The 54,250-nt window shown below is 35.3% G+C and overlaps 2 protein-coding genes across 9 annotated transcripts in view; both read right to left on the bottom strand.

Moving 5' to 3' along the window:
- Positions 1–10,249: 10,249 nt before the first annotated feature.
- On the bottom strand, positions 10,250–49,547 carry LOC113239458 (palmitoyltransferase ZDHHC15B). 8 transcript variants are annotated; one of them, XM_026476478.1, is made up of 10 exons: positions 49,330–49,544; positions 49,121–49,242; positions 47,482–47,588; positions 43,497–43,734; positions 36,000–36,041; positions 30,223–30,361; positions 25,643–25,723; positions 22,533–22,659; positions 14,693–14,797; positions 10,253–10,858 (listed from the first exon to the last, which is right to left on the bottom strand). In XM_026476478.1, exons 1-10 carry the CDS (start codon positions 49,502–49,504, stop codon positions 10,717–10,719), a joined length of 1,278 nt encoding a protein of 425 aa, XP_026332263.1. In that variant the 5' UTR covers positions 49,505–49,544; the 3' UTR covers positions 10,253–10,716. The 8 variants fall into 8 exon arrangements, with proteins under 8 accessions (XP_026332267.1, XP_026332263.1, XP_026332262.1 ...); XM_026476477.1 differs by lacking the exon at positions 36,000–36,041 and adding an exon at positions 40,640–40,726 and having other exon boundaries at positions 10,254–10,858; XM_026476479.1 differs by lacking the exons at positions 10,253–10,858; positions 36,000–36,041 and adding exons at positions 11,281–11,461; positions 40,640–40,726 and having other exon boundaries at positions 49,330–49,542.
- Positions 49,548–52,381: 2,834 nt separating this feature from the next.
- LOC113239413 (mannose-1-phosphate guanyltransferase beta) overlaps positions 52,382–54,250 on the bottom strand; it is an 8,325-nt gene continuing 6,456 nt past the window's right edge. Inside the window, exon 6 of the mRNA XM_026476415.1 lies at positions 52,382–54,250. This exon is cut by the window's right edge and continues 800 nt beyond it. The gene's annotated coding sequence lies outside the window, so the exon portion shown is untranslated.

The raw sequence follows: 54,250 nt of genomic DNA, 5'->3' as shown, positions 1-54,250 counted from the left end.
AAGTTGAATTCTGTCGCGACAAAGAATTTGGTGAAATCAGTGATGGTGTATGTATTATGATTACGACAATAAGTACCAAATTTTATTATTAATTCTCTATAATTTCGGAGCGTCCCTTATTCCAGTGTGATCATGTTTTAGTTCTAGCAAGTTGACTGGTAAAAACTCGCCATTAAGTCATCTCGCCATTTTAGTAGCAGTAGAGCTCCTTGTGAAAGAGTTCGTCCAGGGTAGTACTGCCACCTTGCCTATTTCTGCCGCCAAGCAGTAATGTCAACATTGCTGTGTTCCGGTTTTGAAGGGTACAGGGTTATAGACACATGGGACTTGTCAACTTATGTCTCAGGGTGACGGGCGCAGTAGCAGTGCCTTGCCTTGAGATCTCTATGATTTAACGCTCTGAGTGGTACTGCGACAGTTATTGACAGGCGTGTAGCTCTTATCATCAGGCGCACAACTTGTTCGTCCCATCACTTTATATTGTAGCCTGCTTGCCTGTACCAAGCGCCGCCACTCGTGCTAGCCGGTGCCTACCAAATGAAAAGACGCGTGATGCGAACGAAGCTTCATACTTGATACTTGTCTTTTGTCGAATATTATTTATTTAACAGTAATTGTTTCGGACGGATATCCCCCTATATAGATAGAGTAGACCCCCTGGCGCTATCAAGACGCCATTCCGAGCAATACACGCGTCCTAGCTATTCTGCTTCCCGCGCTTTTCGCTACCGAGTAAACTCATTTCCAAATTCCTAGTACTTAACTTTCACTTCTTACTTCCATTCTTCTTTGTATCACTTGTTGTACATCTTCAATTTCCAATCTTCTCGTGCGCGTAATAACTAAATCTTCTTCATTACATTAACGTGCTTTCTTTGTGTAACTGTGCATTGTTTTATTACTTCGCATCATTTGCTAGCTACCTATAAACCCGCTTGCCTACTCTACCTGAACCAGCGCTTCTCCACTACGTCCTGGGTTCGATTCCCGGCCGATACTTGTTTGGTTACACCAGTAACCCACAATATTATAAAAAAAGTCTGTTCAGGTCGTAATAAGGCTAGATTTAGTGGATCAAAAAAAAAGGAAGAAGAAAAATTATAAGGGTATTTTACTGTCCACACTGGAATAAGCTTATTCCAGTGTGGACAGGACTTAGATTGCACTAAAAAACTCTAGTAGCTTAGATTGCACTAAAAAAGTCGTGATTTAAAAAGTTTGTTCTAGACATAAAAAACTAGATTTAGGCGTTTTGCTGTTTTGAAGTTATAGCATTTAACTATTGACGCTGAAATAATCTTATTCCGGCGGAACCATTTTTAAATCTCAAGAACCACAGCTTCCAGCTTAGATCTAATTGCTCCCAGAAAAAAATTGTTAGTGAATCAGCTCTACTAAAATTGTAATTTTAGATTTATAGACGCGCCTACAATAGAGACAAGACTCATGTCCACTTTTTTGCACTAAACTTAAGTACGTCTTAAACCAGTGCTTTAAATTGATTAGACACTTTTTAACACAATGTATTAAAAGCGTATTTTGCATTGTAAGCGTCGATTCCAGCATGCTTAAGTTTAGAACACACACAAAGCAACGTAATCATATTCTATTCGGTTAAAGAAACAAACTACATCTAAATATATATGATTTATTCATTTATTAGACATTTCATTAAATTACAAAATCATTGCACATGTATGTAACATTTTTTTCCATTAACACCCCATTAGTTGCGATTTACAATAAAAAAAATTATGTAGTGTCAAATGATATTGTAAAACTTGGTAATACAAAAATTTAATACTAGGTAATATAAAAATGGAATACAAAGGCGGTAAAAAGGAATATAATTGTTTTATGAAATAAGTATAAATTAAGAAAATTAGTTCGAAAGTAAACACCTACTTATAAAAGCTTTTCTTATAAATTCAATTAACACGGTGCACATTTAAATAAAAGATACAATCTTTTTCCCTGTAGCATAGTTCCCAAGTGAATAAACATGTTCTTTTAGGCGTACAGGTACAACCATAGATTTAGTATTGGTACATAATTTATAGACCTAAAGGCCAATGGCTACAACATGGCTACAACTATTTATTTTCTCAATCTTCGGCAATCTTCGGATTTTCTGAGTGCACCCGAATACAAATTAGATTTATACATATTAATTAAATTAAATTCAGAACGTACTTTATAGTTGTTTTGTTTCAATTTTCATGCGAACTATATGGAGGTAAAAAACTATTTGCTTTTTTAACCGACTTGAAAAAAGGAAGGAAGAAAATATTTTTTTGTGTCTATTAATCGCGTAACATTACTCCAAGATTTGTAAACCGATTTCGATAATTCTTTTTTGTTGGAAAGGAGGTACCTCACTATGGAACCACCATTGAAATTTGAAGAAAATGTCCCACCTCTAAGAGTGGCAAATAAGGGGATGAAAAATTAGATAGAAGATTCCATATACTTTTGGGTTCGGGTTTTTTTTAATATAAAACGCTATAATTATATAATAACATTTTACTCTTTAACCATATATGGTTTACACCAAACAAGTTATCAAAACTATAACAAAAATAAAGATTAGTAGCTACTTTATATATACGTATATACATCAAAGGCGATTGAGTGCCTCCGGTCTGCTTCAAGTGCAAATGGCGACAGAAATCTGACGACAGCCGAAACACGAAGATTGCCCAGATATAACCAGAAAATGTTATTTTGTACTGTAAGCAAAGAATTTGCGTTTTCGTGCGTAGCCAATAAAAAAATAATATTCCTTCACTTAATACCAGCTACTTACTATATATTACAATAGTGCGACATTTTTTAGACATAAACGAGACAAACTTTTGTCTCTTATAAGTGCATACATTCTTCCCCTAACTCCTTAACAGCATATTATATAATATACTAACAGCAATAAAACTATTATTTTCTTGCATAAAGTAACCTGTGAATTAACTCGTCCTTCAAGACTGCAATGAAACGACGTAAGTACTCTCAAAACAAGGTTCCATTGTCATCATTATCTCTAATTATAAAGACCCCTATTAATTTAAAAATGTACTATTCAATAAAACCTATTTTTACGAATCCATATTAATTGTGTACTTGACATAACAATTTCTGTGAATCACTCAAAGATTATAATTCTATGAAGAAACAACACAATTATTTCATTTATATTCCCATCAAGTTTCACAGACTTAACAATTTCTAGAACAGCGAATCACTCAAAGATCATAATTCTATGAAGAAACATAATATATTAACAGTGAATCATAATTCTATGAAGAAACAAAATATTTACTTCATTTATATTCCCATCAAGTTTCACAATATAACAAGGCCACGAAATATTCATATATCTCTTTTAGAACGATCCTTAATTACTATTAAGGAAGTAAATAAATATTGCCAAATTTAGTAACACACAACAATAACAATGTTTAGCGTACACCAATAAAAATGGCAAGTCTAAAACACACTATAAATTCAATTACAGCATTTATAATTATTTCTAAGTTACATTTATAGTAAATACAACACTCTTTAAATAACCAAGCTTCTGATATAGAGAAATTGCTTCAGTACATAAATGCTATTTGGTTGAATTAGAACAATTTATACACGAGCCCCCGTAGCATCGCTATCTAAATTAGATCTGATTGAGACAGTCAATAGCGCGCGCTTATTTCAATTTTATCGCGCGCGTGTCGCGACTACCATGCGTAGCCATGCTACGGGAGCTGAACGTCTATTGCCATCAGAGCGCCTGTCCACATGTTTTACTCAATTATGATATCAAGCTAAGGGATGAATAAGTCGTGCGCTTGGTGGTAAGAGACATGTCTATCCATAACAGTTGCAGTGCTACTTAAAATCGCAAATATCTGAGGGGCATTGCCACTGCGCCCGTCACCCTCAGACAAACGTAACAAGTCACATTTACCTGTCATTTCACCAGCACCTTTAACTACTGCTTGGCCGCAGAAATAGGTATGTTGATAGTATGAACTCTTTTACAATACTAAAATTTGAGAAAATCCTGTTTTAATATTGGACCTACTGAGATCAAAATTACAATAAAGCCCATTAATCAATATCATAGCTAAATTGTTCTAATTCTCATAACAATACACGCGAATGTTGCTTAAAACTATCTATAATGTACCCCTTCGCAGCAGTCTTTTATATTCAAAAGCACTTTTATGTACATTGCACAGCGTAAAGTTACGATTGTAATGCATTAATCATTAATGGCTCATGTACGATTCTCGGGTACTTGTCAAAGTAGATTTGGTAATCATAGATTGAATAATGATGATTAGAATATGAGCTAAGTCTGTTTCATTCCCTATGAGTAGTACCAAGGGGGTACAGCTAGGAACACCTTTATTCAAATACACAACAGCTTTATTAAGTAATGTTTGTTTTCTGCTGAACATCTAGTGCACTGGCAAGCAATATAGTACAGTATGAGACAATTATGGTAACTCGATAAAACTTAGCAGCGCGGGTTAGCGATGAAAGAGACTCAGACTCGATTTTACAGGACTCGACTCTAAAATTACAGGAGGTCTAATGACAGGAGGTTCGAGTTTTCATTATACTAAAAGACTTGAACGACTCGAGTTGTTTGCAATGGACTTATACCTATTTTATGTCTTATTAAACCCGAATTTTATAGTAAATAATCTAAAAAAAAAAAATCTCCTAATATCCTAATAAGAATTAGGATTCAAAGAGTTATTTTAAGCAATAGGTACGAGATTTAAGACCTAATTATATAATGATTGCATACATTACTTTTTCTGCGAGTAAATTAAAATAATGAAATATAACCAATATTTAAAGCCTATGGAAATCCAGTTCTAACGTGCTCTTTTTTTATTTTGTGTAATATTGGTCTGTAACCACTTTTGTTATTACGAAGTCCTGGTACTTTTGTTTAAACTTCTTTAGAAACCCGTGCACAGTAGTGAGATACAATTTATCTGTAATAACATAGAACAAACATATACATAAAAATCTCGCCTGTCACCTGTTCAGACTGTGGACCTCCACTTAATACGTTCATAAATAGTATGTTTCATTCATCATTATGGTCAAACGACAGTATCAGACACTTAGGGTCGTATTCTAGAACTTTACTCAATGCTCAAGTCAGGATTTGAGAATAGTTTAAAGCACTCGAAATCATACTCAAGTCCCTGCCATTAGGGTCGTATTTCCAGTGCTTGTGTTTCCATTGCAATTCTGACTTGAGCATCGAGTAGCGTTCTAGAATACGACTTTAAGGGTCGTATTACAGAACTCTACTCAATGCTCAAGACAGGATCTGAGTATGATTTCAAGCACTGGAAATACAACCCAAATGGCAGGGACTTGAGTATGATTTCGAGTGCTTTAAACCATACTCAAATCCTGACTTGAACATTAAGTAGAGTTCTAGAATACGACCCTAAAATTTGATAAAATACTTTGACTGTTGTTCTGTATCCATTCATTTTTATATTAAAGAAACAAATAACTCCCAAAAAACAAATTCTTGAATTGGTTATAACTAACTGGCTTCTGTGAACAAAGCTACTTTAACGTTACCCATCAATCGTAAAATAAATATTTTGTGGGTAGAAGTAATATCACGCCATACGGCTCATGACTCGCGACTCCCGAGGCTATAAGGCGCCAGTCATTTTAGTTGTTTTAGTCCCATAAGTATTTTAAGCTTCCTAGGGTTAAAAGACTTCGACTCGATTTAGTCTTCAGTTTTTGTCTTATGACTCAAGACTTGAGGGTTTAAAAGACTAGACTATAGTCCATCTGTTTAGGTACTTAACTAAATGTAAACAATCTTGAGATGTCTATTTAATGAAATATACATTTATAAAATGATTTTCCCTTACCTTCAAATACAAAATACAAATACTTAGCTTCATATGAAATTGCATGCCTATATTTATACCTATTGATTTGTAAAGCATGTGTTTCAATAAAAAGATGTGTCAAGATTGTTTACATTTAGTTAAGTACCTAAACAAATGGACTATAGTCGTGAGGCGTTAAAAATTAGTCGAGGTTTTTTTAAAAGGCCTTAAAAGACTGAGTCTCTTTCATAACTAGCGCGGGTTGCATACGCGCCGTGTATGGACGCACACATTCGCGTAATAATAATGAAAGGCGTAACCAGCAGTCGGCTGCCCCATATCAAAACCTAGTAAGTGCTTTAGACAAAATTTTACAAGAGAGCCCAGAAACACAAATTTTTAATGTAAAAACTTAATAGTGTTAGGTAGGCTACCAATCAACGAATATATTGATGTCACAAAAATGATTACAACTTGCACATACATTATTACATATTTTATACCCTTACTAATTTTAAATATTTACGTGCAAAAGTTACTGTAGCCAGCCAGAATGGAGACACAGTATAAGCATTTCCTAGGTATGTGATTTAGTTAATGCCGTAGAAAATTTAAAATAAAATTCAATTTTCACTAACTAAATTAATAGAACGACTAAGATTTTCAGTACGAGTAAAGTTAATTATCCACTAATTGTAAATATGTGTAAATAAAATATTTGTCCCTTATTAGGTTTTGCTCTGGAGCAGCGGCGCTATGCAACGCGAGTGCATCGCGAGATTGTGCGAATGTGTACGTCCGTATACAGTACGTAGCGGGCGCGCACACATACAAGCCGCTGCTATGTTTGTATTGAGTTACCATACTTGTCTTGTTATACTACGTACAAGACTTCCGATTTTTATAAACTACTACTGGCATAAAGCCGTCGCCAGGCTTCACGCTAGTCATCTGTATCTGAAGACCTCTCCCAGGAATACAGCTCCGGTTAGCTTCCATATTTCGAGTACTACGACGAAGGCACCAATGCGATATTGAACCACAAAATGATTATAACACTACGATATGTACTTAATAATAAATCTAGTTTTTTTTACATAATTTCCTTTATACTTAGCTAAAAGCTTCAGACAAATTATTAAAGCCTCCCAGCTTCACGCACGACATGTAAATTATTGCCTAGTACGATAACTTTTACACTATATTGCAAATTTAGGTGAATTTCTAAAATAAAGTGATAATATTCGTGACACGTCGTGGCGCCTCATCTTCCGCTAAAAAACTTGCGCAAACGTTGGCGCTCGTCAAAATGTGCAGTTCGGGGAAAACAGTCGCCAGTTTATAATACAGGTACCGTTTACCCTAATCAAGATCAGATAGAAGTACAAACGTGCAAATTACTTGCTCAAGTTGTAAAACCTGGTACGTGTTACACAGCGCTACGTAAATAATTTTTCGTTTCGGCTCGCACTCGTTTTGTTAAGCTCTACGTAGCGCGCCTGTCAAAATTGTACTTCAAGTCATCTATACATCTTAAAAATGCCAAGTTTTGTACAGTTTTATATGTGAACTTTATTTGTAAGTCAATGATGTGAACGGACTATCGGTGCGAAGAACTACAACAATCAAAGAACATACAGTCAAACACAATTTGTACATTTGCGAATTTTTTGCAGTCACAGTGTACGTCAACGTCGCCATTGTATTGATTTCGTCATAATGCAACTAACACGAAATATTATGTTGATTAATCTTATCATTATTTTAAATATCGAGTTCTTAGGTTTTCGCAATAGGAAAATAAAACTATTTTTTTATTTGTTTTTTCAGTCATCCGTGACCATCATAGGACCTGCAAAGGGTCCGAAACCTTGGTTTGTTTGAAAAAACAAATATACGTAATTTAGTATCTAAAAAAAACTTTCTGTTCAACTGGTGTACATAATAGTACTATGGAACTGGCTATTGCAATCGGTAATCAAGCGATCAACATAACGAATTCACCGTGACGTGTAAATTCGTGCGAAAACATAATAATTTTATGTTCAGAGCAATTTTGAACATTTAGTTTAGAGCTGTTAAAATAATCGACACCATAATATTAGATTGTCCTTGCAATTGCATTTTTTTTAAATAAGAACTTTGTTATAAATCGACTAAACAGTTTTTCGTAGAAGATTTAAAATGGCAAAGTCAAGAATATAATGTGCCACGGGCGCTTTCTTCTTCTGTGATGAATAAAAGAAATAAAAAAAAAATACTTTGCTTATTTTAGATACATTCTCGAGAAAAAAGGTAAAATTAAATGATTAAAGAAAAATGAAACTGTAAGCTCCAGCAGTATGGCCAATTAGGCGCCTTAGCCTGTCCCAGAGGACAAAAATTTTACTGCTATTAGCTTCTTTTAGATAGCTGCCACCATTAAAATCAGTTAAATAGATTTTTCGAGCTTAGTATTGTTTTATTGGCACCTACTTTAACGTGGAAGCCCTAATGAAATGCTTAGCAGTCAGGTGTGTGTTGCACAACCACTGAGCTTAAATGGAATACCACTGCAATGGCTTCATTCGTACGACTTATAACTTAAAATACTCGTTCCAGGCCATCAGTGCGCTTCTGTAAACAAACCGAGCTAAACCAATACTAGTCACACTAAAGATCAAACCTCCCTTTTGTCATATTTTTACAACCATTGCATAACCTTGTAGTAGAATAAAATTTACATTTCTATTTCATAGGAAGAATAATACAAAATTTATAACCAAATACAGGTGACGTTCTTACACTTTGAAGCTTATAAGCTAAAAACTCTAAAAAGTAGATAGTTGCAACTTGTATAAAAACTAATTGCGTAAACAAAGCCATCGGTGTCGATTTCTATGTATACCAAAACGAAACTTTGACTGATATTTATAAAACTACCTTTGACTTCTACTAAACAAGCAAAACGAACTCTGCCCAAGTTTAAGCAAGAAGTTACGTAGTAAACTCAGTTTCTATTAATTTTTTCGTTTCGTTTAATTAACTCAGGCAAAATTCGTTTTGAAAATACGAAAAGCTTGCTTAGCTCGACACTTTTGCTAAGTCGAAATCAAAAGTTTGTTTTATAAGTATCAGCCTTAGGGTCGTATTCTAGAACTCTACTCAATGCTCAAGTCAGGATTGCACTGGAAACACAAGCACTGGAAATACGACCCTAATGGCAGGGACTTGAGTATGATTTCGAGTGCTTTAAACCATACTCAAATCCTGACATTAGCATTGAGTAGAGTTCTAGAATACGACTCTTAGTCTCTTTCCATTAGTACTTGAGTTAACAGCTGTCAAATTGACCTCCTTAGCAATTGTTGTCCTCTATATTCCAAGATGCTTAATTTGTTTCAAATTTTGTTTATAAGGAGCACTACAAACTTCAATTCACTATCCCCTCTACAATGAGGTAAAGATCTGTATTTTTCTTGATGAAATAAAAAGAAGCAGTCGCACGAATGTTTAGTCTACATATATAGGAATCGAGGCTACTACTTATCAACTACATAATGGGCAATGTTATAACCGATCATTAATCACTAAAACATAGTTATTCATTACAAGGTTAAAACCGCAACAGATCTTACAATCCCCTACCTCAATTGGACTTCAAAGAGTTTAAAGGATTCGACCTAACGGATGCGGTCACGCCTTTGCTATTGTTCGCGGAGTTCCTGGTTAATTAATTACATAAAGAACATCTACAATATTGTCCAATAATAAACGTACTATATATATTAAGTCATAAAGTCCTACATTTCTTTTGTACAAATTGGACCTTATTACTATGGTACGAGGTACATTCATTATTACAGCTTCACCATATTAATTACAGCTTCACAGACGACGTAGGTCAGTTTCTACTCAGCACCAAATTCACATAAAAAATATTCTAAGGGCGTACGCTGCGTGAAGCGGGACTTCACTACGGGCTCGCGCGCGGGTATCAACTTAAGCTGGACGTAGTTTTGTTTTGTTGAATCGACCAGTTTACGAAGCGAACGCCCTAAGCCAGCAACGTTCTCACCCGCAAGCTTGCTCGCTACTAAAACAATGAAACATCTCAGCACTCGTACTCGTTTATGGATTTATAATATTGTTCTACAGTTTTCTAGAATCTCATTTTGCTAAATCCATCAGCTGAAACTCAACTTGAAGTTCAGCCTGAAATTAAACCCCACGTACAGACAGTTACGTAAAAGTTTGTAAACCGGGTTCATTTGGTATGGCTAACAGAAGAGAATGTGAAAAAGTTAATAAAAGAATTTAAAAAGGGATAGTGACTTTATTGCTGTTAAATTGAAGATAACAAAACTATTTTTTAATAGCAGAATGTAGCAGAATACCAGATACATGTGAAACACACCGCTTTTGTTGCGCTGCAGACCTTTTCATTTCCCAACACTATTGTCTAATACTAAACCTAGTGTGCAAGAATAGAAAGTACTATTTATTTTGTAGTAGTGGTTTGCAGTCTTTTATTTAACAGCCTGTACTTTTAAGGTCAAGTGCGCATATTGTATGTTTACGAGTAAATACACATTACGAGTAAATGCGCAATTGACATATACAATCGGTGTAAACAATGTCATTCGCTTTCATTTAAAGGGAGCAAGAGAACTACAAAAGACTCGAGGCCAAGTGTAGTGCGAGGAAGACACTACACTTGATCTGCGGTCATTTGTAAATATAATTAGTATAAGGTAATCCATCCATTGTCAGATTCCGGTAGTCCCAATGATAATTGTACCAGTGGGATTCAAACGTAAGTGGGCAAGCCAGCACGCGATGGTGCCGGCATGGCGTGTACTCATAGTTCATCGTACGACGAACTCTCCCTCTCGTCGTAGGGCTGCGCTCGCTCTCCCCAACGCTCCCATCGCTCCGAACTCAACAGCGACTCCGTATCTTCATCTTGCCGCGGCAGAGGGTAGACGATCCCGTCGCCAAAGCTACGCCATTCCATTATCAAATTATAAACCACTTCTTTCACGTGTGTGGCTTAGCCTATTTACACAAATTTGTATCGTGTCCATTGTCGTGTGACATGTATAACATGCTTCATTAAAAATATAATAACAACATTGACTATAAACGATTGTGCTATTCAAATAAAATGTTCTACAGCATATATCTACTTGTTCGCCTAGTACTCTACATTAACTACGTGACTACGTTAAATAAAACCTGAGCGAAAACATTTAGGCGCTAAAACAAAATTAGCATGCAAAGGGACACTTATAAATTTTAAATCACTAACGAAGTTGTTTTGAATTGAAAATTTAAAAAGAAGTGAATGACATAAAATTTGGAATAGATATATCCGAAAACGATGACCACGCCAATGAATGAAAAGCATGTTTGATTAGTTAAAAATATTTATTTCAAACTTGTGATAATATTTGTGAAATGGAAAATTTACGTAATAAAGTACTATGTATAGTAAACTTGAAATAAAATTATAAAATGCGATTTATCCTTATACAATTTGCGGGGCGGTGCGGCCCTTGCGTGGGCACAGTCTCCAACTCTCAGTCTCGTGTCCCAACTCCACGCTAAAATTGTAACAATAACATTCGATCGACTCAATTTTGATTTTCTCAATTTTGATGGTTATTTGTTAAGTACTAACAACCTCGCAGTACTGTATTACTAACATCATAAAACAGCAACTTTTGTTCAATGACTTTTAATAATTCATTAAATTTCACTTTCGTACAGAAATAAAAATATTTAAATAAATCGTTCTAAATGGTAACAACTCGTGCGGTAGCAAAAGAAAGCACCCACCACTAAAATTATTTTCATGAATAATTTCACGCAGGAGGCGTTGCTAAAAATACAAATATAAAAAGTGTCAGATACAACAAAAACTTAAAAGTTCATTTTTAGTAATCACTTTTGTTTTCATGGAAAAAAGTGGTTGTTTATGATGTTGGTAATATAGTTGTAAGTATTTTACAAATAATCTTGTATATATGTATATATAATATACATAATTTTGAAGTATATTCGAAACATTTTCAGGTGCTACAGATTTGGTTTGCAATAGTTTATAGATAATTTTACCAAGTTGGTTATTTCCGAAGACTTTCACGTTATTCTCGAACATGAGTAAATTTTTTATAACTACAATTTAAACCACGAACCAAAGAGGTAATTTTAGAAATCCCGAAAACATTATTTGTGGCGGAAAATCAAGTTCTCCCTTTGAAGATTGGTCTGAAGTAATAAATTTATTTGATCAATACAAAATATGATAATGTAAATTTATTAATAATTAGTTGTTTTGCAGAGAGCTTTATTATTTTACAAAAATAATTAAATTCAATTTATTTAAGTGGCTTTTTTTTTTTAATTTATTTAAAAGAGCTTGCCTATTTGCGTCTTTGCTCCATGGCTAGAAAGTAGTAAAGAAAAATTTAACTTTAAAAAAGTTGTTACATAAAACCGGTATGAAACGCCATTTCTGTTTTAATACAGAGCCACTAGTGACAAAATTTGGAACTAAAAAATTATAGCATATAATGTAAAAGACCATCATCAATGAATCATAAATCAATGCGGCGTACTTTTTTTAGTCTTATATATAACATTAAAACTGAAAGCCAATCGGCAGCTTAAAATTTGGCAGCGATATTATGTATCGGAAGAACATTACGTCATAAATAAATTACGAATAATAAACCTGCATCTACTGGCTAAAGTAAATACCCATGAAAGTCTTGAAATCAGTAACACGTAATCTGTAGAACCTAAATAACCAAAATATAAATAAAATAAAAAAGTAAAGACTGAGAGAGTTAAAGTGTAGAAAGCAATATTATATAATCCATATAAATATACAGCACACAGACGTGTCCATAAAATATTGATATGATGAAATTGTTTACCAACAGGTGTATATTTCGTATCCTTTTGCTTGCTAATCTGGCTAGGCTTCACTAAGCAATAGCAACATTTAGCATTATTTTATAGACCAGTGATTAACCGTCATTAATACGCCCAGGCATTTGATAAAATGCCGAACATAAGCAAACAATACAACAAACAATGACAACAAAATTGCAAAATAAAACAACTAAATGAATTTTATACAGAGTTATTTCTCGGACTCTAAATTCGAGCAGCCTTGCATTTTTCTTTTAAATTATAGAACATGAATATTGTTATGATCGAAAACAAAAACTCTCCCCAGTATAAAAAAAATTCAAATTTTAAACATGGACACACAGAAACGTCTCTTTGCATGGTAGTTTTGATAGTTTTAAATCAATGAAACATTTTGTAAGCTAGGGTATTTCATATTGAAAATGCAAGCTGGCTTGAACAATGTGTAGTATGTCGGGAGTGTGTTAAAATTAACACACAAAATATTAAGGTCGGTTGGATAATAATTAAAACTGAAACAAGGCAATATTTGATAACCTTAATCGCTCAGTTACATGAGGAGACAGTTTTCGCGCTGTCGCCGAGCCGCCACCACCACACCACACCTTCGTGTACAAATCTGAATTCAATTTTCTAGGCAACAACATTTCAATCCCTCTGAATAATACAACCGCGCGGCGACTGCGCGGTACCGCCACATAGACCAAATTCAAGCCAGGTTCGCCCGCGCGCCCGTGACGATCATTTAAGTTAAAACGTAAAAGCTAAATAAATAGAGTGTATTTTGCCGTGACAGTTAGACGCACGCGGTCGCTGCGCGGCGGCAACGCGGACTCCGCTCTTCGACCGGGATGAAATTCGTGTCGAATAAATAGGCCCCAATGATTGCGATAACCTATGAAATTGATATTATTATCCATTCCCTTGCCCAATTCTTGTTGTCATTATTCAAACTACCCTTTCATTATTTACAACGCCGATTAATCACTTGGCCTATAACATCTATGATAAATAAAAAATAAAAAACCAAAACTCAAGAGAAAAAAGTTTATTGTGCACAAAACATACAAAGTACAATATAGGTTTTCGCTAGTAAATCTTTATCAGTCTTGTGTGTTGTATATAGCTCAGAAATAATAAATGCATTAAAAAGCAGTATGCAACATTGCACAGAGTCCCTGGGACATCTGTACGCATCGTATTTTCGTTGATTACAAAATTGTTATTACAATAACATTTATACGTCCAACTTCACCCGACCATCTGCCACATAACTTGAGCGTTGCGGTACATAGACTTTAAAGCATTTTCAATACACCTTTGCACAAGTACATTTAACGCGTTATAAGAAAAATTACAAATTTATTCCACATTTCACACGTGTATAGCAAAGTACTTTATTAAGTGATTAATAATTATAAATACGTTGAGCAAAGTAGGTTTGTAAAAAAATATTCAAAGATACCATGCATAGGATTTCTTATACATACTCTCTAAGACGCTTTCAAAAATGTAGATGGCGATTAGTTATTTTCGTTTGTTGTAGTCCATAGTAAGCTAGGCTCCTACGCTTATTTATAAAATGCCATTGTACAATCATGCTCGTTTCAAGGCTGTCGCAACAACCAGTCTTTACATATTATGGGAAAAATTGAAATTAATTGTAACAATTAATTCAGGTTCGTAACACATGATATCGTGTCAACAATTTATGGTACCACCATAGTTACATTCAATTTCCTTTACATAGTAACTGAAAAAGAGATGGAAAAGTATAAATCGTAATGACTGTAACACGAGTTTCGTAAGCGCCTACGCTTATAAAAGTCTATTATCACGTAACATCTCAAGGTATGTTCACAGTAACGGTGGACTGAATTCCGACTTTATCTGACCTTGAACGCGTGGTGCCCATGGACTCGTAGCCATGGGCCTCTTGAGTTGTGAACGTCTGCAGCTGGTGCTCGCGACGCACCGGGAAATCACACCCGTTGCCCAGGCTGACAAAACGACCATTGTAAGAAGGGTGACCAATTCAGCGGACGCGGTTAAGGCATACAAGGATTTAATCTGCTGCCCCGTAACAAAACCTAGTAAGTTCTTTAGACAAATTTGTACAGTAGAGCCCAAAAACACAAATCCAGGTCGCCCTTAAACAATTTACCTGACATCGAGTATATAACCAGATAGAGACATCAGTCAAATGGTTCTGATATCACTTATAAATATCTACTCTCGTTTGCACTGAAATATAGACAGCGCCAACAACTGACCTGTGTGCATGTCTCCGTATATTCCAAAAATATTTTGTATTTATTGTAATAAAAATGATATCTCTAACAATGGCGTGCTGTTCCATTCGGTGGTGTGGGGAAAAACAGCAAAATATCTAATTATAAAGCGTAAAGATATATTTTCGTCCATTATGGCGAAGCTCAAGTTAACTGGTCGATTTGAAGTGAAATAATTGACGACACCCGTCAATTGTTTCGAATTCGGGCTGGCCAATAGGAGCACAGTTGTCACAGTAATGATATGGCAGAATAGTTTTCAAACAAATTAAATGACATTTCGTCTCTATTTCTGGTTACACACTCGATGTTACCTGATAATGCTAAAAAAGTTAAGGTATCAATCAACGATTATATTGATGTCACAAAAACGATCGCAACTTATATATCGTATTATATTATATTATATGTATTTTATATCCTTACTAATATTGAATATTCATGTAAATAAGTAAAGTTACTGTTGCAGCGAGAATCAAGGCGCAGTATAAGCATTTGCTAGTTAGGTGGTTTAGTTATTGCATTAGAAAATTTGGAATAAAATTTGATTTTAGTTGACATATTAAATTAATGAAAACGACTAAGATTTTCAATATCACTAAAGTTCATTATCTACTAATTGCTAATCAAACTTAATCAGGCGCTGTAATTAGTTTAAAACCAAGCAAGTCTCAAATACTTGCCAAGTTTTGAATTGGTTAAAGAGACTTACAACATTTAGAAGAATTTTGAAGCGGCTGTCAACGCAATTAGGGGAGTGCTTACTATGGGAGTAGAATTCGGTTAAAAATTTGTCCTTTACTAGGTTTTGTTCTGGAGCAGCCGTAGTGCCCCTTTGACCACTTGCTGTTATCTGCCCGATAACCTATCAAGCACGTCATGAAGCAGTGAAAGAGGCTATTAGGGTCGTATTCTAGAACTCTATTCAATACACAAGTCAGGACTAGAGTATGATTCAAAGCACTAGAAATCATACTCATCCTTGCCATTAGGGTCGTATTTCCAGTGCTTTAAATCATACTCAAGTCTGCTCAAATCCTGACTTGAGCGTTGAGTAGAGTTCTGGAATACGACCCTTAGAATATAATCATGATGTGAGGCTTGTGTTACGCTATAGTTAGTTAACTAGTGCCGCGCATCTATAGCGGTGTCCAGACAGAAAATAAACATAATGATCGTTACACCCATTGACTTACAAATAAATGGACGACGGGTCTAATACAAAAACCACGAAAAAAATGTCCCAAGTCAACCTATTTAATCGTAGTGACATGTAAAGGAATATGAAAAAGCTAAAACGGTGAATTTAAATTGTAATGTCATCGCAGTACTGTCTAATTTTGCTTGCTTCGCTGTCAGTCGAACAAACGAAGACTAAACCGTGAATGACGCTATGTATCCGATTTTAACGCCCTATAAGTACGGACACTTTTTAGCGCGGACCCGACGTCCATATAATTGTAAGTCAATGGTTACACCATTAATTTGCGTGATCATTAGATCACTAAACGAATAACTTGATTTATTTGATAGTTATCAATTCAAAATGAAATTAGTGTACAATTGGCCTACTTGTAATGAGAAATTAAAGCTATAATTTATATTGCAATTTATTTTTTATCCAATCAACTTAAACTTCTTTATTGGGTTTGTAACCCATACCGTGTGTCTATCGCCTGTGGGAACCCACACTGGTCCGCTGCTAGCTATAGGTTTCTTAAAAAAAATTGAATTAATCATAACAGTTATTTCTTCGAGTTCTTAGGTTTCTTCGATTGTTACACATATAGAAATATAATTTCGGATATAAGTAAATTGAGTATATTTGTTTCCTTTCAAACAAACCAACGTTTCGGGCCCTTTACAGGTCCCATGGTCACGGCTGATTAAACGGTGAAATCACTAATTATGAGACCCCACAAAGGGCCCTGAACGTTGGTTTGTTTGAAAAAACAAATATATGAGATTTCGATCCGATAAAATAGTATCATTTCATATGCATAACTGTTCATCTTAACAGGCAATTGGTAACCGCTAATCTACCCTCAAAGAAAGACGTTCTAGTTCGTGCTCTTCTAGTATTGTTCTTTAATCAATTTGTACATCAGAGTGGTAAAGGTTAGGGCTCGTGCAGCGTGCCGGCGATATTTTGCGACTGCGGTCGCACCGACTCGCTGCGACTTGTTTTAACACGTAGAACTAAATGGCTTAATACAGCGTGCCCGCGACCGGCGACCATTGGTCGTGAGACTTGCAGCGATCAGTCGTCGCAAGTCAATTAATTAATGTAATAGGAACATTATTACATAAGTAATTACAATTATAATAATGGACCCAGATAGATTAATTGATGCAGTTCGTAATCGCCGCAGAATATTAATTGGATGAATAATAATAATAAATAATAACGCACACACTCAACATAGCCCCGCACTACTGAAACCCTGTGTCGCGGGTGCCATGGACACACATAGACAACCACAAATTACACCCAAACTCACGAGAGAAATAAATGTAGGCCATACAAATATTTCTCCCGGCCCGGGAATCGAACCTGGGACCTCTGCGTGGCAGTCCGGCATGGTAACCACTCGGCCACAGAGGCAGTTTAATTGATAAATTGAATGTTAAATGTCCTTCTTCTTATCCTTTCTATGGCACGGATCCGTAAAACAGAATTTCCCAATAAGAAAGTTCTGATACTATATCCATTTTTCCCGTAGATACGATAATTATTCGAAAATTCACTAAGCTATCGGTCGGTTGTCGGTAGTGTTAAGTCGCTAGTCGTCCGCATGCTGCACTGTATTTCGTCGTTAGAAGTCGTTGCGAGTCGATGCGACCGCAGTCGCGACATATCGTCGGCACGCTGCACGAGCCCTTACGCAGTGTCTAGACATCCTAATAGAATTACGAACACCCTAAGAGATCATTGTTGTTGGTTAAATAAACGTGTCATGCTATTAAAGCACCCAATCCCTTGAAATCAAATGAAGTCACGTCACAATCACTTTACCAAACTACAACAGCTTCTCCCAATATGAGTTGAAATGAGGAAGTGTAAATAAAATGGTTTAAATACAAATGAATACATATAAATGAAAATTGGTTTAAGTGGCAGGAAGCATCAGATATGTGATTTATATATATTATTAAATATTGCGTGTGTGACCACCAAAGGTCGGAACAGGCTGTTCCAAATGAGTAGATAAATGTCTACATGTAGATACAGGGAGTGACATGGAGTGGTTAAAGCCACCAAATATTAATTAATTACTTTTTTCGAATTCCGGATTTCCCGAAAAGGATTTTACTGCACCGGTTCGTTGCTTTGGTCTTGTTGACCAATGATACAGTCTCCATTTACAGTATATTTATTATAGTTTAAGTATTAAGTTCAAAGGACAGAACCAATACAATTTTAAGAAAGCCACTGAAGGGCGTGTCAAGGTCATTAGTGACCGTGGTGACGAATTACTCTCATCGGGGTCCCTACACTTCGACTCAGGAGCCGGTTTGAGCCGGCCAAAAAAGTATCATGACCATGCAATAAGTTTAAAAGGTTTTAAAAACGTTTATGTCAAAAAATACTACGTGAAATTTTTTAAAGAATATTGTTTACTTCAAAAGAAATAATCTACCAATATCAGGCCGTAAATATTACGCGTCGAGCTTTAGATTATCGATAGAGATTATCGGTCGTTATCGGCTACCTTCGGATTTGTAAAGCGCCGTTTCGACGACCGATAAATCAGCGACAACAACGTCTAACAGGTATAATAAACAGAGACGCTGCGCGACGGTCTACAAAGTCGAAATCAACCTATCGTCTTTTTCTAGCTCGATGTGTAGTATATACAGTACAGTATTACAGATCGTAAAAAACATTACCTATAGAAATTATTAACATCAATGTTACCCTTGTTGTCCTCGGTCAAAGATAGACAGGATTTGATTGTTCTAAGGTTCAATAATATTTAAAATTACGTACAGTTATATACACAAGATACCTGATCCCCCAAGCCGACTTTGTTGACCTTTTGGTTCTGAGCACAAAAGTGTGGAGAAAATTGTTAAACAAACTAAATCTTTCACCTGTGAGCCGTAAAATTTATTTTGGTACGACTACGTGATCGTCTCATTAGTGAATGACATTGTAAGAAGGTTTTTAAGCCAATTTGATCTTTAACGTATAGTTCTTACTTAAATACAGAATACAAATTTCAACCAGCTATAGTAAGGCCGTCGTGGCCTAACGGGATAAGGATTGCTTTGCAAGTTGAGGCAATCATGGTTTGAGTCACATTAAAAATAAAATATTATTTAGCTATGACATGGCTAAGACTGTATAATATTGTATTTGATTTGTTTTAACATCTCAATAGGTGTAAGGAATGACTAAGTCTTGTTTATACAGGACAATAATTTCTAATTTTATAATTCCGTTAAGTGCTACATATTAAAGCAAGGAACGAAAAATGGAACAATGCATAATCATAGAAGACATGATCGTATGTAAACTGCAGAGCGATTACGTGATTTGTTGATCTATCCATAACCCTACGCTTTATTAATAATATCCACCCACCTTAGGCAATTTGTAGTGAGCAAATATTGTGATTTGTCAACGTTAACATTAAAAAGTGAAACAATGCAGTCAAAAATATAACGTTAAAACAAAATAGTACTCGTGAAATCGAACCACGGGTATTGTAACTGGAAGTCCATACAATAAGCAGCTCGACCAATTTACTTGGATGTTAAATGACGAAATCTAGAATTGCTTTTAAAAATATGTTTATCATCTACTGTATAAGCAACACTCCACTGTATCGCTTACTAAATGAAGTTGAAATTGCGTTAATTTTCTTTGTTCAATTCGTAAGAGGGGTCACAAAATCAAAGGTCGGTTTGGGCTTGTTAGGGGGTCAGGTATCTCATGTATATGACTGCATAATGCATGAAGTCATGTCAATAAATATGCATATAAAATAAATACATAAAATAAATGCTTCTAACGTAAGAGCCTTTTGTAGTAGACAGAACAAATCCAAGCGTATTACTATAATTATGTTCTCATGCTCATATCTTTATATTACCAAGGAAGACACCACACTTACTGACGCAGAATCGGCTTGAGCTGATCAAAAAACTTTATGTACATGCAAGAAGAGCAACAACACGTGCGTTTCGCTTCGGCAACTCGAGGCAAAGCGAAACACACCACTTTCTTTCACTCTTATTGCTTGACACAAAGGTTTTTCTGACCTAATGCTCATGTCGGTTTTGGGTCGATGACTGTGGTAAAACTCCCTCTTACACGGTCATTGACTTGGCCCATTGAAATCAAACTTCCAAATATGTGATAGAGTTAGTAACAGGTCGACAAGAATAGCATGTAATTTTTTTTAAATCCCTTCTAAACTTACAGAAAGTTTATACACTGGTGTCAAAATACGATACTGGTTTAATTTTTAATAAATTGTATAATCGAATGGTGATCATATCATAGGATTAGATTAGAAAGGCCACCGACGACAAGCCACCGGCCGGGCTGTGTCGCCCGGTCGGCGGGTTCGGTTTGTAGACCCCTTTAGATACTATGTTCAAATCTTTTAAAATCTTTGGATGCAGTATTACAGTATTATACCTATTTAAAAAATAAAATAATGTCTTTATGAAGCAAAATATCCTATCTACAATACTTAAAGTATTGTAGCCTCCGTGTCGCAGAGCCGTGGATAGTATATTCATTCATTTATATTTAGACTTCAGCATACATATTGTAGTGTCTAAGGCCAATTGTAACAAAATAAAGAAGAAATGTTTTGAAATAGGATAAAGGTATTTTGACTTCCCATACTGTTAGTAACGGCAGTAGTAATCTAGGAAAACTTCGTTTGTTTTTGTTCGGTGCATATTGCAACGATAAACATATATATACGATAAACATATATAATAATATACAATAAACGTTTCGTGTACAAGTTCATATCCCGTTAACGGTGAAAAATTAGCTATGGAATGAAAGCATTTCATACAACAATTTCAGTTTTTTATGGAAAATTGAACTTTGGTGCTCTGTTTTTAAGGGCTACTTGAGAAAATCTCTGTGGATACCAGTGTAGAAACTGTCTTAAGTATTTATTTTAAAGAGACTCCTGACACCCTTTCTCGTGTGAATTACATGTCCTTTTCCAAGCTATAGTACTTACCATTACAGAGACAGAAGATTGCCCTCTCAATAACAATAAAATTTAATTCGATTTACTGGAATGCGTAATATACGGTAACTACGTGACGAACACGTTTCTAATGTTTATAAAAAATACTACAAAATTAATTTTAACTTGTTTTTTGTCGTTAGTGAAATTTGAGCTTAATCATCGGATTTGACCTTGTTGTAAAAAAAAAGTTTTATAATTTTACAGCTATGAAACAAAAATTAAATTAAATATCATTGTAACGTAAAGGTGCAATCTCGACGAGAAGGTACACGGTTTACGATTCCTTGTAAAAAAAATTAAACACTGTGTGACCAAAAGTTCGCGGTTGTAACAGCGTTCTGGTTTTTCTTTATCGAGGGAATATATCAATTGGTAGAGAGAGCTGCTTCAATTCTCTCTCTACTTTACTGAATAATTATATATACATATATGTATGGAGCGGCGGCGTAGCATTTTGTGACAATGCTCTTGAAACAAAGAGAGAAAATTAAGATACATTATTATATAAAATTCACGTTTTTTTTCACAAACAATATATCGATGGGTCCTAAGTATAGGGGCCAAACTAACAATTTGATCATTTTCACTTTTTTGTGGGAAATGCTTCATTTTATAATTAAATTTCATTTCTAATGAAATGAAGCACTTTCCACAAAAAAGTGAAAATGATGAAATTGTTAGTTTGGCCCTTATACTTAGGACCCATCGATATATACGTTATTCGTTTACGAAAGCTCTGAGATTATTGGCAGTTCATTCGATAACGGGACCAATGAAAGAAAAGACGACCAGGAAACGTAGATCCGTGTACCACGCTACACTGTTTCGTATATTGTACAGTAAGCACACAAGTTAAGTCATTCACTTCTTTTTTTCACACATCTTAATAGACATGCACACCGGACCACACTAAGCACGCACACATGTGTTATTTCCATGCATGTATTCGTTTTTGCATACGTGCTCTATTTTAATGTTTTTATAAATATGTTCTAGATTTCTACTTTTTGATTTGTTAATACTTCGTACTTCAGCGTTACGTGATCAGTTCATATATTTGGTTTATTTATTACCTGTACAAGATAACATTAAACTAAGCATTTCGAGTATTCGGACAATTCTAGCCTGTCGCTTATCACAAATTAATCTTCAGAAATATATTTAATTGGGATTCTACTGTTAACTATATTTATCAAGAGAAGTAAATAAATAAATACCTGGTAAATACTGGTACCATCCAAAGGTTCGGACTGTTGCCGAAAACCTCTTTGAAGTTATTGTACACGCCCATAGAGAAACCATTCTTGTCTGCTCCGCCGCGGAACATGGGCGCTCTGAAGGCTTCTGCAATTCCAAAAAGAGTTCGCATAAAATAACAAATCTCTTTATTTTCCTTCATTATTCAGCTGCTGAATCAATCAATGGGATATTTTTATAATGGCTTTGCATTTTTGATCATCAAACGTTTCAAAATGAAATATTGCAACCCTGGCTTACGCCATATTGATGTAGTTTCTATTGCAAAGTAGGACAACATCATTTTGCATGTTACCCATTCCTCACTACTAAGCACAGAACAACAGAAGTGTGAAATCGTTGAAATGCACACGCGTAAATTGCGTATGTATAAAATATTGATTGAGGAATTTTGACATACGCTTGACCGGTTTGGAAAAAACCTTAAGCTTTTAATAATTACAAATAATTAAGTTTAGTCGATAACTTTCTTAGATTTTTTTAAAAAGCAACAAACACTATTGATGTATAACAGACTACTCGAAAACAAAAAACAAAATAAATATTAACCAAAATGAACTCAAAATAACTACAGCTAAATAAGTGTGTGAAATGTTTACAAATGTAACATAAATCACGCCTGTCCATAGCAGTTGTAGTGCCATTCAGAGGTTTGAATCGCAAAGATTTGAGGGGCACTGCACCCTTCACTCTGAGGTATAAGTTGACAAGTCCCATATGCCTGTGATTGTACATACTATTATCAATTATTGTCTTACTTCCTAGTATAAATAGGCTACTTGCACACATCAAAAGTATCTAGGGATCAAGCACATTTTGCCCAATCACTGATAATCAAGTTTTTTTCAATTAAATTGTTTTCAACACCGTTGGTTTTTGGTTGCACATTTCATAATTTTAAAAACTAGTAATTAATTTATATAGACATTTTTATTTAATTTTGATAGGGCAATCAAATATGTTTTTAAATACCTTGATGGTGTGTATATACACATTCAAATCCCATCGGGGCAGGCTGAGACCCCAGTATTCCAATTGCTACGATTCCGACATACATCTTTCGTCTTATCAACACGCATCAGTGTTTTCACACACGCTCGTCTATTAAAGGTACTCTTAGCCTGGCCTTTCTATAGGACGTCCACAATTAGGTCGTGGCGAGTTCGCTTTGATCGACCCCTATCAACTAGCCCACTCACAGTCGCATTCTAAATCTGTTTTTTGTTATGATACGAAGTGACGGCACGAACAAGTCGTGTACTTGGTATTACACGACACGTGTGTCCTTTAAATTGCAAAGATCTGAGGGGTCTGGCCTCCACGCCCGTCACCCTGACACATACTAAGTTGACAAATCCCATGTGCCAGTACTTTCGCCAGTACCCTTACCCATACAGAAATAGGTAAGTTGGCAGTACTGCCCTGGACGAAGTCATTCACAAGGAGCTCCACTGCTACTAAAACTGTACTGTTTCTTCAATCTTCTTACATTCGTCCTCTCTATAAGTTCGATCCACTAAAATGTTATTAAAATTCGCATCATCTGCCTCATTTTATCATTTGCTTTGTAGAGAGAGAGCACATAGAGTTATCCTAAAGGTTGCCTGCTTCAAACCCTACCGGTTTCCAACAAGTGAACTTTACGCTTACTGTCAGGTCCTGATTGTTCGACAGATATTTCGATAGTCGAAGCAACATTCCCTCACACCCTATGACAGTGCCTCTAATAGACGACATTGCTTATTATCTTCTTGCGACCGTTTCAGAACTGCATTCAGTCATGGATTCTTCTGCTTCCTGGGATGTTTTCTATATAATAGATTGCATGGCGAACTTAACATCCTTGGTTTAAATGAATTTGAATGTGAAAAGAAGTTGGCGAACTGGTTGCAAAAGTTAAATTATGAGGATACTGAAGCTATGCTTCATCCAATAGTGTGACTCAAGGTTTTGCATCTGTGGGGATACCATATATTTATACGTGCATATACACACGCACACCCGCACATACATACACACACAAACACACGCAGGCAGATACAAGCACACACACGCGCGACACAAAAACACACGCACGCACGCACGCACGCACGCACGCACGCACGCACGCACGCCTGTCCACATAAACTCATTTTAAATTTAAGTTTTACTTTCAGTTTAAAAGTACAATTTATAATTAAATTCATCTATCTAAAGTTCAATAGTGTATAAGTGTAAAAATTCTTTACTTTTATATTTTTCATATTTTGTTTCTCTCTTACAGTGTTTAATATTTTCTTAGTAATGCCATAATATAGTATGTATTATTCCCAAGGGTGAGGGCCTGGTGACTTTGTAGTACAGGTGTTAAGCCTTTAACATGCACCAGCTCCTACAAAAAGCTGTTAATATTTCTTAAATTACTGAGAACCTTCTGAAGGTGTTTTTGTGGAGAAATAAACATATTATTATTATTTATACCGAAGTACCAAGGATCAAGAACAATTTCCATGTCATCATCGGTACCATTACTATTTAATGTAAAATCCCTCCACTGACAAAGACCTGTTTTTCCAAAGGGGTTCACCTACGCAACCGTACCTATAAACCAAGATAAGACATTATCTGCATTATGAAAAATATATGAGCAAGTTTTCATCACTTGGTACCTAAAAATTAATTCTTCATCTGTGCCTAAATCAAACCCGATTGATAGGAAAGAGTCTCCAAACAAACCAGTGAGTAGGCCAACAAGCTAACACTTTCATAGATTTCTCATAGTTGGTTAACAAGTCGTTGAAAACCAAATACAAAAGATCCGTCAATAAGCACATAGAAAAATTCGTGAGATCCGCTGGTTCGTTTCGTGGCTTAGTTGGCATAATGTTTGGCACGGTTTGCTAGGCGACGTCGACTCGAATCCGGCCGGATTATAAGAATTTTTTCTACGTGTCGATCTTTGTATTAATAATTATAACAAACTAGTAGAGCAATTTTACAAAAAATAATTGAATATCAATTCAATACAAATTTAACACAACATATGGTTTAAACGATCTACAGATTTTTTTGTCAAATGACTGCAGTTTACCCTCGGTCAACTGCTTGATAGCATGTGCTATGACCCTTTTCCCTGGGGTACAGCAACGGCCTTGGTAATTTTCAAGCGCATCTGAAAGCAATATTCGCTTTTAGTCTCGGATGCTCGGCGCTTTGTGTTACTTAGTTCACTAAATGCTAGCTCTATTCTAGATTTCCACGTCCTCTACCTACGCGACCTTATAACATATATGATATAATCGCCAATATCATCGTTTTTGTTCAATACCATTTTACTGCTTGCTTTAGCAATTTAATTACTCAATTATCTACGCCGTTCAAGGCGGTTCTCATACGGTGATTCACTGAAGTCACTGTAACTAAAATTTACACGCAGCTGTCGCGCCGCATGGTAAAGTGTAAATGCCGTGCTTACGCACTACCCATTAGTTTTCATAGGGTTACCCCTATGAAAACTAATGGGTATGTCAAATACGCAGGGTCGCGAATCGCCACAACAATGGTGATCTAGTGTGAACGTATCTTGTGACCGCATGAACCGTACAATCGCAAAGTAACTAAGTTCGAAATGGGAGAAGCCGCGGCGGGACATTCAAACCATATTTGTATTGCAAAAATACCTGAGTTATCGCGTAACATACATACAAAAAAAAAGAAAAAAGACATACAGTCGAATTGAGAACCTCCTCCTTTTTTTGAAGTCGGTTAAAAACGAGCGATTCGTTCTCGGGTTTCTCTCAGAGAAAAGTTTAGGGAGACTGGTATCATGACTGTGGCATCACAGTACATTTACTCAAATATTTTATATGCCCGTAAAAATTTACATAATTTCAATAAGAAAGAGGATATCCACAATTATAATATTAACCTTAGAGATAAGTCCAAACTCATGGCACCACGATTTCGTTTAACCAAGGTAAACAACTTTTTTATGGGGACCTGTATACGTTTTTGCAATAAGATTCCGGAGCATATATTAACATTATAATTTCCTAAGTTTAAAAACTACATAAAAAATATTTCGATTGAAAAGTCGTATTACAATTTTGAAGACTACGTGTTAGATAAAAATGTATGGAAAGACGATATGGCTCTAAATTCCACACAAATTCGATTCAAAGTGTATTCGATAGCATTTAAGTTTATTTGAAAAGAGCAATCCCTAGTATCTTGCCCGTTTTTCTCAGGGAAGTGAGCGTAGTGAACAAGCAGTAGCTTAAATGTGACGTTTTCAAATGTAAACTTATTTTATCTATGGAATAAACGATTCTTTGACTTTGATAACATACGGCAGTAGCCACGGGACAAATATCAAATGGCAGCAGTGTCGTGAAATTATTTTTTACTAATGACATATAGCTTTTTAGCTATAATAGACAATAACAAACAAATACCGAATTCTTAGGTTTTCACGATTGCTACAAATTAGATACAACATTTTTTTTCGGATCTTTTTTGATGAGTTTGAAAAGACAAATATACATGATCAGTACAGAGTACTAAAAAAACCGACCTCAAAAGTACGTGGAATTACGTCTATTTGCTAAGTTTTATTGAAATATCCCCTAGTTTGCCACTATACAGGACTTGACACTAGAGATAATAAAAATCGGTTCTCACTACTCAAAGTATATTGAGAGAAAAACGCCTTGAATTGGAGAAATAGCAAAATCAACCATTAAAGTAATTGCTCCTAAATTAAAGTTAGGCGCTATTTATAAAAATGAATCTTCATGCGTGAACAGCCATCCTTTGAGGTGGATGATTTTCTTCAAAATGAAATGGGACCACTATGGAAGTACCCCCTTTCCAACAAAAAAAGAATCATGAAAATCGGTTCACAAATACCGGCGTTATCGCGTAACATACATACAAAAAAACATACAGACGAATTGAGAACCTCCTCCTTTTTTGAAGTCGGTTAAAAACACAACCATTTTATCTATAAACGATTTTTGTGTTTTGGCCGTCTCGGATTTCTATCAGTTGAAAACAAAACAATAAAGAAATTTGTAGTGGGGTGTATTTGTAAGTCCGAAAAAAATAGTTTCCCATGCCAATTCCCGCTAGTATTACGCATAAATTGGGATGAATGAATGTCAATTAAATTACTTATTACACCATCACGGCTTTCCGGCTGCATTGCTGATTGTGTTGCCGGGACATTTATGACAGCTTTTACCAAAAACAATAATGTCTTATTTACAAACTGCAGTCATTCGAAAAGTATCTGTAGAGAACAAAGGCCGCTTGAGAGACTCAATGCTCTTAGTGCGGTTGCACGCTAGACTACTAACCTAAAGTTTCAAAGTACAATTTTAATTACCGAAAGTGGTTTAGTAGTTTCCTAGTTTATTTTTCCCACATGGCGTCAAGTGGTTTAAATTTTGAAAGGTGCGTGAGACGATCAGTGGTATGCAACGCGAACACGCATACAAGACAAGCTGCTACATATGTACTGAATTACCATACTTGTATTATTATACCATGCTATGATTGTCTATGACGATTCTTCTACTTGTCAGTTTAATTTACTTACTAGAATATGCACTGGTAAAACAACGTGATTGGAATAAACAAGATGTTGTTTAAGGCGGTCTTATAACTTGTTTCCTTGTAACGTATTCTAAGGCTAGCAAACACAATGATTACATCAAAAATTTTAATGATTGCAGCAACCATTTAAAATTTTTTAAATCATGTTGTGACTGATTCCACCAAATATCTTGACAGGCTAACTTGATTTAAGTCAACATTTTTCTATGTATACCGTGATGTACAAGGGTTGATCAACAATAACAAACTTCGTTTCAACTATTTGCAGTATCTAATCTTCAACCGACAAAGTAATACTCTAACAAGACGAACATTTTCGACTTGCTTACGTCTGAAATGAGATATTGAAGTGATGTGGTTGAAGAGCTGTCTGTTAAGTTGTTTCCTTTTTTCTCGCGTGTCTCTTAACATATCTGCGAAAAGAACGACTCTGCAGTGCCCGAGCATTCAACATCATCACTTCTAGTGCTAAACTACTATTTACATCTACAGTATACTTGAATGTTAAAAACAGTTTAAGTTGAACGTAAGAGAAAAAACATTTCAAAGCAATTTTAAATCACAGACAACCTTTATAGATTATACCACCTACTACTAGATTATACTATATCACCTTTATAGGTGAAAACAGACCTAGCATGTGAGAGACGCACACATGTGACGTTTATCGATATTCTATCTATGAAAAATGCAACCTGAATTTACACAAATTGTACGGTCCATCTATTGGTGTCAAGTCTGTGTACACCACATAGTATTTGCTTAAAAAGTATGTATGGTTACAATCGTTTTCATTAACATTTCTTATTATTACTTCGGCAAGATATTACGAATACGCACAAATATAAGTTCTAAAACAACAAGGTGGACAGGAAAGTCGAATTGCCCCGGTTCAATTTATAAGCGAATGGTACCACGGTCAAACTTACAAGCAATTTAAGCCTTGCGCAGTAAGTAAAAGTACTACACTTAAACGGGTCCTACCTAACTAGAACAGACGAGATGAATGCATACAGGCACTGTAACTTGAATATCGAACTTACAAACCCTCAGCGGTTAACAACTTACAAACCCACGCATTATACGCACTTCACAGCAATCAATTATACATTACCAGTATAAGCTGACACAAGGTAGCCTTAACAAAACCGGTTTCATAAGACCTGCTTATACCATGTAGTTATTTATAGATTATTGTGTGGCCGTTTGCTGTCACTACATTGGTGTTTCGGCTGAGGTCAATGGTCTACCAAAATGCAGGAGAAACGAGATTTATTTAAAGGCTTGTAGAAGCAACGCAGTGGCGCAGCAGCCGCGCGACTGTAGCGCCTCAATAATTGTGACAGCAAGTGTCATGACGTTGCAGCGCCATAGTAGTACCACTGCAGCCTTTCTATAAGCGTTTATTTGAAGGCGCCCTAAATCTTCGTTTACTTATTGTTGAGATCTCTCCTGTTCTCGCTTTGATGGATAATGGCCAAATAATTCGAATGTGCACTCCAGGACACATAATTCGAAAAACCTTGCATTTTCAGTTTTAAATGCCCTAAGCTTAAACAATGATTGATCAAAAACTATTATACAATTTTGTAATTGGCTTATCATATGTAATTTCCTTATTGAAAATTTGAATTGAAAAACGGGGAAAACTTTTACGTCGACAATAACAATACTTTTGTAATCTAACCCTTTAAGAATATGCAATTGGAATGCTAGGTGGCTCAAATTTAGTGTATATCGCACTTGCGGCTCCAGTGCAACTGTTCCTTTCCGTACATTTGAAAAAGTTTACAGAAAACGTTATATTTTTGGTTTTTAAGGTTACTGTGCACAATTTAAGGGTTCTTAAATGTTTCTATAAGGTTTGCGCTCTTTATTGAAAAATGATGGAATGCATGATATACAATTATTCATCGTTGAGTCACTTTCACACTTTTGTTTCACCATAAGTGCGATATATAATATTTTTTGTAAATAAAGTTTTTCGCTAACGCTAACAAAATGTAAATTAGTTTTGTTACGCTTGTACAAGCGTGACAGAATAGTAATACCAACCTAAAGTAGTCCTGTTGTTTGCGACTAAATAGCAGTGATAACCGAAGAGTGACCCGAGGGATATCGCAAACATCATCGACACGAAGAACGCGAACACGATGTGGTACCTTCCAGCGTTTGCTGCAGATCCGAATTCGCCCTGAAACATTAAGCGCAAATTCATCACGTGCGGAAGTATGCCACTTAGGGGGTTACCACACTTATTGATTGGCTTGAGCCGGTCGCCGGGACATATAGCTTTTTATGATTGGCATAATGACTCTTACAATTAGAACAGCCTAAGCTCATCGTGCTGTTGATTGCACTTGGCAGTCCTGGTGGCAGGAATAATAATAATATTTAAAAAACTTGACTATACAATCTACAAAGCTGAAACTAAACTAAATAAGTGGACTAACATTACATAATATATAAAATGTATAAAACTAATCGCAAAAATCTAGAAGAAAAAGTTCTCGTCGGACAGAGTTGTGAGATGGATGGATGAACAGCGCTACCTCACAGATACATAGTTTTAATATGTTATGCACATATTTCAGTCTTGTGTGAAGTGACGACATATGTCTTAATTATGTTGAAATGGTTTTACATTGTTATATATATATAAGAAAAGCATTTTGTGGATATTTATTCGTAATTAGTGGGCGGCCCAGGTGCTGTGCTGCCGTGGTGTGGTGAGATTTTGCGCGCAGTTTGAACCAACCCTTATCAAATACGCTACGGCGCAAATACACTTCGTCGTCGGGCGTCGTTTTGAGCGTACACGCTGCGATACTAAACATACACTCTTTGTAACAATGCGTTACATAACGCGTCTACACAAGTTGCAACGTTTACAGCTTGCATTTGAGCGTCCAGTAAAGAGTGGAAAGTTGTAGTAAACGTGCGCGCTAGTTCGCTTAATGTATAATTGCATCATATACGTACACAGCTACAGATCTTATATTAAGCATACATGGAAAACATATGAACTCTGCAGGACACAGCAACTTAGGAATGAGCCAGGTCGTTATAGAAATTTATCGTCAAGATCATAGGTTCCCAAAACTTTTGGCTCACCGCCCACTTAGGCAAGCTAGACATATACAATAGACAGATACCAATTTGTGGAGGTCAATAGTGTTGAGTCTGAGGAGTTAGTGCAGTGCAAATCAAGGGTAATTAAAATTAAAAGAGGCGTACCACAGGGCTCTATTTTGGGTCCAATTCTATTTATTATTTATACCAATGACCTAATTAAATTTATTGAAGACAAGTTCTCAAATGTAAAATTAGTAGTTTTTGCAGACGATACCAACGCTGTCATAACAGCTGAAAATTTAGTAAGCCTTGAGCTCAAAACTAATGAGGTCCTTTCAACATTCGATTTTTGGTTCAAAAATAACAATCTTGTCATTAACGCGAGTAAGACAAACGTATTATTGTTCTGAACAACTGCTAGAAACCACGAACATATGGACATTATGATGACAAATAAAATTATACCATTGGTAGAATCTGTAAAGTTTTTGGGAATTTACATTGACTCGTATTTAAATTGGCAGCCTGAACTTAGTAAATTAGAAAATAAAATAAGTTCAGCTTGCTATGCTCTTCGATCCTTGCGGGATGAAGCCTCTGTCGCCGAATTAAAAATGGTTTATCATGCTATAGTCGAGTCGTATTTAAGATATAGCATCAGGTTTTGGGGTAACAGCTATGACTATAATGTAAAGAAAGCCTTCACTCTTCAGAAAAGAGCAATAAGAACCGTAGCTAGAATTCCACATTGGGAGTCGTGTAGATCTTATTTTAGACAACTATCTATATTAACAGTTCCTTGTCTCTATATTTTGGAGTTGTTAACAGGCGTGAATGAATGTTCGTCTGAATTTAACAAGGAGATCGAGTCAGACAAGCTTGTTACTAGGAGAAAGGATAGACGTGGTGTAATAGCACCAAAGTTATAAAGCATAGCCCTAGATACCAAACAACAAAAATATATAATAGTCTCCCTAGTGAACTTAAAATGGTACAAGATCACGTATCTTTCAAAAAGCGTTTGAAACGTTTCTTATTGGAAAAATCATTTTATTGTATTGATGAATTTGTTGTGACATTAAATTAAATTGTATTTAACGAGGATAAGGATTCATAATTTGACATTATTATTGATTATTATTATTTGACATTATTGTATTATTGTTATTATTTTGCATTTAATTTGTATTGAACCATGCCGATGACATTTAATTTGACATCGTTATTGTTATTGTATTATTGTAATTATTTTGCACTAATGACTAGTTAATATATTAATTTATTTTCGTTTTGTTATTTGGATATGATGTTAGATTTTAATTGTAATTGTAAATGTATTTTCTTTTTTCCAACACAAAGAATATTGTAAAGGAAATAAATAAATAAATAAAGATAAAAAAAATTCAACGCCCAGCACCACAAAAAATAATTGAAAACACATGTTTTTTATATTAACTTAAAAAATCACAAGGAAATAATTTATATAGATTATTGTTCAATGCAACGCTTAATCGCTTTGCTACACTATCCGCCGTTCGAAAATTGCAGCGTTGTGCAATTACACATCGGCGGATGCAACTTATATTATGAGGTTAAGCGACACTTAAGTTTATAGTAAGTTATAAGTAAGATAATCACAAAATCCAAGTTTTTAACAAAATATACTTAGGTATAACTCAACATCGAGTATATAACCAGAAATGGAGACGAAATAAGGGCCATCCATCCCTGGCAACTCATCAGGCAAATGGGCCTTATATCACTTTTAAATATCAACTCTCGATTGCACTGAAATCACAAATTGGAAAGCTGAAATAGTACAGCGCCAGCAACTGACCTGTGTGTACGTTTCCGTATATTCCAAAAATATTCTGTATTTATTGTAATAAAGATAATATCTTTAACCACGGGGGGCTGTTTCATTCGGTGGTGTGGGAAAAACAAACGGAATCACATTTCATAGGTAATTAAATATGTAATTTTTAAATTATCGACCATTATAGCAAAGCTCAAGTTAAACTGGACTATTTCAAGTGAAACAATTCACGACGCTTCTTCAAGTTTGAATGTGACCGCAACTGATGTACCCTCTTTCTAACAAAAAAAGAATAATCGAAATCGGTTCACAAAGGTACACATAAAAAAATACAGTCGAATTGAGAACCTCCTCTTTTTTTTTAAGTTTTACAGAGGTAGAGAAGGAATTCTTTAGCGTAATGTGGAACAATCGTATTAACATATACGCTCTAGTAAGGCGAGTTACTGCTTAATATAAAGACTGTGTCATCACAAAACGGAACAGAAAGCAAAATCAAAAGGTCAAGCTGTCAATTGAGTCAATTAAGTGACTTTTGACTCATAACATCTCGGGTAGAAACGAATACGTTACAACATACACTGAAATATTAACGTTTTGTTCAATGTTTTTGTTCAAATTTAACTGCCTCCGTGGCCGAACGGTTACATTGCCGGACTGCCACGCAGAGGTCCCAGGTTCGATTCCCGGGCCGGGAGAAATATTTGTATGGCCTACAATTATTTCTCTCGTGAATTTGGGTGTAATTTGTGGTTGTCTATGTGTGTGTCCATGGCACCCGCGACACAGGGTTTCCCTAGTGCGGGGCTATGTTGAGTGTGTGCGTTATTTATTTATTTATTTATTTAATGAGGGAGTTTCATTCGTTTGTTCTAATAAATTATAAATTAATAAATAGTAGACAATATCACATAAGTTGCTCGGATTCCAAAGTAACTAAAGCACTTGTGTTATGGAATTCGGAAACAACGATGGTACCACAAACACCCAGCCGAGGCAATACAGCAAGGCAAGTTTCTACATTGAATATGCTCTGATCTGCTGGGGATCGAATAACACACACACACACAACCGAATCCACATCAAATCCGGGACCTCAGATGGCGACTGTCGTCGAAACAAATACAATTACAAATTAGTCGATATAATGTAATAGCTCAGAACCGTGGTACATATTTGTCACATTTGAAAGTAGCTAAATACTATACAGTAGGATAGAACCACATAGTACCCATTAAGAGGTCATTTGTGTCTCACACAGTCTTAGTGTACCAACGACTCTGGGTGAGGACATCCCGGGTTCGATTATGTTGGGAGCAAATTGGGAAATGAGCTTTTCTACATTGGCTCTGGTGTGGATGTTCTGGCTACTGCTTCTATAGAGAATTCCCCTAGTTTCAAACCAGGATTTCGGTGTGGTTGCCTGACACGCTATTATTATGATTATTATGCGATAATAAAAAAATAAAAGAATATATTTTTTAATTTCCTACAAAATATTCATACTCAACCAAAATGTAGCGAAAATACCTACACTACCAAAGTGAATAGCAGTAGTGAGGTAACTAAGTACCGATCAAAATGTCTGTATCTAATTACGTCACACAAAATTTATTTCATTACCAGACCAAAATATTAGCTGTTCATATTGACATTATCGTATTTATTCCTTAAAGGACATATAACAATGGATATATTTGACCATCAAGTATATAACCAGAAATAGAGACGAAATGAAGGGCATCCATCCATATCACATTTAAATATCAACTCTCGTTTGCGGTGAAATCACAAATTAGAAAACCGAAATAGTACAGCACCAGCAACTGACCAGTGTCCGTATATTCCAAAAATATTCTGTATTTATTGTAATAAAGATAATATCTCTAACTATGGGGGCTGTTCCATTCGGTGGTGTGGGAAAAGCAGCAACACATCTAATTACAAAACAAACGGAATCACATTTCATCGGTAATTAAATATGTAATTTTGCAATTTTTGTCCATTATAGCAAAGCTCAATTTAAACTGGTCATTTGAAGTGAAACAATTGACAACGACCGTCTATATGTTTGAATTCGGGCTGGCCAATCGGAACGCGGTAATGATTTGGCAGAATAGTTTTCAAACAAATTAAATGAAACGTCTCTATTTCACGTTATACACTCGATGTATATGACCTTGTCATAGAGTATTGCTATGTTTGGAAAAAACTACACAGCGGAATTTCCAGCAGGAGTGGCGCTACTAGAGGCTTGAGCGGTTGCTATTTAGCAAAAACACGCAATTGTCAACACAATTCGCTTTCGGCACGCAATGCAAATTCATTAGGTAACATTCCCAAATAATAACCTACATTTCATAGACAGGTATAGTTGAAGAAATATTATCTGCACCGATGAATGTTATCTCTCGGAACGACTTATCCTATCTATTACAATGGGTGAATAAAACCATTAACACTTATTTCACTTAAAACGTACGTGGTCTTAATGATCGTGGTCCATGGTACGAGTCATTGGTGTGTTAAGCGCTTTATCTGATTTCCAGTTTTGAAATATATATTTACTCATCAGATAGTTTTTTTTTAACTCCTGCGTACTTCGTAACATATCGATTGCTCGTCTGTTTTCATACTAATTCAACAAAGTTAGCATAAAGATTACCAAGTTAAGAATTAAATACCAATGCGTAAAGTGTTTAACCTATTTGTTTTCATTATACAGATGACATTCTTTTGTCCTATTGTACTCTAAGGAAGACACAGCGATAAGAAGAATCGATGCAAATATTAAAATATTTCGCTAGCCATACACATGTGTACAAGCAAAAAATACCTTTTTTGCTCCTATCAATGAATTTTATTAAGTCGATATGGTGGTGGTAGACAACGTATAAAAATATCGTTTCATTTAAAACAAAATATATATATGTATATATACCTTCGTTACTTCTAAGTCGCCATCCTCCATGATAACTCCAGTCTGTGGAATTTTAATTTAATACAGTTCTTTTTTGTAAAAAATACCATAGTCGTAAATAACATTTTCGGCTTCATGACCTTACGTATTTGTACTACCACCACCATGCACAGTCATTTACAAATATAAAATAAATTGTTATTTCGTCAACTACACATTTCATAACTATACACTCTCGTTCTATCTACATATTCATAGAACGACTTTGAGTGTGCGTTTAATGTGTGAAATGCTAAACCAAAAACAGACACATTAAACCAAACCAAAGTAAACCAAAAACAGAGTAAAACGAACTTTAACTAAGCAAAAATGGCGAGCTATGCATGGTTTTTTTATTTACAAAACAAACTTAAATCGAACTTTAAGCAAAAATAAGAAAGTATAGTTGGCGAAATATTATTCACACCGATTCGTCTTACCACTTCATCTTAGTACAATAGGACAAAAGAGAAAACCGTCTCCGTAACGCATGTGCCATCTGTACTGTGCAAACAACTAGTTTAAACACTTTTACGCATTGACACTTATTTCCAAAGTTGATAATATTTATGCGTAAAGAACTTGTTGAATTAGTCAGAAAAGTGTCAGCAGTCGGTAATTTACGAGATATCTACGTTATAAAAAAGATGACTTGTTGAGTGAAGAAATAGTTAAAAACTACAATTCAGACAATGCATTTGGCGTACCCATGACTGGTACGATGGACCAAGTTTCTTAAATCCGTGTACGCTTTGAGTAATACCCTATTGTAATAGAAAGGATAAGCCGTTCCAACAGATTCATCGGTGCAAATTATAGTTCTTCAACTGTAATTAATTTTATTTTCTTTCTTAAAGTTGCTCAAAAGTTCGTTTCGTATATATAATACAAAAACTTGCTTAGCTCGCCATTTTTTAGTCGAAGGTAAACTTCGTTTTTTAAATCTCAGCCTTAGGGAGTCACCACATTTATCGACATGGAAATCGCATCAAAAAAAGCATTACGTCCAAGTAATACCGAGAAGCCAAAATGTCTTTTCGCTCTTATTGCATCAAATTTTATTCCGGCTCAAGCCGATACTGCGTTAATAAGTATGCTGACACCCATAAGTAACAACATGCAGCAAAAACCGAGTCCATTCACATAGTACATAATTCAAGAAATTAACAAGTTTCCGTCACGACATTATCGGTCGCTGTTAAGGAGCCATATTATTATTGTGTATTATCGTTTTAATTAATTTCAAATAATTGCATGAATGTCCGTCAGCAATTAACATAACTGGATATTTTATCATGTAAGATATATCATCATATAAAATCATAATTGTAATAAAAAATAATCTAGAATAGATAATTATCATAAATAATAATAATGTGCCAGACAAACACGCCAACTGCCCGGTCGTAAACTAGGGAATTTTCTTGTGCTATGAGAACCTGGAATGGAATTTATTCCGGGACTCAAAACATTCAGACCAGTCATTTTCCAAATTTCTCCTACCGGGAATCGAACCCGGGACCTACTCGTCCAGCGCCTAAAGTGCAAATCGTTGGGCAACCAAAGTGGGTATTATTGTTGAAATAAATATTACACATTTAATAAAATTCGCTTTAGCAACCTCGTACCATCGATTCACGTTCGCAACAAGCACTGAAGATTAATATTAACCCTTATATTGACTGTAACGAAATATAGATTGTGAGGTGACAATCTAATATTTATAGCAGTTTCGGTAGACGACATTGTCGAAGTTGCGGGCCATAGATGAGTGAGGATAGTGCAAGATCGCAGTAGATGGCACAAACTACGGGAAGTATACCGGGTGTAATCGTTAAGTGCCCAGGGAATTATTCCGTAAATATAAAAGATATAAAAAACCTTTAAGCTGATATCGAAAGTACTAATGAGTACAACGACATCAAAAACTTTTTATAAATAAAACTACACATATCCAAAATTTTAAAGTTAAACGCTCGTACACATTTTATATGACATTAATAGAGCTTTAGTTTCCCTACTTCGAACAACTGCTTGGAATACAGAATTTTGTACTCACTTAAATGAACATCATTTTGTTTTAATTGAATTAAAAATAGTTTTATTACTTTATTTACAGCAGTTTTGCTATCTGTAAACTTGTTGTTACGTTTTAAAGTAGGTCAACTGAAGCCTCTCCATGAAATTCTCGTTTTTCCGGTAATTTTCGAGACAGTACCGAGATTTTTTCCCGGTACGCGAAAATGCCGCAAGACTGAAGGCCCTAATTCTTACTATGACTGATAAGGACATATTGCTGTTATTTGTTTAATAATTTATTATACTATAACAAAACATTGAAAAACCCAAGATTTTTTCAATATACTCCTAGCACTAGGGAAACCCTTGAGTCGCGGGTGCTATGGACACACAAATAGATAACCACAAATTACACCCAAACTCATGAGAGAAATAAATGCAGGCCATACACATATTTCTCCCAGTCTGGGAATCGAACCCTGAACCTCTGCATGGCAGTACAGCGTGGTAACCGTTCGGCGACAGAGGCAGTTAAAAAGATTATAAATTCACATTAAAAGTACCTCTTATTTTCAAATCATTAACGTAAATTCGCAATTGTAATATGATGTATATACGTAGTGCTAAATCATAGGCAAAATATAAACATCATTATGAGCAACTTTTAATATTAAAAATAAAAGAACAACAAAGGAAAAAAGGTCACACTTATTGGAAGTGATAAATTGTTACGTAGAACCGTTTATTCCTTTTTGCTCATAGGTTGTTGCTATGTTTCTAAAATAATATGAAATACTTTTTTGTCACTTCTTAAATGAACCTTCAATGGCATATTAATGCAAGTTCTCTATTAACTTGTCACGTGTCCTAGAGGCACACAGTGTCTCTAAAGACTTTGGCACTATAGCGTTCTAGCGTGATAGGGTCTATTTAACGCGCAGCTGTGCAGTAGATTTTCTTACATTTATTTCTATATTATAAAAAAAATTGTGAAAATATATAAAAAATTTACAGAAATAGTTAGGAACATCTCTAGGAACACATCTCTAGGCGGATTTATCTTATTTCATTGTGTAGAAATAACCTATAGATATATAAATACACTTCACGCATTTTTCCCATAGAGGTGCGCAAAGAAACAGCCTTCCACTTGCTATGACCCTGACCTCCATCTTTCGCCTAATCGTAATCTAGGATCGTTAGTCTTAATATCGAAATTGGTGTTCGGATTTTGTATTAAGGAATTATTTCCAAGGACGGTGCAGACTGCATACTGGGTACCGCAGGCAACAGACCCCCGATTATAGACATTGTGTTTTCAGTCCGCAGTATAGCTTTATTTACGTTTGAAATGTGATAACTTGGGTTGTTAATATGTAACCAACAAATGAAACGCATTGTGAGACGACCACTGACACGGAAAATAGGTGCTTCCGCTATTCTGCTAATATCAGCTCTATCTCGAGGTCATGTGATATCATAAGGCGTATTTAAAAAAAAAAATTCTATAAAGTTTGTCGTCATTCCGACAAACGATTATTGGACGAAAAGACTCTGTCCCTTACATTTGCATTTAAAAAAATCGCAATTTTTTTACTAAAAGGTACACACAATATTGCAAATGTGTCAAAGTAAACGAAAAAAATTTGATAATTCACAGCGCATTAATATACTACGCAAAGAAAATCTACTAAGTTCCACATTGTTTAAATGCTTTCATGATGTACACAAAGAACATATAAAGAAGCCATTCCCACTGCGATACCGGCAAACAAAATTTAAACAATGTAGAACAAAATATAAGTGATAAAAAATATATTTACGACAAGTTGTTTACAATCTAGTGTCGTATGTTCAGGATGTAAAGTGATGAGAATTGATGTCTGACATTTGGCCTGCACTACATAGTGATAAGCGTTTGTTATAATTCTAAATTATCTAATTAACTGTTGATTGCTACAAATACATTTCAACTAACTCAGTATGTTATACCATGATAAAAGTAATTATGTCAAATAATGATAGATTAATAGCCCAAACCTACGTTGAAGGAGTATCCAATAGAGCGTAACTAAAATTATCTGATGTAAAGCAAGTTATCAAAATTATTATTAGTCACCCTGCGTATGTTTTGTATGCTTGTTCATAGATATACTATGAACAAGCCGCATGCTCACATTACACTTAGTCAGCGGGGCTCTATCAGGTCTTAGGGGACGTATTCCAGAACTCTACTCAATACTCAAGTCAGGACTTGAGTATTGATAAGCCATCTCACTATTTATATAATGTATGTTGACATTATAACATATGTGTCATACATATATAGTGTATTGAATTCGTCAAAACTTAGAATTCAGTTGCGGTAACTATTTGGTTTAATGCAAGTTGGACAGCAATACTGTTTTCATTGCGAAAAAGAAAAGAACATCGTGGAAACGTAAGAACACGACGATTTCTGGTTTATAATAAAAAAAACCCTAGTATGGTATCCGAAAGAATTAAAGTTACTAAAAAAGCTACTTCGATGTGCACTAACTATCATTCATCATTCTAAAGGTGAAGCGTTAAAAGCGGTCTAAAGAAAAAGGAAATCCGTTTACATTCAACATATCCATGCATTGTTTAGATATTATAGTTCCATTCTGTGTCAAGCGGTCGCAGTGGGCATGCTTGTATTCCTGATATATCTGTGGAAACATCATCAAACACTCAATTTCCAAACATTTTTCACTGTGCAGTGGCATAACAACATGTTGGCAACACTGGAAAAATGACCAGTGCTCGAGTAGGTAACATAGGATGAAAGAGATACCACGGCTCAACACACCCATCGTGTCGTAGCACGGCTTCCATATAAAATGAACATTGACAAATGCGCGGTCAAAATATATTGTGCTCTTCGTAAAGCTCGTAATCCAAAGGTCTTTTTGAGCACCCCAGTAAAATAAATATGTATTGCCAAATGCCCCACAGGTGGACTATCTTTATCCAAACTTTAAGGAAGAATATACTGAAGTCCCAGAACTACTGTATTTTAATATATAGAGTGTTTTTTTAATCATAAAGTGTTTTTTAGTGAAAACAATTTTGACATAGTAAATTTTTTGGTCAAGCTTGAGTTGTCTATGAAAATTAATAAAATGATCAATTTTTTTTTATAATGTTGATCGACTGTTTCATGAAGGGATCATTTCATTATATGGGGCGAAAAAATCGGGACAGCAGAAGTTGGTCAAATGTCATAAAATGTTTTTCGAACAAAATGAACAAAATTGACTAATTTCTTTAGTGGTGATGATGGCTGTCCCATTAAAAAAAATACTCTGTATATGTGTAACAAACAATTATTAAATTCCGATAATGTGAATATATTTTTTTAATATAATTAATAGACACCCGCTTGACCACAATGTATTTATCTAAAACAAAAGTTTTGTAACTATAACCATTTTGTTTCAATTGTTTGCCTTTTATTTTTGATTATTCTACGATTTCAGAGGAAAGTATTATTCATTCTATACGTATTACTTGATGTTTAGATAAAAAAAAACCGATCTCTTATGAATACTTATTACGCCACTGCTAAAGAGCTTTAGTAAAACAATCATCATATGTTATTTTAACTTGATACGGGTGTCATTTGCAAGTAACCTCCATGTCAGTTATCATACAATTTACAATAACTATTAAAAAAAAACTTTCCTAAGGGCACAATTACGTGCAATATCACATGCACATGAACATGCGCCTAATAAGCAGGGTGTAAGGAACAATCGATAGAGAATTTACAGAGAAAAGTACACGCACTGTCATATTTATATGAACAAAAGTAGTGAGAATATAATATAGTAACGAATATATTTAAATAAATAAGAAATGGACAGTAGGATAAATAAAAATAGCATGGACATATTTTAACATCGACTTACGGCAGCATTACACAAACTTTATTGAAAAATATCGAAATTAATCAAAACTTTTTTTTACATTTAATGACAAAAGCAGAAACGGTTGAAAATGTAAAAACTGTAAGTTTAACATTGATTACATGAAAGTTTAATATATAAACAAATAATGTTTACGAAATTTACAAGAACGCAAAATCAACCTCGAACCGCTCGATAATCCTGGATTAGTTGGAAATTAAAACAAATAAATTGAAAATAATGGCTAAAAAAATAATGGAAAATAAAGATATATAAAGAAGATAAATAAAAGTCAATTAATTTTTTATAGAAAAAATAGAACCTAATTTAAAAAAATAAAATAGCCGGACCTTCTTTTAAAAAAGTCGCAATAGTTTACGGTTTTTACAATTGTTCCGCTAAGAGTGTATAAACAACAGCCGCTGGTAGTTATTTATAATAGATCCACGTGTTGTTATTCGAACAAATATATTTAATAATTTAATTGCAAATGTAACTCTTATCGACAGCGTGCTAAGGAATTGCGCGTTAAAACAGACAGATCGCGCTACCAACATGTGTAATACCTTGACAAAATTTTCGTCAAATTCCATACACCCCGCACAATAGTAACTCATGAATTCTAATGACGCGCGTGTTACTTATTTCGGTTTACAATGAGCGTAAATAATAATATTCTGGAAAACACGTTTAAACTAAACCCTAGTGATTATCCCATAGCAAGTGTTGTGTTACGGACTCGCCACACTTATTCACACAGAATAGCCTTAAGCCGGTCATTAAACTTTTATGTCCATGCAATATGAACGAGAAATACGTTACTCGGATCGCCGACGCGAAACGTACAACGTCATTTTCGCTTTTATTACATGGACATCAAGATTTTTCTGACCGGTTTAATACGATTCCATGTCGATAAGTGTGGTGACTCCTTTAAGCGGCATGTTTACAAGCTGCGTAAACAAAACAAACAGTTTACACATTGCACGACCAAAACAAATTTGTGAGGCGTTGAGCGCTACATTGACGCATCAACCACAATAGCAACATATTAACGACTGCACGTATTTTAGAATTTTTGTCACTTTCGTTCACGTGGTCGTTTCCATGTTTATTTCTTTCTTCTTCTTATTATATTTGTTAAAGTTCTTTCCTGTTATATTTACGTTCGCTTACATCATAGTTGCTCTTAATGCCTCTGTTATATTTACAAATTATACACACAACGCTATCGGTGCCATTGGAACATTTCTTAAACATTGAAGTACTTTAAAAGCTAAACAATCCTCTAATTATAGTTGCACAGAAATTGGTTTAACTTTGATAACGACGGCAAGCAAACCGCCTATGTTTAAGAGTTGATTGTTTTCTATCCACTCCAGTATAAAAAATAAACCCAAATTTTTTTAAAGAAATATTCACTATACAACAGACAGCGACATAAATCTATACGCGACTTATTATTTACTCTCACACGTTACACAAAACGAACATGACTGTTAAAAATGCGTTAGAATAAAAATGACTCTACCTTCCAGAACCTAATGAAGTAAGGCAGGCACGTCGCCATGATGAAGAGACAGTACAAGAGAGCATAGCCGAGGAAAAGCATGAAGAACTTGTAGTTGAAGTAGCAGACACAGTTGTTGACCCACGGGCAGTGGTGGTCCATCTTGAGGACGCAGCGCGCGCATATGCTGCAATGGTGCGCTCGATCCGGTTTCACCAGCACGCATCGGTTGCAATAACGCACCGAGCCAGACATTGTTCTGAAACAGATTACCTCCTTGTACCACAAAGGTCACGGCAATTTGCGTACAACGTTTTGCCGCAATATAGGCGGAACATGTTACTTATGCATACACATTATTTTAATATAGCTGAAAAGTCGCGTCAGTGCGGTGGCGGTGAATAAAAAAAAGGGATAAAGACAATTATCTCTAGTGTAACTCAGTCAACTTTATTAACATAAATACCATTTAATATCGGTGGCATAATGTGTTTCGCGAAATTGCGGTCACGTTGCTGTGGCCTTAAATCTGTCTTTACATTAATAATAATAAACCATCTATTTCAGGCCATAGCCCATAAGATAATGGTGTTAGTTCCAAAAGAAAACCCTAGAACTATATGATATATACACCTATATGAATTATTATCACCATGTCAAATCAAGAAAGAATTTTTCATATAACAAGAGCAGTAAGTCCATACATATACAATACACATTTTTCACGGAGGTCCGTCTTTACGCGGCCAGCCGGTTGTGGTCGCACCGGTTTAATTAATTCGGTCAATCTCTCAGGGCGCGATCCCATTATGTCGTGACGACAGACAGTCGTGCCGTTCAAAGTGTCGTGACTTGCTTAGTAAAACACGGTTAACTGATGTTTACGACATTTTTGATGTTATGACGGCTGACTGTCGTAATAATGGGAAGAGCTAGAACGACAGTCGTGTGACGATAAATAAAACGTCACCATAAAAATGTGACAACATCATCGCAGCTTCAAACAATTCCGTCGTGCAAACGACAAGGCACAAATGAACCGATACATTGTCGTCACGTTCTAGTGGGACTAGTTAGACACGATAGTCGTTCAACGATAAAATAAACGTCCACGACACAGTCATGATAGATAGTCGAGATATGGGAACAGGCTGGACGCGGCAGTCGTCCAACGATAAATAAAACGTTATGACATAATGGGAACGCGCCCTCAGATGACTGTCAACTGATAGCATTGTTCCAAGAGGCGTGTAAGCGACGCATGATTCATGGTCATGTCAGGTCAAACATGGGTCGTATACCTTATATAGAGAATTTGACCTTACTTAAAGCTTACTTGTGTTAAGTGTACAATATCTTAGAGGCCGTGGTGGCCTAAAGAAGATCAAGTTTACTTGTGCCAGTTATCACAATGAATAAACACCAGTAGAAAAGAGACAATTATTATACGAGTTGCAAATTAGATAAACTAGTTTTAATATGAATCATCTCTTAAACATACTAACCGCCAATCCCATCTACGAGCTTGACGTCATTATGTGTGTGTTATATGGTTCATAGCGAGGTAAAATAGAGGAAAATAAAATTTATTTTTCCCATTGAACGCTGCAAGTTCAACTGAGCATAATATAACTCACCACGTTACAAGGAATCCTTCGTGAGTTTTACGTATGACAACTTAACTATGCAACTCCAGCTAAGGCGTAAACTACTCGTTCCTACTGCTAATTACCTACACTACGATATGATATAGTACGAGTAAAGGTGATGAAGACAATTTAGAGGAAACATTTTGTATAATGTTTTGATTCACAACTTAGATACACTCCTCTTATTATTCTTTTATGGTACCAAGTAACGGGCGGTAAACGACAGGCCTGACCATTGCAGTGCCACTCAGAGGGGCACTGCCACTGCGCCAGTCACCCTGAGAAATAAAGTCGACAAGTCCCATGAGCCTATAATTTCACCAGCAACCTTATCCTTCACAACCCGAACGCAGTTAATGCTCACAATACTGCGTGGCGGCGGAAACAGGTAACGTGGCAGTATCTACTTCCCTGGAAGAACTTTTTTATAATGACTCTACTGCTACTAAAGTTTATATAAAAACTGTTCGACCATAATTTCTCAATTCTAGCTACTAGTATTCAATAAAATAACAAACCTCGTCAGTACGGGTATTATATCAGCGGATCGTTCTAAAATTTGTGCTTTTGATTTACAAAATATTTGTCGCATCTTTAATTTCATTTTCAGTCGCAGTCTAGAATTGAGAAAAAGTCTTAGCTGGAGGTGTAACAAGAACAACCTATAGATTCAAATTAGTTAATAAAAACGGCTACGGTGGTACTTAATGTTATACCTATACAATGGATTATATCTATGAATAGGTACTATACCACATGTGAACATTGCAGTTCTGAAAGAAAAAGCCTCCACTATTGAGTTATACCACGGGCAACAATCAGGCAAGTGTATGGTAAGGGTAAAACATAATACTCAAGAAATAAAGAAGCGATCCCTAAACGATTAATTCCTTCAATTTGTTATATTAAATATAATGCATCATGTTTGTATGGGTAATTTTCAGGTCAAAATTCTCTGCCTAATTTCGGTGGCAATTTATTTGTTATTTAAGTATTCGAGTAAATTATCATGAAATTTGAAATAGTATATCAGGTTACTACACTCGAATATTAAAATAATACTTCATAATTCTCCAATATTCAAATAATAAAAATTACCACCGAAATTAGATAGACAAACCTAACGTCAAAATTTGCCAGACGAATGTATTATATTACAATTATATTATTAGTACGTGAGTATCAATTATAATATAATGAGAGTATCAATTATAATAAATTGATACCCTACCCATGTACTAATAATATAATTGTATATTACTCATTTTCATGACCTTCATTTTCGGTTTTTCTTTCATCTATTATTCTTTTAAGAAAGACAAGATTATTTAATTTTGTTTAATTATTTATTATGTTTATTACTAGTACTTTTTAATTGAGAAATATTTCCAAAGTCAATATTATTATTAGTGTAATTTAAAAAAAGGTGTTACAGGTATGTTAAGATGTATTAAAAATGTATTAAGGGCAGTTATCCATTAATATATTTCAGTTTTAGTTGTCCCGAATAAAATAGACTAAATAAAATAACATAAAATTAGAATAGATTTTGAGCGCTTAACGCGAAGTAATGGCATGAATCGTCGCGTGTCGCTTTGATTACAAACAAGTTATCTACAAAAGGATATAACTACTGAATAGCTTATTCTGTCGATATCTCAAACACTAAATAGGCGAAATCTCGAATCCCTACCGAGTATTTTATTTTCTAATTCTTCTTCTTTCACAGTTCTGCTGATTTGAGCGATTATCTAAGGTCAAAGCCAAGTTTTTCCAAATGATGCGAATTCATTGCAAAGCGTTTAAATACTTAACGAGTAAAGAATAGCATTAGTAGCAGTCGAGCTCCTTGTGAAAGAATTCGTCCAGGGAAGTACTGCCACCGTACGTATTTCTGCCGCCAAGCAGTAATGTCAGCATTGTGTTACGATTTGAAGGGTAAGGACGAGGTGAAATTACAGGTACATGTGACTTGTCAACTTATGTCTCAGGGTGACGGGCGCCGTGGCATTACGCCTCAGATCTTTGCGATTTAAAGCTCTTGAGTGGTACTGCAACTGTTATGGACAGGCGAGCAGTTTACCATCAGGCGCACGACTTGTTCATCTCCTCACTTGATATTATAAAAATAAAAAGCATGAATTAGTGAATCATTGCATGTAAGTGAATTTAGTGATGCATTGTCTTGGGAAACCTCAGTATGTCTTTGTTACCTACCAGACAAGTTTGAAGGATGAGGCGGTGTAGTGGATATTTACAATCACAACAAAATATTATTGACTTGTAATGCATACTACAGCACAGGAGCCTGTTGACACGTCATTGACAATAACCAAATAAAACATAAAAGCATTTACCTTGTGACTATGGGGAGATCGCTTGCAAAGCTTTCAAGTATATTACGCTGTGCTTCCTCAGATTCTGCACTTAACAACTTTTCTAACTCACGTTCAGGCAGTTTATACTGAAATGTTTAAATCAAAATTAATATTATATACCTGTGAAACAAATCTAAGAAATGTACAAATTAGGACAAAATTTGAAACATAAATGCTATACTTGTAATTACATTTTTCATTTATACTGTGTACAAGACAAAACATTTTAAAAGGGAACAGTCTGGTGTTCACACACTGCGGATGTTCTAGAAATGGTGGTACTGCTTCTTACAATATTATAGAATTTTTAAATTATGCTTTTTTAAGAGCTTACAAAAAATTACTGAAAATCAGTCTTAAAACACATTTAGACAAATAATAAGTTAAAATTGTTCTTGCATTATAGCATATCATATTGGTAACATTCACGGTAAAGGTGAACACATTAAACTGTAAGATAATCACTTGATACTATAAAAAAAAAGAAAATCTTTCTGCACTGCCTTTACATTTTTGTAATGTCTTAATGAAATTCAACATCTTCGATAATAATTGGACCAAGCTAAATACATGGGAACTAAACATTATGCTTCACATTTGTTAACCCTTAAACAAATGCAAGTCTCCATGTCCTACCTATAAAATATTGCAATGGTTCCCTGGTAATTGAGAGTTGTAGAATGCCATTTCCATTCATAACTTTTTAAAGAAAGGAGAATATCATGTTTTCTTCTGGAGGTGAGTATTTCACCTTTATAGGTCTAGAACTTGATAATATTGTCACATAGTTAATTGATACTTAACACTTCCGATGAGGCATGTGCGGATCTGTGACTAACCTAATTCGGGTTCTTATGGACGGCCTATGAAGGTCCACAAAGGATGTGTTAAAACAAAATAAAACAAAATGCTTGCAGTTTGCGGCTATAATTTTCAGAAAAGACTTGTGGAGTTAATAAAAGTATGCACCCTGAGATGACACAGTTGTTTGCAAATATAGTAAATAGCTTGCTGAAAACCCACTATGAGCTACATCATTTAGAAAAGAGCACCGTATCACATAATAAATTTTATCATATTATCGAAACATGTCATGAATATACTGATAATCATTATCATTTTGATAATTTCAGATATAATTTCTACTATAAAGGTATAATTGCAGCTGCTCCTTAAATTGTGGCTAAATGTGCCCTACATATTGTATATATAATGTTTGAATTGACTCTGCTCAGGCTACATGTAACATATGATGTTTGACTCCAGTTAAAGTGTGGATACACAGATATTTGATGTAAAAAAACTTTTAATTAAAAAGGCATTTTTTTAAATGCATTTCCTTTATAAGCAATAAAATTATATATTAAAAAAGTGACTTAGGCCTCTCCAAGAAAATTAGCCATTAATGTTATATTATTGTTACTTGGTGGGTAGATAAAGAATTACATGAAAACATCAATAGGTTATGATGATATTTTGTAAGTTGGTTACTAAATAAATCAAAACAGAGTACAAAATCATTGATATTGTTTTAATAAGGTCATGAAAGTGAAAGTTGTCAGACAAACTGCGTTATTTTATGTGAAGAGAGCATGGGGTAACCCTTATCTCAGATTACCTTATCTGGAACTGGTTGAATTTCCGCAAAAATCGTCCGCCAGTACGACCATGCGAACATGATGAGTAGTATATGGAATATCACTAGATACACACATTTTTGAACAGTGCTTTCAATTGTAACTGCAACAAAAATTGGGCCAACAATGACGTCCATTTGACATACAGAGATATGAGAACACGCTAAGATAAAACAAATAGAATACTCACAAATGCATAACTGAATAACGTACGCATAATAGGACCAAGTTACGATGGAAATTATCAATAGCACAGGAATCCATTTAAAAGCCCTAAAGCACACCCGATTACACACTTTGCAACACATACAGTTGTACACGAATCCCGCCGGCGATGAACGGTTATTCTGCACCGATGAAGCCATTGCTGGTAAATTTATTACGAATTATCCATGTTCAATTCCTAAAACTCGTAAAAGGACAATAAAAATTGACAAACGAAAGTTGTCGAAATGTTACTAGAAGAAATAATGAAATACGACATTTTTTTACTCTAGTAATAAGACCACCTCTGTAGTTAACGTTTTATAGTTGTCAGTTTGTTTAATGTTGGTAGCCCTAATTTGCCGACGGAACTTGACGGAAATCCATAGTTTGTTATCCGGAGCACCCTGTTATGCCGCCACATTTTCAAAATACATGATTTTTATAAATTTTTCGTTTCTTTCAATGTCTGCGTCGGCTGGTTTTTACCTTTATAAGTAATAACACAATAATATAGTTTGACCGCGGCTTAGTTCGCTGGAAATTAGATATATTATCGCCTTGGTACATAAAAATCATTATGATTAAATTTAATATCATCATTTTTACAAAGTTGAGAGCCACTCAAAAATATACATTATAATATCGAAGCTGTTTCACGAAAAAGTCTTTTACAAAGCGATGAAACTTGCCAATTAACTTGTACTTTTCCATACCTACATAAAGTTCTTATATAAACTTAAACCCAAAGAGAACTGGTCCCCTTAGAACATTAAATGTTTTTGATGGAATCAATTATACTTAGTAATTTGTAGTAGAGCAATCTATTCTTTGTACACAAGTATTAATATGAATAGCCAGGGGTTCATCTGAAAACCTTAAAACACACCCCATTACACACTTTGTTTGCTGGAGAAATTACAGGCACATGGGACTTGTCAACTTATGTCTCAGGGTGACGGGAGCAGTGGCAGTGATTCTAAGATCTTTGCGATTTCAAGTGGCACAACAACTGTTATGGATAGGCGTGTCGCTTACCACCAGGCGCACGACTTGTTCGTCCCGTCACTTGGTATTATAAAAACAAAAAAACAGTTGTATACAAAAATCCCGCCGTTGATGAACGGTTATTCTTCATCAATGTGTCCATCGCTTATCCATATTAAATTTGTCTTCCTCTTTTTGTTTTATTGGCGATACCTTTGCACCATGCCGTAATTTGTCAGTTTTGTAAAAATAATAGATTTATTTTCTTCATGATATTTTCACTGACACTGGCGAAAATTGCCATAATTTTTATATTATTCTTATAAAACTGACACTGGCACTAGCCTAGTGGCCGCCATAGAGGAAATAATAATATAACAAAGATTTTGGCGATCGACGCCAACACTATTACTTGAGTTCAAGAGTCAATTCCTAAATAGTCTCCAGGTAAACCACATAGTCATCCCCGCCCCGTCTGATGCGAGGTGTGGGGAAACCCGGGGGGTTTAGTGAGTAGGAGTCTCAAATAATCGCCGCGCCTCCCTGTGCCACCGTGGTATCCATGACGGATTTTCCTCCTGAAAAAAAGATGCGAAGTAGTCTGTCCAAGGTCGGCTGACGACCTGGTGTAAATGCACCATTATGTTGACACGCATAACCAATGACGATATAAGACCGACCATAACTCATTGACTTACAAATAAATAAGTCAATGCCATAACTATATCTTTTTAATTTGTGAGCCTAACTTACCCACGCGTGAGTTCACGGATGTGCTCGATTCGAGTTTGTAGTAAATAGATATTACTGTTTTTAAAAATACATGATGTGCCGACCCCACCTAGCGTGGGATAAGGACAGGAAGAAGAAGTAAACATTAGTAAATTAGGATTCTCGTATATTTTTTGTACGCAGTGATATCATGGTAATTATATAAATGAAATAAGAAAACGTTAATTATATCATACAATTTTATTATATAATTTATTGTAACAATAATGGCTACAATACTAATTGCAACATAATAAATATACGTATTAATAACTGCTTGATTGTCAAACAGAAGGCTTTTATAAAATCTTAGTCTAATTTTGGTGTAAAAATGGCAGCTTTCATGAAATATGTACCATTATTATTTAATATACAATTACTTAAATTATATATAGCTGTACGAATGTCTAATTGAGACTAAAATATTAATTTACAGGAATGTTATACAATTATCCGCTATTTTATAAAATAACAAAGCAATAAAAACATAAAATTATTCATATTTAAATTATTTTAATAAAATATACGTAAAAAAAAAAAAAAAAATTTATCTTTGAGAAGTAATAGCATATTCTAACTATTTTAGAAGTAATAAAATGAAAGTGCTCATGCAATAAAGTGAATTTTGGACCATATTATCTGTCTCAAGACTCCATCAATTCTCGTATAGTTAGAATAACGACGGCGTGATGCACAAGCACGTTTACTGCGGGTACATTCAAGGGCCGAAGACATAAGATGACAAGACAAGAAAAAGTAAACCCTCTGGATTGTGAATATAGATTTCGATTTGAGACAACTCACTTTGGTTATTTGTGATGCAAGCTCGATATGAAAATACATTTTGTGTCGTCACCTCGGCGTCAATTTTTTTAAATCTTTCAAGCACGGTTGATTCAGGTTAACCTAAGGCTCAATTTACATTGCGGCGGAACGGAATGGAAGCGGATTTTTGTAACGAAATATTTGAACGAATTTTGTACATAGCATAATGAACATTATGTCAATTGTGTAATGTACAAACTAGATACGAGCCAAAAGATACAAATATTCGCGGGAATTTCCACAGCTGCCTAGACGGCGCCTTGTGAATCCGCGCGAAGTGACGTGAAGACAGGCGCAGTGTGATGTCAAACGTTGACGAAATACTACAGCCCCAAGACGCAGTCGCGAGCAAGATCGCCAATATTCGAGCATTCCAGCGACTGCGTGCACATTCTCGCGCAGCGAGGGGAAATTGACACACCGTTGCATTCCGTTCCGCGGCAATGTAAATTAAGCCTAACGTCACACCTGGCCATAGTAATTTTTTATAGATACCTCCAGCTAGGTGAATTAGTAACGATAATAAAACTGGCGATAACTTAGGTCAAAAACGACACAACTTGTGATACATTCCATGTTTTTATATTTCAAATAAAACGACCCGCTTGTGGATACAGAACTGTGGTCAAAAGTGTGCCAAAACCTTCGCTTCTAATTTTGAAAAACAATATTACAATCAGCCATAGTTAAGATATACAACTTGTCTTTTTCAACAAAGAATTTTGACAAATTGTATGTTTTTAGGTATGGTTCACTACACAAATAAAAGTCGTTGCTTTCGCACTGTTCTATCATCATCGGCTTCAATACGTATCGTTCAGTAAATCATCATACACCCTGTATAGTATAACATCGTTAATTAAAACGACGTTCATGCAACCAAAGTACATTGCATTCTCCTATTTTACATACAAAACGGCAAGTATCTTGACAACACTAAACAGTGTAAAGTGGTAAATAACGAAAAAGAGTTTCAAGACTTTACGAGAAGATTTAACAAATTTTGCGTGCAAAAGATACAAACCAACTCCCTTAAGCCACATCCGTATCGTCTTGGCTAGTAGCTGTTACCAGATATGTTATTACAGCCTCCGAGTACCTGATACGTAATGTAGGGTTAGATGGCTTTGGCGTGGTAAAAAACTAAGAAAAGTTTTTAATTTCATAGTTTGGTGGAAAGAAACTGAGTGCTGGGACGTAGTAGGGTGAGCAATGTAAATGTAGTATGTGGGTGAAGATAGGAGAAGGTGGAGACACGGAGTTGGAGGCCTCTGCTCTCGACTGTTGGAGACCGAGGACAGAGGTGCAGAACCGAAGAGCAGCGAGGTTGTAAGCTAGATAGCGGCTGTATTGCAGAACCGAAGGGCAGAGAGGAATGATGACGAGAAAGGGTGGGTAGTACAGCAGTGGGATTATATCACTTTGTACTCAGAGGTGGAGTTCTACTTCATCATGAGCGTCGGCTTCAGTTGCTCCTGCTGCTCCAAGCTCGAGAAGGTGAAGTACACAGTCCAGGTAGGAGGAACGTAAACGTGAAGACCAGGTCTAGCGTGAGGTAATCGATGAAAAATCAGGCAGGCGCGTAAGAGCGGTAGGAGTAAGGCCAGGTGCAGGACTTCGATAGGTGAGACTTCGCATATTTACTAGATCTGGTGAAGACCAGATGCCTTCAAGGTCGGTACAAGAATGACGAACAATTGGTTGAGGGAAAAAGAGCATCGAAATATGAATGGGGAATTTTCAATTTATAATGAGGAGCCTAAATGTGATCAACCTTCTACAGCCAAATTCGTTTCTATATCAAAGGAAGGAAAAATTTATGGGACCGTCTATGGGAAAATGTAACCTCATACAAACCACATTCACACAAAGATCTGTCTCTGACACGAATTTCGTAAAGGAACACAGGGGAACAGGAGTGGCTTACTCTCAGTCTGCTGATCGGTGAAATCTCTTCTTCTTTATGTGTTTTTCCCTTTATTAACATTTTGTGTGATTTTATATGCTCTAGTAATTTTATGCTTTAGTTTGTTGTTTGCCCATGATCGTTTTTTTTTTCACCTCAGGTATATTCTCTCCACAACAGCAGTTCGTCGAAGAGGTTCTTCCAAAATTAAATACCTTACTGCTGCCTTAACGTTGGCATTTTTGATCAATATTAATAATAAAAAATAAGGAGGGGAGGTACCAGCCTGGCTAATGGCGTAGTCCGCCATAATTTTTATATTATATTTACAAAACTACAGCACATAGTTATTGTTGCTTGACGTTGGAGGAATCATCAGTTATTTCAATGGGGCCATAACATTTAAAAGATTTTAGAA

This window comes from Hyposmocoma kahamanoa, unplaced genomic scaffold (genome assembly GCF_003589595.1).
Source record: "Hyposmocoma kahamanoa isolate Upper Pololo Valley unplaced genomic scaffold, ASM358959v1 99879, whole genome shotgun sequence".
In the NCBI taxonomy this organism is placed as follows: Eukaryota; Metazoa; Arthropoda; class Insecta; order Lepidoptera; family Cosmopterigidae; genus Hyposmocoma; species Hyposmocoma kahamanoa.
This window is presented reverse-complemented; position numbering and strand designations above follow the sequence as displayed.

Coding starts and splice junctions, on each gene's coding strand:
- LOC113239458 (XM_026476477.1), bottom strand. CDS start 49,504: ATGGCTTCATCGGTGCAGAATAACCGTTCATCGCCGGCGGGATTCGTG. Junction 40,727..43,496: donor ACTTCATTAGGTTCTGGAAG/GTAGAGTCATTT, acceptor ATGTTTCCACAG/ATATATCAGGAATACAAGCA. Junction 10,859..14,692: donor ATGGGCACCACGCGTTCAAG/GTCAGATAAAGT, acceptor GGAATGGCGTAG/CTTTGGCGACGGGATCGTCT.